Source organism: Balaenoptera borealis (genome assembly GCF_965194805.1).
Source record: "Balaenoptera borealis genome assembly, chromosome: 3".
Classification (NCBI taxonomy): domain Eukaryota; kingdom Metazoa; phylum Chordata; class Mammalia; order Artiodactyla; family Balaenopteridae; genus Balaenoptera; species Balaenoptera borealis.
In genome coordinates, this window is record NC_138866.1 from 163,362,005 (window position 1) to 163,434,093 (window position 72,089).

A 72,089-nucleotide genomic window follows, 5' to 3' on the forward strand; every position below is an offset into this window, starting at 1 on the left:
TATAGGACATTTTAACCTAAAAAATTAATGCTTATATAGACAACTGAGCTAACATTTAACAAATACAGCAAATAATATCCACTATGTACTTACAAATCTGTGTGTGTGAGAAAAAATATTCAAAGCAGTAGCATGATTAGATAATGAGAGTTCATCTACGCTGTAGTTACTGAACTTCTGTTATATATCAGATACTCACTAGATTCAGATTTGACACCTAAGGGGTTCAATTTTATGAAACTTAACCTTAAAAAGGTGTGATAATCTTGAACTACAGTAAGACTTTGAAAAATATATCTAATCTTAAAGTATAATTTCACTAAAAACTTATTTTAGAGTAAATAGATTTAAATTCCCAGATTAGTTAAATTATATTAGTTTATTCCTTGAAAACAAGCAGCCACGTGATGGGTAAGCAAAATCAGACATCATAGCTTTTACAGTGATAATCAGTGTGAGGAAATAAATTTTTCTCTCCTTTTTTTTTTCCTTTCGGTATTGAAGACTCAATAGAAACATGGCAGCTACAGAGGTAAACAAGAAGTACAAGTGAACTAAAACACAAAATCAAAACAAAAACCACTGAACTGGAAGTCAGGAGACCTTGGAACCAGTCTTTTCCCTGCTTATTCACTTGCAGTGTGGTTTTGGGCTATGCCCTAGCTTCATAACATCAGGGGCTTAGACAAGGTACCAGCACTAAGCAAGGCACAGAGGAATCAGGGATGGGTAAGATGCAGTACCTGACCTGAGACACTTACATCCTAGTGTTGAGATACCAGAAAGATTCAGTAGTGCAGTGAGGTTGCTGTGGAACACAGAAAGGGAGCTCAGCCTATGGTTTCTACGACTCCACTTCCAGTCACCAGTTAAGGCTATATAGGCAATAGGATAATTTGACCTAGAACCCATGCATTCATTCTAGACTCATATGCAAAGCCAAAAATCAAACCAAAAAAAGTACAATAATATGGAAAGTTACCCTTACCTGTTGAAATATATATTTATAATATTTAAAAGGGTATGACGGAAATACACAGAAACACCAATAGAAAAAAGTTGAAAGTACAAAACATTCCCAAAATGGTGGGGTCTTTTTTTGAATTTTATTTTGTTTATTTTTTTATACAGCAGGTTCTTATTAGTCATCCATTTTATACACATCAGTGTATATATGTCAATCCCAATCGCCCAATTCATCACACCACCCCCACCCGCTGATGCTTTCCCCCCTTGGTGTCCATATGTTTGTTCTCTGCATCTGTGTCTCTATTTCTGCCCTGCAAACCGGTTCATCTGTATCTTTTTTCTAGGTTCCACATATATGCGTTAATATGCGATATTTGTTTTTCTCCTTCTGACTTACTTCACTCTGTATGACAGTCTCTAGATCCATCCACGTCTCTACAAATGACCCAATTTCATTCCTTTTTATGGCTGAGTAATGTTCTATTGTATATATGTACCACATCTTCTTTATCCATTCGTCTGTAGATGGGCATTTAGGTTGCTTCCATGACCTGGCTATTGTAAATAGTGCTGCAGTGAACGTTGAGGTGCATGTGTCTTTTTGAATTATGGTTTTCTCTGGATATATGCCCAGGAGTGGGATTGCTGGATCATATGGTAATTCTATTTTTAGTTTTTTAAAGAACCTCCATACTGTTCTCCATAGTGGCTGTAACAATTTACATTCCCACCAACAGTGCAAGAGGTTTCCCTTTTCTCCACACCCTCTCCAGCATTTGTTGTTTGTAGATTTTGTGATGATGCCCATTCTAACTGGTGTGAAGTGATACCTCATTGTAGTTTTGATTTGCATCCCAAAATGGTGTTTTTATTGTAAGCAAAAGTTAGCATTTCAAGTCAATAAGAACTGGAATGTTATATAAAAAATATTGTGAACCAACCAGCTAACCACTTACTGTAATTAAACATTTAAATATAAAATATGAAAACAACAAATTCCAGGAAAACAACAGGCAAAAACATAATATGAAAGAAAAAAGACATTCTAAAATGACATCTAAGATGAAAACAAATGAAAAACATTGACAGATGAAATACTTGAGTCCATGAAAATTTTAAAAACTTCTGTAACATAAGAAGTCATAAAATTGAAAAGGATTCCACAAACTGAGAAAATAATTGGAAATGTATGTTAGGAAAAGGTTTAAAGCCCTTAATAATTTTTAAATGTATACTACTTTCTCACCTATTAATTTAGCAATTATAAAAATTACTAATGCCCAGCATTGATTTGCCCATGAAAAAAATGACCATTGAATAGATTACTCCAGGAAGTAAAAGTTTGTAAAAAACTTTTTTAGGCTAATTTTTGATTATGAATGGACTGTCTTTAAAATATGAAAAAATGTTGATGTAGCAGTTCTAGTTCTAGGAACATATTCTAATTAAATAGGTAAATAATCATAGATGTGTACAAAGATGCAGTAACTAAAGTTTTCAACAAAGCACTATTAGTAAAGGTGAAAAAACACCATTAACCAAAATGTGTGAAACACATGACATTTTAAAAATTATAGTATATGTGTATTTGTCATTATGGAATAATATTTTATTTATTATATAGTTATTTAAATATTAATAATATTATCATGGAAATATTTTCATCAAAAAGTTTTAGTGAACTCACCAAGCCCAAGAAGTATAATGTGCCTGTATTTTTGAATTACCTAAATTATCTGTTCCTCTAAGGTAACTATCATTGACATTGCCTATATGGCATTTTGCTTTTTTAAATGCATTTTGCATATAAAACTGAATTGAAATATAGAGTCCAAAGACAGGGTGAAAAAGAGAAAGGAAAGGATTTGAACATGTGGCATGCTGGAAAATAAAGATTTAGCAATGAGTCAAGAGTGTCTTAGAAGAGGAGAATTCAGCTTGGAAGAGATTGTTATAGAACAGGCATCAGAGGCTGGAGTCAGTAATAAGTTGCACCTAAAGAATTAGAATACATTTGCACGTGGTCTAAGAAAACATGGCACAAGTAGGCAAAGAACAGACCAAGGAGAATAACACATTCATTATGAATCTATGACTTCCGGATTGGAAAGGCAGTCATGAGATAGAAAAGCTAATAAGAAGAACAAAGATGGGTTCTCGGGCAGAGAGGAAACAGACTTTTTGAGGAATTGAAAATGGGTACTTGCTGAGCCTCTGAAATAGAGGTGAGCAAACTATGACCTATCTTTTTTTTCGTACAACCAATGAGCAAATAATTTTTAAAGACTGAAAAATATCAAAAGAATTTTATTTCTTCATGTAACATGAAAACATGAGATTCAAATTTCCGTGTCAATAAATAAAGTTTTGTGGGGACACTGCCATGCTCATTTGTTTATGCATTGCCACGGATGCTTTCACACCACAAAGCAGAGTTGAGTACTCATAGCACATGGACCATAAGACTTAAAATACTGACTTCCTAACTCCCTGCAGAGAGTTTTCTGACCTCTGATCTAAAGACTAAAGGAAACATGAATGAACAGGCAAGTATTTAGGAAGGAAATTACATGAGGATTGCTTGCTTGAAGTCAAGAGTAAAGGAGATTCTGGAACATTAAATCATTGTTATTCATAGTTTAGAACAGGGGTCCCCAACCCTTGGACCGAGGACCGCTACCGGTCCGTGGCCTGTTAGGAACCGGGACACACAGCAGGAGGTGAGTGGCAGGCAAGTGAGTAAAGCTTCATCTGCTGCTCCCCATTGCTCCCCATTGCTCACATTACTGCCTGAGGCATCCCCTCCCTCCCCACCCCGTCCGTGGATAAATTGTCTTCTATGAAACCAGCCCCTGGTGCCAAAAATGTTGGGGACCGCTGGTTTAGAAGATACAGAAGATTGGAATCTTGGTTCACACCCAGCCTGATCACCAGTTAGCGCCTCACCAGCACCTGATGCCACAAATAATCCCACATTGTCTCAAGGGTCTGTTGGCTCCACCCCTCCATAAAACTCTAATATAATCAAGTGTCTTTGGGTTTCAAGAATCAGAAGTTGTCCCTAACTAGTTCTAATGAGAAGTCAAATTTTTTAGAACGTCATACAGTGGGCTTAAGGAAGTGAAGTTTAACTGGATCATACAGGAACTAGAAAACCACTGGATTCTTAGGGTCCCACTTTCTCCATCCATTTCCCTTAGGGTCTCTGTCATCCTTCTCTTCCTCCTCTCACTGAAGACTGTCTTTCCCTGCTTAATCTCTAACATTCACATGGATTAAGGTGACAGCCAACTCATTATCTCCATCATAACCTCTCCGCCTTAAAATCCTGCACACAACACACACACACACACACACACACACACACACACACACACACACACACAACACACACACACACACGCAACCTGCACCAGAACTGGACAGGTCCTGCAACCCTCCTCTTTCACATTACTGGGGAGAGAATGAGATTCTTCACCTCAGCCAGGTGATTGATTACATTGGCAAAGGTGTATGCCCCTGATCCAATCAACTGTACTGTGGTGGGTGAGTTACATAGCCTACTTCATACTTACTAGGGCCTTACTTTAGGTGGAGGATGATAATTAATGGGAGAAAATGGTAATGCGTGTGCTACATATTTATAGAGAGGGAGACACCTTTCCTCTTCTAAAAAGCCTTCGCTTACTATGCAATCTGATTTAGATGCCTTTTCTCTGCACTTCTAGAGCATCTTGTTTCTACCTCAATGCTGGGCAAATTCACTAAGGATGAAGTTGCATCTTTATTATTTGGGTCTTTCCCACATTTCTAATACATAATATGTGTTCAACAAATGCACATTGAAAGGATTAATTAGTATACGAATGAATAACAAGCACTTGTGGGATCAAACACAGGCAAGGTTGATTGGGTAGATGAAAGATTAGCCTTATGTATGCGAAAATTAAATTAAATATATTGGTTGTGATCCCTGAGCCCTTTGTAGATCCTAGATTATATATATAATCCCAATTTTATAAAAGAAAACAATTAGTGAAGATAAAAGATAGGATAATTTAACTTAAAAAACTATCAGAAGTATAAAGCTAATTCACCATTTAAAATTCAATGTAATTTACCATAACAACAGACTTAAGGGAAAAAAAACATCATCTCAATAACTTCCAAAAATCTCTCAGAAAACCAGAAATAGAAGGGAATTTCCTTCACCTGATAAAGGGCATCTATTTAAAAAAAATCTATAGCTAACATATGCTTAATGGGGAAATACTGAACAATTTCCCCTAAGATCAGGAACAGGACAAAAACTCCTTATAACACTCCTATTATACATCAAACTGAGAGTCCTAGACAGTGTAATAAGGCATACTAAAAACTTCTAAAAGAATCTACAAAGCACTCAGAACTAATAAGTTATTTTAGAAAAGTCACAGGACACAAGGTCAGTATACAAAAATAAATAGTATTTCTGTACACTAGTATTGAAAAATTGGAATTTAATAATTTTAAAGTAACATTTACAATAGCACCAAAACAAAGCAATACTTAGGTATAAATCTAAAAAGTACGTGTACGATCTATATGCTGAAAAGTACAAAACACCAATTAAAGACATCAAAGAAGATCTAAATAATTGCAGAGACACTCCTTGTTGAAGGAATAGAAGACTCAATATTGTTAAAATGTCAATTCTTACCAGACTGAGGACTAGGTTTAACTCAACACCAGTCAAAATCCCATTAGGGTTTTTGTGTGTGTGTGTGTGTGTGTGTGTGTGTGTGAATACCACCAGCTAATTCTAAAATTTATGTAGAAACGCAAAGGCATTAAAATAGTGAAAACAATTTCTGAAAAAGAACTTGTCTCCAGAATACATGAGGAACTCTCAAAATTCAATAAGAAAACATCAAACAAAAATACCAGTTTACAAAAATGGGTAAAATATTTGAACAGACACTTCACCAACAAAGATATACAGATGGCAAATGAGCTCATAAACAGATGCTCAAAATCATTAATCATTTGGGAATGCACATTAAAACCACAGTGAGATACCATTATAAACATGTTAGAATGGCTTTTATTGAGAAACACTGACAATACCAAATGCTAACAAAGATTTGGAGCAAGGGGAACTCTCATACACTGCTGGTGGAAATGCCAAACCGTACAGCAGCTTTAGAAAATGGCTTGACAATTTCTCATAAAGCTAAACATACATTTATTCTATGATTCAGTGATCCTCCTCCTCAAAATTTACCCTAGCAAAATAAAAACTTACATTCCCACATACACACAAAAGTGAGTCAGCGGAGGTCAGTATCACTCAGAGCATCATAATTCGTCAATGTTTAAATCTGATCAGAGTAAATAAAGAAAATATATAAAGATGTAGATAAATTGATAGGAAAAATATTTGACTGCAGAATTTCCCTAAAAATAAATCTGTGTGAGACCTAAAGGATGGGAAGAATGGGGACTTATTGTTTAATAGGTACAGAGTTTCAGTTTTATATAATGACATGAATTATAGAGATGGATGGTAGTGATGGTTGTACAACATTATGAATGCATATCATACCACAGAGCTGTATATTTAAAAATAGTTAAGATGGTAAGTTTTATGTTATTTGTATTTTACCACAATAAAAAATTAAAAACAATATTCAAAGACACTAATAATAAAATGTTAAAATCTCAAAACATTTTTAAAAATAAAAATAAACGTATGAATTTATCTTTACTCAGTGTAGTAGGAAACAAAGTTAAACTGCTTTAGCCCAGTCATTTAGATACATGTCATTGGTAGAACAGATTAAAACTAAATTAAAAATGCCTATCTTTCACATCCGTTATGTCATGAAATTGTGAGGGTAGTCTCCTGCGTGTTTCAAGAACAAATAGACCAAGAGTTTGGTCATTGTTGGAGAAATGTGCACTGATTGAGACATTTTTGTCCCTACCAATAATATAATGCATAATTTTAAAGAATTTATAAATGCTGTGACCTGTACCCAGATAGTTTTTTGCAGAACTAGGTATGTTCCACCTGCTAGTCACCTCAGGAGGTTACTACAATGGTTTGCTTTACTACTTATGTGTCACTAGGGTTGACAAGGCTAATATCCCACCATGGGTTCTTTCCCTGACCTCGAGAGATTATAAAATGACATTCAGCAGATTTCACACATTTAAATATGCTGGTACTGTTAATGTCATTTTCTTTTCCAGTCACACAGCTGACTGGATAGAAATTCCCAAGACCCTACTCAGGTTCCTATAAAGCAGTGAAATGGGAATTTGTGCTCTCCCGCCTCCCCCCCCACCCCCATCTAATGCTCTTCTCCTCTTTAATGGTGGAACTACCCTGTGTACTGTTTCTCTATTTATAGCCCAGACAATTCAGCTGCAGGCAGGTGGTTCTATTGAAAGATAAACAGACTTTTAACAACCCCCCACTGGTTCATAAATGGTCAACTGTGCTGACATAGCAGGCTGCAGGTGACTAAACCCATCCAGGAATGTTGGTCATTTACTACAGCGCTTGGGACCCTGCAGCGTCTTTAGCCAAAGAACAGCTGATACTCTCAGCATTTTTCTCTCTTAACAAAAAATCAAAATCAATGGTCATACAAACTGGTTAAAAGTATCAGGTGCATTTTCATCTAATACACCAAAATCCAAAAATAACCTCATTACTGTCTTTGCCAAAGTGCTTATTGATTGTTGAGGATCTTTTAGAGGATTTTGTTGAACATTCTTGCCTTTGAAAATGTGATTTGGTCCAGCTGGAGTGGCCTCAGGCACCTCAGAGACACATCCTTCCTCCCTTCTCCCATTGCTCCTTTTTCTGTCTTTCCACACCCCTGGGGTGAGATCTTGCACATTCTTACATGAAAGGAGTGGATAAAGAATGACAAGAATTCCTCTTTCAGCAGTGCATTTCTGCATACCCTTTTTCAATTTCCCATTCCCACCATGGTCTCATTGCATCTTTATGCCATCCAGTTAATGAACTCATGTTGGATCTTCTTACCTCCTAGCTATTTAAGTCTCCCACTATAGTATGAGCTATTCTTGTGGTCATAAACTCATTCTCATATAAACATATAATATTATATTAGTTTCAGGTGTACAACTTATGACTCAATAGTTGTATATATTGAGCAGTGATCACCACAGTAAATCTAGTTAACATCTGTCACCATAGATAATTACAAAACAATTTTTTTGGTGTGATGAGAACTTTTCAGATCTATTCTCTTCGCAACTTTCACGTTAAAAATACAGTATTAACTATAGTCACTATGCTGTACATTACATCCCTGAGTTATTTTATAACTGGAAGTTTGTACCTTTTGACCACCTTTGCCCATTTCACACCCACCACCCACCCCCTACCTCTGGCAACCACCAATGTGTCAGTCTGTTCTCTTTATCTATGTGCTTGTTGTGTTTTTTTTTTTTAGATTCCACATGTAAGTGAGACCAAATGGTATTTGTCTTTCTCTGTCTAACTTATTTCACTTAGCTAATGCCCTTAAGGTCCATCCATATTGACGCAAAAGGCAAGATTTCATTCTTTCCTATGGCTGAGTAATATTCCATTGATTACATATACCACATTTAGGTTGTTTCTGTCTTGGCTATTGTAAATAATGGTGAACAAATATGTGGGTGCAAATATCTTTTCAAGTTAGTGTTTTTGTCTTCTTCAGATCAGTACCCAGAAGGGGAATTGCTGGATCACATGGTAGTGCTAGTTTTAATTTTTTTGAGGAGCCTCCATATAGTTTTCCACAGTGACTGTACCAATTTACATTCCCACCAATGGTGCATGAGGGTTCCCTTTTCTCCACATCCTTGCCCACACTTGTTATTTCTTGTCTTTTTGATAATAGCCTTTCAAATGCATGATCAAATGCACTTCTCAGAGTGTTACTACTGAGAAAATTTCCCCTAATCACTGTTCTTTAGGGAAACTCCTGCATTGTTCTTTAGTGGAATAGGAGCTCTTTATAGGCTTGCATTAACAAACAAGTTGATCTACCCATCAGCTGGGCATGGTGTGAACTGAGATGAGATATTGGTTTGACATAGGTAGATGAATGGAGTCTGAACTCCTTGTTCCTGTAACTTATTTTCTCAAAACCTGCTTGGAATCAATTCTGAATAAACCATTTTTGTTGTTCAGCAAATCACTGCTGTGTCCATTTGACCTTATGACTTAGTGGTTATGAAAATACCAGCTCCTGATGGATACCTCTAGTCACATAATCAATTAATATTGCCTGGTTAAGTGTTCTTTATCTAAACCAATAGTATACTGATAGTTTCCTTTCAAATGGCATGACCTGACTTCAGAATCCTTTAGTTCTACATGGCCACTCTCCTATCCACATCTTTATCTACTCCATTAGTGCAATATTGTAATTTATAAGAAATATATACTTGGTCATTCAGATGACCAAAATGTGTTTCTTATATGTATTTGATCTTTTTGTATGGTTCCTGGGACACAGCTCCCAACATCTTTGGAATTTCCGGAGCATAAGAGCAATGGGAACATCTTTTGTCATAATATTTGGTCTCAGTTCCTCAGAGCCATAGTGGTGAATTGAGTACCTTGTTATTCATAACAAGCCCCTTTCCACCACAACTGGGTTTGAGTAATAAATTGTCTTTTTGAAAGTACCTATGGATGGGGGCTGGTTTCCCAAGAAACCAGCCATGAATAGAGAGTTGGATTTTCAGTCCCACCCCCTGATTTCTGGGGAGGGAAGAGGTGCAAGAGATGAGTCAATCACCATTGGCCAGTGGTTTAATCAACCATGCCTATGTAATGCAGCTTCTATAAAAACCCAGAAGGACAGGGTTCAGAGAGCTTTTGGGTTGGTGAACCTATAGAGATTTGGGGAGAATTGTACACCAGGAAAGGACATGTAAACTCCATGCTTTTCCACATACCCTGCCCTGTGCCTCTCTTCCATCTGTCTGTTCCTGACTTATATCCCTTTATAATAAACTAGTGATCTAGTAAGTCAAATGTTTCTCTGGGTTCTGTGAACCGCTCTATCAAATTAATCAAACCTAAGGAGGGGATCATGGGAACCTCTAAGCTATACCCAGTCTGTCAAGAATATAGGCAATGACCTGGGATTGCTATTAACGTCTGAAGGGAAGAGGGAAAGGCAGTTCTGTGGAATTGAACCCTTAATCTGTGGAATCTGATACTATCTGGATAGAAAGTAGTGTCAGAATTGAGTTGAATTCTCAGACACCCTGCTATTGTCTAAGAACTGCTTGTTGGTGGTGAAGAAAACCTACCCCTTACCCCAAACACGTTGAAATTGGTTTCATAATTACCTTTTTTTTTTAAATTTTATTTATTTATTTATTTTTGGCTGTGTTGGGTCTTCGTTTCTGTGCAAGGGCTTTCTCTAGTTGCAGCGAGCGGGGGCCTCTCACTATCGTGGCCTCTCTTGTTGTGGAGCACAGGCTCCAGACGCACAGGCTCAGTAGTTGTGGCTCACTGGCCTAGCTGCTCTGCAGCATGTGGGATCTTCCCAGACCAGGGCTCGAACCCGTGTCCCCTGCATTAGCAGGCAGATTCTCAACAATTGCGCCACCAGGGAAGCCCCTTAATTACCTTTTAATTAGCCAAAGTTATCCAGAGAAACAGACAATAGGATGAACTGATGGATGGATGGATGGATGGATGGATAGATAGATAGATAGAAATATAGACAGACAGATAATTTTAAGGAATTGGCTCATGCACACAATTGTGGAGGCTGGCAAGTCCAAAATTTGTGGGGTAGGGCAGCCAGCAGGCTAGGAATTCAAGAAGAATATCTATGTTTCAGTCCTGAGGCAGAATTTCTTCTACTTCAGGAAATCTGTCTTTGCTCTTAATGCCTTCAACTGATTGGATGAGGTCCACCCATATTATGAAGGGTAATCTGCTTTAGTCAACTGATTGTTAATTATTGATTTAATCTGAAAATACCTTTATAGCCAGGTCTATGCTAGTGTTTAACCAAAAAAAAGGGCACTATGGCCTAGCCATGTTGACATACACAATTAACCATCACATCTGCTCTATATACCTACACCATCTTTACATCTACCAGCTTACATAGGCTAAGCAGGAGAACTGCTTGTATCTGGTATCACAGCCTCAAATTGCTTCAGTATTCTCTCTTGCTCTCAGTTCTTCTCAAAATGGATGGACTTCTGAGTTACTCAGTGAATGAATCAGAAAAGAAATACTAAGTATGTTATGTGCTGCCTCCAAAATCATAAGGGACTTGTCAAATGTTGTGCCTCTTTCTTAGTGATAGAGGCTAAAAGGTAGAATAGCATGTCATTCACCTTGGGGGATGTTACGTTGCAGACCATTGGGTTCCTAAAAGCTCAACCCCGTGAGCAAGGGTTCTTAATAATTTTGGTATTTTTCTCCCACTCTCTGGTGCCCGTGTGTATCACCAGGGCATCCAGAGTACTTGCCAATTTCTCCTGCCTAGGATTGATTGATAGGGTATCATCAGTATTGTAGACCAATGTAACAAAGGAATGTCAAGTAGATCAAGTTCCCTTTGAACTATATTGTACCAAAGAGTAGGAGACATAATTTGGCCCTGGGTCAAGATTGTAAACCTGTACTATTATTCATCCTAGTTGAATGTGAAATGCTCTTGATCCTCCTCATCACAAGGATGGAAAATAATGCATTTTCAGGATGAATAAATAGCCACACACCAAGTTCCAAAGGCTGTATTTATCCATCCTAGTAAAAATACAACATTTGACACGGCAGCTTTGATTGGTTAAGCATAACTGATTAATGTTATGCAATCTATTGTAACCCAATGGTTTATAAAGGGGCAATACCAGTGAATTATTTTTTTATGATGGGGAACAACACTCCTACGTACTTTGACTATAAGGGCAATACTAATCAGTACCATCCCACCTGATTTGTGCTATTGCTTGTGATTTACTTTCTTGGCTGGTGTGAAGTGGGATCTTCAAGAGCTTCTACTTGACTTGCCAACCATAATGGCTGGGCAAGTAATCTGTGTCAAGAATCTGCCTGTAGTTAGGTGAATTCATACTAATTATTCAATCAGAGACTGGGGCAACAACTACAGGGTAGGTCTGGGGAGCTATTAAACTAGAAGTCAGAAAAATGATTTCTCTAAAGAGCCAGAGTAAATATTTTAGGTTTTGCAGATTGTGTGGTATCTATCGCAACTACTCAAAGGTGCTGTGAGAACACAAAAGCAGACATAGACATTAAAAAATAAATGTGTCTGTGTTCCAATAAATCTTCGCTTCATAAATTGATGATGGGAAGAATTTGGCTGTGGGTCACAGTTTGCTGATTTCTGCATTAGACCCATATGAAATGAACTTGGGTCAGCACTCTATGTATTATTACCTGACCTCTGTAGAGTCTCACTCTAAGAGGAGGACCATGATGACATTTTGTTTCCTTTGGTATCAGTGTCAGTTCAGATCATCTATCCAAGAGGACTCAGAAGATCTTGGTATTCCCCTTTCCTGAGTATACACTGTTAAATGGACTTGGAGAACTGAGGGATGAGCACTTGTACTGTGTATACTTTCTGTGACATTTCAGGGCCCTTCTGTTGGGGTCACAGGTTCACTTTCAATAGATGTGCTCTGGGTCTGAGAATTTGCTCAGGTCTGCAGTGGGAGGAAAGTATCATGATTTTCCATTGCAACATTTGACATCTGTCTTCTGTTTCCTTGCTCTTGATTTCTTGGCATTATTATAAAATCAAGCTGTACCCTTGCTGCTGGCCCATCTATCTCACACCACAGATCTCTGCAAGTCAAGACCCACCAGTTGTTATTCTGGTTTTGCTGGATGTTACAGTGATTATATCCATCTCACTTCCGATGATTAAATGATGTCATTTGGGCTTGAATATTCTAGAATCCTCTTATCTCAAAGACACTAGGAAGCCCAGTTTCAAAGCAGCTTCTTCCACTGTCAAGACTGACTTACAGACAGTAGTCACCATTAAACTTTCTCCACATGTAAAATGAGATTGAAAACCAGAAGAGGTATGTCACCAGCTGATGTTTGTTTTACAAAGACAAGATTAAAACACTTGATTGCCTGTGAAGAAAGTGATTCATTGTCCATTACAAAATGAGTTGGGAGCACTTCTAATCCATGTCTGGGATAACGAAGAGAAAGGCTCTTAATATATGCCTCCCCACTGAAACTGTGAGGAAGTTACTTCTTACTGTTTCTCTTCATTTGCTAGCTGAAGTATCACATTTTCTTTCCCAAGTAGCATCTAACTGGTAACATATATGGTGATAAAATTGGTTAGGTATGGAGTGTGAAGGCAATTTTAATACTGAATTTATTTAGTCCAGAACATTTCTTTTTGTACATCTAAGTGTATCTTAAACAAATCAATTCCATCTGATTAAACTCACTTTACATGTTTAATGTACTGTGGACACTCTTTCACCTCTGGTGCTTTTCCCAAAGATCACAGGAAGAGCATTTAGATGTTCATTTTGCGTGTCACCCTGATGTGCACAAAATCCAATAGATTCAAAAGGAAACATTGCATTAAATTAATTCGGCTTCAGGTTCAAAGGCTCATCATGTATGATAAACAAAACCAAAGGAAATGATGAGATGCAATGTCACATTTCATTTAATATCTAAATCCACTCACAACAAGGTAGTATCTAATTCACTGTAGCCTCACTACATATGGCACAGCTCCTTAGGGAAAGAAAAAAGCTCTGAGAACTTGGAGTTGGCAAATATAATGTGAAGTTATAAATGATTTAGAGCAGCAGTTCTCAACCTTGGTTGCACTTTAGAATTACCAGGGGAGCTAGTAAAATTCCCAATTCTCTGGTTTCACCTCAGGCTAATTAATTCAGGATTTCTGTAGTTAAGACCTAGCCATCAATATTTTTTAAAGCTCCCCAGATAATCTGAATGTGTGAGTAAGCCCGAGATCCTCTGATTTAGAGAGTGGTTCTCAAAGGTTGACATGGTTCGAATCACCTAGAAGACTTGTTAATACTCAGATTACTGGACCACACCTCGACAGTTTCTCAAACAGTAGGTCTAGAATTTGCATTTCCAACAAGTTCCCAGTTGATGGTCTTTCTGTTAGTCTGGGGACCACACTTCGAGAACCACAATTAGGAAGACCCCAGTGGGTCTCAGATAAGACGTAAATCCTGTGAGATTACCAATGATATGGTCATAGAAAGATACATCTAAGTACTTCTGTGTGGGGGCAGGGGAGGACCCCTACTACATGTGAGTTCTGTAGGAGTAGGATAAACTATTCCAAATAAATAAAGGCCCTATTTTAGAGACCTGAAGTTCTATAGAAGGAAAAATTCAACTAGCATGAGAACTTAAATATGAGTGTGGGGCTGGGGAGGAGAGAGGAATATGTTTGTGATTTGAAATATTTAGGCCAAATAAGGAAGGGGGAAATATCTAAATCTAGATTTAAATCTTCATTAGTTCGGCAGACTCAAGAATAAGTTATTTTACAGGTGACTTTTATTATCAGCATTAAGGGAACAGAACTAGAAAATATGACTAATAATGATGATGATGGTTATAAATTTGTATTGATTTTGGAGTATATGTCACATGATGTCTTTGACTATTCATAGTTTCATGTTCTACAAATTTGAAATATTTCTTGAAGTATAACTAGGCTCAAACAGAAGAGGATCTGTTTCAATTTCTTCTCCTGCCCTGGGCTGATGCCAAGATTACATAACATTATCAGTATGGTGTCTATGTATATACTGACATGGAAAAGAGTCCAAGATATTTTGTTAACAAATAAGTTGTATACAACCTTGTATATTACATAGATATGAAATTGAAAGCATATACCCTAAATATTTACCTGTGTTCCTTTGTGGGGAAGAATTTTAAGAGAACATCAGTTTCTATTCTTTTCCATTTTGCAATTTTTATATTATTTACTAATAATACTTTACATTGCAAAAATTAAAAAAAAAACTTTCAAGAATGTATTTTGAAAATTGATCTAAATGAAGGATAAGGACAAACTAAGAACACAGTTGCCAAAACAAACTACATTTCCTAGCCGCTTTTGAAAGGAATTATAATCATGTGCATAGACTCTGAAGAAATGTAAGCACATGTCATGTCCTTACACATGACACATGAGAATATTTAAAGGGACAGGGGCATGTCTTCCTCACCTCTTTCCCTCATTCCTCCCTCCCTCCCTCTTTCTTTCCTTCCTTTTTTAATTGACTATATTTTTAGAGCAGTTTTAAGTTCACAGCAAAATTGAGAGTATAGAGATTTCCCATATACCCTCTGCCCACGCACATGCATACCCTCCCCAACTATCAACATCCCCAATCAGAGTGGTATATTTGTAAGAATTGATGAACCTATGTTGACATATCATAATCACCCAAAGTCCATAGTTTACATTGCAGTTTACTTTTGTTGCTGTACATTCTACTGGTTTGAACACATGTATAATAACATATACCCAACATTATAGTACCATATAGAGTATTTTCACTGCCCTAAAAATCTGCTGTGTTCCGCTTTTTTATCCCTCTGCCCAACCCTCACCCTCTGACAACCAATGATTTAGTCTAAATTTTAGAGTACAAGCTCAAACTGCTTGCCGTACAACAGGCCAGTAAATGGAGAGACAGGTTGTTGGGGGTAAAGAATAGGAACTTTAGCCAGCAAACGTAGAAGACGGTGGACTTCTGCCCCAAAGAACCATCTTGCCTGAGTTAGAGTTCAGCCTTCTTTTATACTAAAAGGGGAGAGACTAGAGTCAAACACTTCCTGGTTCCGGTCAGCCTCCAGAGGGGAGGTGTTAATTTCTTCCTCCCTGCAGTCATTCACAGGTGGACCTGGTCAGGATGTTTCCTGTGAGCTTAACAAAGGTATTTTAGCTTATTGCTTATTACTGGGAGGCAGGGTTCCCAGAGATGGGCCATTATGTATAATTTATGCATAATTTAAGCTTATAGGTCATATCCCTTTAGTGATTAACTTGTGATAGAATACAAAAGGTTCCTCCCTATTACACTTCCCCACTGTCAATGACCATTCCACAGTCTTGTGAGAAAAGGGATGAAAACCACTCTGGCTGGCTACTTCCTTCCTTTCCTGCTGAAAGGAGGTGACGAATATTCCTTAGAATCTTCAGTCAGTCCTTTTTTATCTACAACTATATGAATCCGATGAAACCTCTTAGCACTTTGTTGTCTAATTTGTAATTGAACTTGGAGTTTTGGTTCCAGTTCCCAATACATATACTAAATTCCTGTGCTATTTATTTGGACAAAATTACACAAACTGTTTGACCCTTCTGCAGCTACAATGGAATTCCCATCTACTTCAGTTGGATGGGCAGACCTGTTGGAGGCAAAGTCATGAACAGAGGTTAGTATAGAACCCAAAGTTTTAATGTAATTGGCAACCGCTAGGTCTTTCAGCATTTATAGATTCTCCTGCAAGGCCTTATCCCAAGTTAAATTAGTCTCGACATATTTTAACGACATTCCCTTTTAATATATGATCCATTTTCTGGGATTTTCCTGTTAATTGTGGTCTCCAGGATGAATGTAGTTTTAATGCCTTAATCTAAATCAGGGGATAATTTTCCTAAGGAGGGCTTTAACCCCGTCAGAGAGTTTCTCACCAGGTGAGATCTCTTTCCCCCCATCCTGAGAAAGTAACCACACAAACACTAGTAGGTTATCTGAAATTTCTTGCAGTTTGAGGCATTTGAGTAAAGTCTATTTTTCAGTCCTTGGTGGGGCAGGTTCCTCTGTGTTGAGTCCCCACCTGGGGAGGTCTGACAGCAGTCTTGGGTTATTTTTAAGACCTTGGGGGAAAGAGCTCTGTCTCCTTTTCTGGGGTTTTTACGAGTGCCATCTGTAGGCTTAGAGCATGTTCTGGTGGGACTCTGATGTCAAGCTATTCTGGTGTTAAATTTCAGGGTGAGGTCTATGGGAAAGTTAATCAGCTCATTCCCCACGATCAGTTTCACCCAGGGCTCCTATGGGGAATTGGTCACCTCAAGTCCAAGGCAACCCCTGGGCCTCTTCAGAGTGTTCCTCTTTCTACCATATGAGAGGCTCTCGTCTTTTATTGTTCTGTTTTAGCCAAGGGCAATCTGTTTTCCAATGTTTCTCCTCCTTACAGTAAGTGCATTGTTCCTTCCCCAATGGGGGCTTAGCACTATTCCCGTTACTCACCTTCCGGGAAGCCAGTGCCGCTGCCAAAAAAAGTGGCATTTCCTTTTGCATCTTCTTCTGTTGTTGTTCCTATTAAACACTTTAAAAGCAACATCTACCAATTGATAAGGGTGCATTCCAAATATACCATCTACTTTTTGCAATGTTCTCCTGATGTCTGAGGCACTTTGCCCAAAAAGGTCAAATTTACCATTCTAATATTTTCATGGGCCTCAGGATCTGCATTAGTATGATGTCTGTAAGCCTGATAAATCCTTTCCAAAAATTCAGAGAGGTCTTCATTTGTTTTGCTGAATTTCTTGAATTTTGATCAATCTCTTTTGCCTTGGTTTCCCTTCTCAAGGCCCTGCCAAGATGCACTAATGAGTAGTGCTTTAATAAGGGCCTTCTTCCCTCCCAGGGTCCCCATTTGGTTCAGCTGTGGGTGCTGCCAAGTGGGCTTCCAGTGTAGAGGATCCTCCCTATAAGGAGGGTTGAGATCTTTCCAACTAAACAAGTATGAGAAACCCTGCAGGCCGGTCGTTTGCGTTTAGGCCCCCACGACATAATGTCATAAGGGAAATAGCCCTGTCCCAGAAGTGGCTCCTGGCCCAAACTGGGTGCCCTGTCGGGTCTTAGATGGTGATACCAGACCAAGTCCCTGTGCCCCAGAAACTAACACAGGATTTTCTTATTGATCCCTATAAGGAGGGGAAGTCTTGAGCCCCAGTGTCAGGAACTGAAACTGGATAGGAATGGAAGGTGGTGGAAGGGGGGGATATATTGGCATAACCATCTAAAGAGTCTGGGACAGCCAGCTCAGCCAGAGGAGTGAAGATTTGAAGCAACATATCCTCACTCTTATTCCCTTCCTTTTCTTATTTTCCCTGATAATAATACAAATGCTTGCACAATAGACGATTTCATCATTTTTCCCTGCTTCTTCACAAAATAGCTATGGAGTCATTCAAAAGTCACTGTAAAACCATACACAGCAATTGACTAACCATTAAAAGGATGCCTTTCTGCTCTGACATCAACCAACTGGGATTACAATGCAATTGAACAGAAACTTGATTACTGCTGTTAACAAACAATTTAAGATTATTACTAAAATTATGACTGGTATCATTTTCCAGGACATACCAGAATTTTAGGAGTTCCATATAATTTCTAGAATATATATATTAATAACATTTACCCATATCATAAATATAAGAAGATTTTTATCACCACTCATTTGACAATGCCTTCCATGCAATCTAACACAACAAATAAGCCCAATTAGTTTAATATTCCTCTCTCTGAGATGTAGAGAAACAAATAATTTGAGGTGTTCCAGGGACCCTCCAGAAAACTCCAAAGTAAGCCAGAGGTCAAATGAACCCCACTTAAAACTTTATCTTTGGGAAATTTGTCAAAAATATCAAAAAGTTTTAACCAGTGATAATAAAAGTTCTCAGTTAATAAAAGATCGCGATGGCAAATACAGATCACTTAAAGAAACTCACCATTACCAGAAGCAGTTCAATAATTTAAGAAAATGTTGTTCTCTTAGAGAACCAAATTCAGGTTTTGTACCACTTTACCTTTAAAATTTGTTTTCTTCATTAAGTTCAATCTTATCTTAGAACTTGAAACTAAGTTATGGAGAGACTATTCTAGATAGACGTTCCCAGAACATTATTCCCATAGAGTTTACCCAAAACTCTTCATTTACCTCTACTACATTTACCTCTATTTTATTTATTTAAAAGCTTTGTCACATTGTTCTTTTTCTTGCTCACAAACTTTGTGACAGGAATAATAAGATCTTATTTTATTTTAGTAAACCTAGGTACAATAAAAGTAGTGGGGAAGGGACGTGAAGCGGTGGAGCGGCCTGCGGATTGCTGTCCGAACGCGGGCGGGCATGTCGGCTTTGACGCGTCTAGCGCCTTTAGCGCGCGTTGGAGGCCACTTCTTCAGGGGCCGCCACACGGGGGCGGCTGGAGGCGCTGGAGTCCGTCATGCTGGTGGAGGTGTGCATATCGAGCCCCAGTACAGACAGTTTCCCCAGCTGACCAGATCCCAGGTGATCAAGGCAGAGTTCTTCAGTGCAACCATGTGGTTCTGGATTCTCTGGCGCTTTTGGCATGACTCAGATGCCGTGCTGGGTCACTTTCCATATCCAGATCCTTCCCAATGGACGGATGAAGAATTAGGTATCCTTTCTGATGATGAAGACTGAAAATGTAGACTCAACTCTTTCCAAGAGCCAGGTGAGAATTTCAAGAAGTTACAGACACCATATTATATATTAAGTTGTAAATTAAAGTGTTTTGGTCAAGAAAAAAATAAAAATAAAAATAATAAAAATAAAAATTAAAAAAAAATAAATAAAAGTAGTATACTTGGACTTCCCTGGTGGTGCAGTGGTTAAGAATCCACCTGCCAATGCAGGGGATACGGGTTCGAGCCCTGGTCTGGGAAGATCCCACATGCCACGAAGCAGCTAAGCCCACACGCCACAACTACAGAGCCTGCGAGCCACAACTACTGAAGCCCATGTGCCACAATTACTGAAGCCCACATGCCTAGAGCCCGTGCTCCATAACAAAGACACGCCACCGCAATGAGAAGCCTTCACATGAAAATGAAGAGAAGCCCCCTCTCACCACAACTAGAGAAAGCCCATGCACAGCAACAAAGACCCAACAGTGAAGACCCAATGCAGCCAAAAATAAATAAATTTATTTTTTAAAAAGTAGTATACTTAATGTTGATGACTCTAAAGACATACCTGTATCAAACCAACAAGCTTAAGCTAACTTTAACACCAGATATTAATTCAATACTGAATATTTCCCAAATCACGTGAACCTGAAACTCATTCTAGCCAGTTTCTTTTATATTTGAGTATTTATATAAGCACTTAATTTCCTTTAAGCCAATTAAACAGAGCTCTTTTTCAGATTAATTTTGGCAATACCACACATCTGTAACGCATGTACAAACACACAAACACAGGGACCTCATAGTTCCCATTCCAAAATGTTAGCCATGAATCAGGTACAACAATGTAAAACCCATCAGTTACAAAAGAGGTTGGATTCAAATTGAGTTTCTAGCAGATGGGACAAATCAAGGTCACCTGTCTAGATGACTAAACACTTTTTACTAATATTTATGGAGAAAATACTTCTCTTTCTATCTGAAGCTTTTGGTGATTTTAGGAACCAAGTGGAACCTTTCTATTCTTCCTTGGAATGTCCCACTCTTGGACAAGAACAGACAGCTTTTTTCCAGTTCCTTTCCTCCATTTGACATACATAAATGTTTTAAGTATCACAGAACTGATTTGGCTGTAAATGGAGAAACAGTAACCAAACAAAATGGAACAAAGAACTCAAAGAACAAACAGAAAATCATAAATAAACCCTCAAGTTTGGTCTTGGAGTTTTACATATACCAACGACACAGGAGACCATAAATGACATAATTAACACAGCAAGGGTAGCAGTATGTGGTGCACAGGGTCCCAAGGTAACCCTGCCTAACCCCCTTTGGAGATCCTAACAGGTACTGTGGCCACACATTGTTACAATAAAATACCATCCTCTCACCCATGGGTTCATAGCTGTAATCAGATTCCTTATCCAAAAATGCACCTCAGAGGACCTTCTGTAGGGATAATTGAAACATTCCCCATTTTTAAAGATAGAAATTCAAGACGAACAAAACACAAACAGCACACACAAATGCTAGCATACAAAGAAATAAACGAACTGGTTCACAAATCAGGTAAAAGCCCAACAACTCTTTCCTCTCTCTAATAGGGTACTCCACTCAAATACAAAACAAATTGGCGTATTCCAGAGAAAAAGCCCCGAACAGAGAGGAAATAAAGTTTCTGGCTGTACACACCGGAGTGACTTACCTTACTGTATGGAGCCTGTCAGCTCCCAAATGCCAATTCCTTGCTCCAGCTGCCAAGCTCCGGGGCAGCCGGTGCCACTTCAAGGAACTCTGAAGGGCAGCTCCTCAGGACAAGTGGTCCCAGGAACTGCTAGGGCCTTACCTGAAAATTCTTCAACTAAAAGAGGAGGGACTAAAGTCAAACACTTCCTGGTTCCCATCAGCCTCTGGAGGGGATGTGTTCATTTCTTCCTCCCTGTAGTCCTTCACAGGTGGGCCTGGATGTTTCCTGTGAGCATAACAAAGGTATTTTAGCTTAATGCTCATTACCTGGGAGGCAGGGTTCCCAGAGATGGGCCATTATGTATAATTTAAGCTTATAGGCAACATCCCTTTTGTGATTAACTTGTAATAGAATACAAAATGTTCTTCCCTGTTACATAATGTTACCTGTTGGTTTTTTAAAGATATTCTTTATCAAGATGAGTAAGTTCCCTCTAATCCAGTTTACTGGGAGTTTTTACTATGGATAGGTGTTAGGATTTTGTCAATTGCTTTTTCTGAATTTCTTGATATGATCATGTGATTTTTCTTCTTTATCCCATTGATGTGATGGGGTACATTAATGTTTAACCAGCCTTGCATACCTGGAATAGGTCTCACTTGGTCCTAATATATGATTCTTTGTACATGTTGTTAGATTCCATTTGCTAATATTTTTTAAAGGATTTTTTTCATCTGTGTTCATGAGAGATATTTGTAGTTTTCTTTTATTGTAATGTCTTTGCCTGGTTTTGGTATCAGAGTGATGCTGACCTCATAGAACGAGTTAGGGAGTATTCCCTCTGCTCCTCTCTTCTGAAAGAGATTGTAGAAAATTGATATAATTTCTTTCTCAAATGGTTGGTAAAATTCAACAGTGAACCCATCTGGAACTGGTGATCTCTCTTTCAGAAGGTTATTACTTTTTGATTCATCTTCTGTCATTGATCTTGGACTATTCAGATATTCTTATTGTGTGAGTTTTGATAGATTGTGTCTTTCAAGGAATTGATACATTTCATCTAGGTTATCAAATTTGTGGGCATAGAATTGTTCATAGTATTCCTTTATTATCCTTTTAAAGTCCACAAGATCTGTACTGATGTACCCTGTTTTATTTCTGATATTAGTCATTTGTGTCCTCTCTTTTTTTCTCTTAAGTAGCCTGGCTAGAAGCTTATCAATTTTATTGATCTTTCAACAAACAATGATGGTTTTATTGATTTTTCTCTATCAATTTCCTGCTTTCAATTTCATTGATTCCTACTCTATTTCTTATTGTTTCTTTTCTTCTTTTTCTTACTTTGGATTTAATGTGCTCTTTTTCTAGTTTCCTAAGGCAGAAATTTAGATTATTGATTTTAGATAATCTGTTCTAATATATACATTCAAAGCTATAAATTTCCCTTTTAGCACTGCTTTTACTGCATCTCACAAATTTTGATAAGTTGTGTTTTTGTTTTCATTTAGTTGAAAATATTTTTGAACTTTCATTGAAATTTTTCTTTGAATTATGTGTTATTTAGAAGTGTGATGTTACTCTCCATGTATTTGGGGGCTTTCTAGTTATCTTTCCACTATAGATTTCTAGTTTGAATCCACAGTGCTCTGAGAACAGACATTGCATGATTTCTAATCTTTTCAATTTTTTAAGGTGTGTTTTATGGCTCAGAATGTGGTCTATCTTGGGGAATGTTTCCTGTGAACTTGAGAAGAATGTGCAGGCATACCTTAGAGATATTGCAAGTTTGGTTCCAGGCCACCACAATAAAGCAAAAATTGCAATATCAATAAAGCAAGTCACATAAATTTTTGGCTTCCCAGTACATATGAATTTATATTTATACTATACTGTAGTCTATTAAGTATGCCATAGCATTATGTCTAAAACAAAGGTACATATCTTAATTTAAAAAATACTTTATTGCTAAAAAATGCTAACCATCATCTGAACCTTCAGAAAGTCATGATCTTTTTACCATAGTGACATCAAAGATCACTGATCACAGATCACCATAACAAATGTAATAATAAAGAAAAAGTTTGAAGTGTTGTGAGAATTACCAAAATGTGACACAGAGACATGAAGCGAGCAAATGCTGTTGGAAATATGTCATCATTTTTCCAAACTGTTCAACGCAGGGTTGCCACAAACCTTTGATTTGTAATAAATGCAAAGTGCAGTAAAGTGAAGCACAATAAAACAAAGTATGCCTACATGTTCTGCTGTTTGTGGATGATGTAGTCTGTCAATGTCAGTTATATCCATTTGATTGGTGGTGTTGTTGAGTTCAACTTTGTCCTTACTGATTCTGTGCCTGCTGGATCTGTCCATTTCTGAGAGAGGTGTGGTGAAATCTCCAAAATGATAGAGGATTTATCTATTTCTCTTTGCACATCTATCAGTTTTTGCCTTGTGTGCACACTTTGTTGCCAGGCACATAGATATTAAAGATTGTTATGTCTTCCTTGAGTATTGACCTCTTTATCATGATGTAATGCCCCTCTTAATCCTTGATAACTTTTCTTGCCTTGAAGTCTGCTCTCTCTCTAATTAATATAGCTACTACTCCGGCTTTTAAAATTAGTATTATCGTGGTAATTTTTCTTCATCCACTTATTTTTAATCTATATGTGTTTTTATATTTAAGGTGGGTTTTTTGAAAACAACATGTATTTGGATCTTGTTCATTGATCCACCCTGACAATCTCTGTCTTTTCATTCATACATTTGGACCATTAACATTTAAAGTGACTATATATTGATATAGTTAGATTAATATATACGATATTGTTACTGTTTTCTATTGATTGCCCTTGTCTTTTGTTTCTATTTTTGTCTTCCACTTTTTTCTGCCTTTTTTGTTTTTAATTGAGCATTTCATATGATTTTACTTTCTCTCCTTTCTTAGCATATAAGCACTTTGGTTTTTTTTTTACTTTTTTCAGTGGTTGCATAAGAGTCTGCAATATACATTTACAGCCAATCCAAGTCTACTTTCAGATAACTCTATACCATGTCATGGGCAGCATGAGTACCTTATAATAAAATAATCATCCAAATTCCTCCCTCTTGTCCTCTGTATCATTACTGTCACTCATTGTACAACTATAAAATATACATTACATATTTATATGTATATAGAAATATATGTATATATATAAAATATACATATATACAAGCATACATTTTTGGTATTATTTTGAACACACTGTTTTCTGTTATGTCAATTAAGAATAAACAAAATATAAAAATGTTTTTTTTTTTTTACTTTCACTTATTCCTTCTTTGATATTTTTCCTTACTTTATGTAGATCCAAATTTCTGACCTATATTGTTTTTCCTGTCTCTAAAGAACTTCTTTTAACATTTCTTTCAAAGCAGGTGTACTGGCAACAAATTTTCTCAATTTTTGCATGTGAAAGTCTTTATTTCTACTTCACATTTGAAGGATAATTTTACAGGCTAAGAATTCTAAGTTGGGGTTTTTTTCTTGCAATGCTTTAAGTATTTTACTCCATTCCCATCTTGCTCGCATGGTTCCAAGGACAAGTTGAATGTAATTCTTATCTTTGTTCCTCTATACGTAAGGTGCTTTTATCCTCTGGCTTCTTTCAGTACTTTTTCCTTATCTTTGATTTTCTGTAGTTTGAATATGATACACCTTGGTGTAGTTTTTGGCAGTTATCCTGCTTAGTGTTCTCTGAACTTCCTGGGTCTGTCGTTTGACTTCTGACATTAATTTGGGGAAATTCTCAGTCATTATTGTTTCAAATATTTCTTCTGTTCATTTCTCTCTTCTCCTTCTGGTATTCCCATTATCTGTATGTTACATTTTATGTAGGTGTCCCACAGTCCTCAGATAGTCTGTCCTTTTCAATCTTTGTTCTCTTTGCTTTTTCATTTGGAGGATCCTATTGACATATTCTCTAACTCAGACATTCTGTTCTCAGACATGTCCAGTCTACTAATGAGCCCATCAAAGGCATTCTTCATTTACTACAATGCTCTTTTATCTCTGCGTTTGGTTCTTTCTTAGGATTTCTATCTCTCCACTTACATTGCCCATCTGTTCTTGCATACTGTCTACTTTATCCATTATGGCCTTTAGTATATTAATCAGAGTTGTTTTAAATTCATAGTCTGATCATTCCAGTCTCCCTGCCATGTCTAGTTCTGATGCTTGCTCTGTCTCTTCAGTTTGTGTTTTTTGCCTTTGGTATGTCTTGTAATTTTTTCTTGGTGGTTGGATGTAGTGCACCAGGTAAAAGAAACTGTTGTAAATAGACCTTCAGTAATGTTGTGTTGAAGTGTGGGTGGAGGGGAAGTGTTCTATAGCTTATGATTAGGTATTTGCTCCTTCCTTCTTCCAAGAATGCAGATATGGTGCCTGGAGCATGAGTAGCTAACTGAGACCATGAAGCAAAAGCCATAGAGATGATAGTGGAAATATAAAAGATAGAAAGAAGCTTGTTCCCAGTATCATGGGGTGTTCTAACCCTGCATTTCCTGAATCCAGACTTCTAGAACATGAAAGGAAAATAAACCTTATTTGCTTTTAGCCACTATTTTTCTTCAGGCTCTACATCACTCAGAACTGAACCGTATCCTAAATATTACATTGATGAGGAAGAAGGTCTATATTTCAAATCTTGGTTTCTAGGAGATGTTGATGGTGTGAACATAATACATAAAGTTATCACAACTAAGGTATGGCTTCAGGAGGAGAAAATAGACATTCTATGGTAATTTCTGAAGTCCTGGCAGGACTTTGAGGATTTTATTATTACTTATAGGAAAGAAAATTCCTGCTGATACCATGACAGGGTAAGTTGGAAAGACTTCTTTTGAAGCTGTCTTCTAGATGCAGGAACTGAATCACACCTCTCTGTTCATTAAACAAGTTGTATTAACTTCCTAAGAGACCAGAAAATTAATACAGAATGGAGGAAACTACCTCCCAGTGGAAAGACACTTAATTAGTAGAAGTTTAAAAGTTACTGGCTTTAGTTTTTTAATTTAGAGCTTTTCTGAACCGCCATTACACCATCTTAACAAGAATATACAGAAAATCAATAAACTGTAAAGTTCAGTGTAGTGTAATATGACTAAACTTGAAAATATTGTGCAATATGGTATTATCGTGAGCTAATCCTACCAGATTTTTTTCTTGTTACTACAATCCCTTTTAATGCATTGTAGTCCTCAGATAATGTACCTTTTATTTTAAAGTTAAGTCATTTCTGTACAGTGGGGAGTGATCCCTTGAGGAAACTTGATCTCAAGTCCTTTTTTTTTTAAAGCAAAATGAATGTCAGGTAAAGTTTCTAGATAACCCCTGAAAATTCAGAACTCATCCACAGTAAATTCTCAGTGTGTAAAATCAAGAATTAGTGAAAGCATAAAACAAATAGAATAGGGTTCTTTTCAGATTAACAGTTTACACAATGCTAGTGCAATTCTGAAGTACAGCAATGTGTATATTTCCCATTTCTTTGAAATAAAAAGAGGTCTGCTCTTAAATTTGGGGGGAAGGCTTCTTTTTATTCTGTGAATTTGGGAGTTGTCAAATTTAACTGGCTTCTAAAATCAGCATGTTCTCCATTTAACTCATGGATGACTCTTGGAATAACTAGACATTCAAATATTCTCATTCCAAACCATTTCCTTCTTGCTTCCCATATTATCAACACAATCCCCTTCCAAAATATTAAGAAAGTTTTGAACTACTCTATTTAAAATGCTCAACTTTTTTTTGCAAATTAGCCAAACTGCTAGTAGTCCAGTGTATCTTAGGTTTGCGCCGGGCTACTCCACATTATGTCCCTGGATATGAGGTGGGGCAGAGAAGCCAGGGTTCCCTAGACTCACCTACTAGGATGAGTCAGGAACTAAATTAGCTGTTCCTCATTTTGGAACTGGCAGCAGAGAAGCCAGGAGGGCAAAATACATAGTGCATGGTGGACAGTTGCCTCAGGACGTGGTCATCATTGGTGTCTTTAAGTCAGGCAAGCAGAAACATATGGAAGCTGAGTTATAGCAAAGAAAACCAGAAGAGTAAGTGTGCATAATACCAAGTGTGCACTTATTTCGAATCATGATCATTGCTGGAAGCATTCAGGTGTCTGGCTCATGTGTTTGAGGGCTGGGGTAGTTTTTCAGGGCCTGGAAAGTAGACTGGAAAGAACAAAATTGCCAAGGCATAGGAGACAGGAGTTCTTAGGCAGGCTATCAGACCCATACTCTGTAACAAGGACAAGGACAGATCCTCATTCGAACTCAAGTGGTTCAAGTTGAAGAATTCTGCTCCCGAAACCCCAACATCACAATTGAGTTTAGCTTTGGCTGGGAAGCAGTGAAGGACCTATATGGAAACTGAATCATGAGACATAGAAATAAATATAGGTATTAATGGATTTAAAAACAAGAAAAAGAAGGGGAAAGTAGAAAGGAGAAGAGAAGGAAGAGGACAGATTGGGAGGAGAGAAACAGAAGCAGAAGGAGAAATGTTTAATGATCCTTAATTCTGTGCAAGGAACTGTTGTTGGCATTTTATCTGTATTCACTCGTTGAACCCTTACAGCCCCATTCTAGTGGATTGAGTGGTGGCCCCCAAAAAGATATATCATGTCCTAATCCCCAGAACCTGTGAACGTTACCCTATTTGGAAAAACGGTCTTTGCAGATGTAATTAAGGATCCTGAGATGAGATCATCCTGGATTGTCCAGTGGGCCCTCAATCCAATGACAATTGTCCTTTTTAGAGACATACAGAGGAGGCATTGTAACAATGGAGGCAGACTGGAGTGATGCAGCCACCAACCAAGGAATGCCAGTAACCCCCAGAAGCTGCAAGTGTCAAGGAACAGAATCTCCCTTAGAATGTCTGGAGGAAGTGTCTCTTCTGACACCTGAATTTTGGACTTCTGGCTTTCAGAACTGTGAGAAATTAAATTTCTGTTGTTTGAAGTCACCACGTTTATGGTGATTTCTTATGGCAGCCATAGGAAACTAATACACCCATGAAGTAGGTGCCATCATTATTCACATTCTACAGATGAGTAAGCTAAGCCTCAGAAAGGTTGAGAGAGATCCCCAAGGTTGCCTCGTTATCGGTGGCAGGGCAAGGATTGGAATCCAAACCATCTGGCTTCATAGCCCACACCTTCACCCCTACGCATCATCATCGATTCAATTACTCTGTATATGATTATAATATATCAGGAGGCTGGAGCTGCTCTCCAGAAAGCTCAGAAAATAGTGCAGGCTGGAACTTGTGACTTGTCAGTGACTTTAGCTGTGGTGTACTAGGGAGATAGGAGATGAGAAAATGCTGTAGGAGTGCACACGACCACTCCAGTAATTAAACTTCTGTTAGAAGCTCTTATATTATCCTATCTGGTTAACATACTCCACAAAGATGATGCCAGTAAGCATGATTTTAGGAATGTAATATAAAGCCAGAAAATGATTTTAAAAATATGAATCTATTAGAAAGTTTTTAAAATACCATAAAAATAATGTAGTTATAGAGATTTATCATTTCCTTTGTCAAAAATACAGCATGTCTGAATATTACTGAATCAACTCAGGAAGGGATGAAAATAATCTATGTTATTTCATTTCCAAAATAGAAGTCAAGATTAGAAATAAGATGTTTCAGTAGAACTTGGCCTTGGGTTTATGAGGCATTGAGAACACAAACTTCAAACTGTGTATCCAGCATTCAGGAGTCATGAACTGAAGTGCAGAGTGAAGTCATGAAATTCACTTGTAACTTAGTTCTTATCAGGGGGTTACCCAGACCCTTGAGATTTTTATTCTTCCTCTAACTTCTTCTCCAACATGTCCTGGGCCACCTAACTTAACTCCTAATCTCTTGAAATTCTTACATGTGAGCTGGGGAGTGACAGTGGTTCCTGGTGAATACTTAACAACCAGGCTATCCACAAAAATGTCTAATGTATAGCATTTGTCAGTGTCCATGGTGTAAGTACTCCCACCATGGACAGTTTCAAGCTACCAAAATGCCGTTACTGGATCTGGAGTAGGAAAGGGATATACAATCACACACCACTAAGTTGTATTTCCATCATCCAGATACAGTAGACATAAATCATTTCAAGCACAGAGATAATATTAAAAGGTAGTAAAATCATTCAGAAATGATGGTTTGAATATTTATGACTTCTGTTTTAAATATAATTTATTTAACTTTGCTTATGTAATTTAAATTTTAATAGTACCTGTGTTTAATAAGAAGCTCAAAAAATTCCTGAAAATTTAGCAATTGACTCTCATGCTCAATAAAAGGTGGCTCCAGAACCTATTACTAAACTCAGGTTTGGCTGCTCATCACTCAGGAATCAATACTGAGAGACAAGCGTTGGGTAAAAGGAAAGATAGCTTTATTGACAAAACTGGCAATGCTGGGGATAAGGTGGACTCATGTCCCAAAGAACCAACTCCCAGTTGCTGATCAGGGGGCAAGAACTTTTAAAGGGGAATTTCAGGGGTGCATGAAATTGGTCATGCAGTGGTGCGATCAGCGTCATCTTGATTGTTTTAAGTACAGTTCATCTTCAGTTCCAGGGTTGGTTTGTTTCCACTTCCTTGAAGCCAGTTTTTGGAATTGTGCAAGAGAGAGCAGCTTATGTCATGGCTACAGTCTGGTCATCATGTAGTTAACTTCTTCCACCTGGTGGGGGTTTCAGTATCTATAAGACAGCTCACAGGATATGGCTCAGAATATTATCTATAGCCTTTGTGGAAGAACTAAATGTCCTTGATTTTGTTTAATGGCTGAACTATTATTATTTTGTCTTGCTTGACTGTTTTCCTTTGCTTCTGCATTTTCTCACTACTCTGATTAAAATTATTCTTTGGAACTTAGGGAAGGCCTAAAGTTTCTCTACAAACAAGAGGCAGGTGGAGGACATGAGGGGTTCTGTCCCAGGAAGACCCCATAGGGTCTTTCTCAGTTACACACCCACTGGGGGTAGGATGTGTTTCCTGATCATCTCTGCCTTTTAATTTTTATTTTTGCCTGGTTACTTAAGATTTCGGATTCATTTACCGCCCCATGCCTGCTGTCCCTTTGTAACCTCACTCAGTGTCCATTCTGAACATAACTTTAATTCTTTCTTCTCTAAAATATGATTAATGCAGTGCTATGTAATAGGTGTTTATGGATATTTTGGAATGATGGGGCTTTTTTATGCTAAAATACTTTACACAACTAAAAATTGAATATTAGACTATCTTTATTCTTAAAAGTTATGTGGTCACCCTGACCCTTGGAATTTTTCTGTACTTATCTCCACAGACTTTGACTTTCTTCCTCATTCACAGGCCACTTCCCTCTTTCTTCTCCTGTTTATTCCAAATAAAAAATCCTATTAATTTGTTGTACAAAGTATATTTATTTGCACTCTTCCCCCAGTCACCTTTGAAATCATGCCCCGCAAGCCTCAGCATTTCATATCTAAAGTAGGTGATCAAGGTATTTTTTAGCATATAAATGGTTCTCAATCTGAGAGGAATTCTAGAGCTATTTGGTAAATTAATACTGCCACATCAACCAGCAAGGATAAGGACAACTTCATTATCAGAAACTATGACTAGGAAGTCCATTAGAAACCTTGATGGATGCAAGGTTTTAAGATAGTCAGAGTTATCAGATGCCAGGGCAAATCAGAAGAAGGAAGGCATGGCAGGAGGAGGTTGAATTCATGTAAGCATTGACATCCAGGAGTCCACAGGGTGACCTCAAAATGTAGACAAGTTTCTCACTTAGGAAAGCACTTACAATATGCCTTCTGTTAAAACAGAAATCATCACAAAACAAAGGCAACCCAAGCCATCAGATAACCAAAAACAAGACCCTAGAAAAAGAGAAATCTGTAGCTTTTGAAAACAGAAATATAATTTGTCTCTACCCATTCTTTACACAATTCTAGAAGCCAAGGCAATGTTACTGTTATCTTCATTTTACTTGTACTGCTCAACACAGATTGTTATTTAATAATGCTGGCCTTTAATTTATAGATAGAGTAGTTAAATCACACATACAGACCAGCTGTGGACACTGCAAAGCTGCTGTCTTGTCCAGCTTTGGTGATACATTGAAGTGTCAATGATGGGAATGGCAACCCCAGGCATGCTGCCATTCATCATATTAAAACATTATAAAACCAAAGATTAGCAACATGTCATTTCTGTTGCCTTTACTATTATGTATAACTATGTCTCTGTGACATAAATGATAGCAATACCTCTGATGTCAGAGAGCATAAGAAACTTAGAACAATTCTACACTATATTAAAGTAGGCCATCACTTATATTTCAACCCAAATTCCTGTTTTCCATATTATAATTTCAACCATGCTTATCTTATGTCATTGAGATAGCACCAATTTTATATAAAAATAAATTAGTAGTCCTTAAGATGGGTGTGTACATTTCTGTAATCACAAAGACTATTACAGAATATAAGCATACTTCCTGACTTCTGTGAAAATAATCCTGTCTTATTGTATTTCATATAATAGAAGAACACACTATATCAGACATGGCATAATAGGCATATTTGTTTGAAATCCATTTCAGGTAAAATTCCTATTTTACCAAGCTTGGATGGATATCAAAATTGCTACAGTGTAGTCAAACATCATCAAAATAAAAATTTATTTCTAATGCGTACACAAGGGAGACTCTATTGAGTCTTTTCTTATATGTTTATATAAAGCAGATGTTTAATGAACATTCTTTTTAACACCTCTCCACCTCTCTTTGGCTCTTTATGCCGAGAGGAGCATATTGTGGACTTACAAACTATGTGTCCTAGGAGTAAAAATATACTTGTGCCTGTGTGGATCTCATTTTCTCTACTTGTAGTTGAATGTGGTATGAGAGAGTCTTGAGGAAATTTAATATTATCTAAAACGTACTCTTGGTAATTGTTCTTTTATAATGTGCCCATTATTTGAATTTGTTCTTATAAAGCAGGGATTTCATATTTGACCCTAGGTTGTGAGTTTTTGAGGGCAGGAATACATCCTATTTCCCTTTGTATCCAAGCAAATCTAGACATTTAATAGATGTTCATTAATGTTTGTTGAATGAGCAGGATTGCAGTGAGTCTGAGCTTGAGCCTCAGTGCTAAAGCTATTTAGTAGAAAACTGAAAAATCTGGTAGACGTACAAGGTCAAAGGCAAAGAACTTTGGAGGAAGGAAAGAAAAGAGGGAGGGAGAGAAGGATGGAGGAAAGAGAAGAGAGATAAAGAAAATAAATATGTGTATTTTCTTCCTACTAAATGACAGTTTGGAAAAAAATCAAAATGTAGAGAATTTTTTATATCTCATAGTGAGAACACATACAAGTTTATACATAGAATAATGTAGGAAAAGAGAATCTTCAGCTTGTTCTCTGCTTAATGACCAGAGATTTGTAAATACGTTAATTAAACAGAATTTTCATTGCATCATATGACATATGTCACCTCTTTAGAAGTCTGATACTGTTGATTTTCCCTCTGACACAATGCCTACAGTTTAGGTCACTAAAATAAAATTCAATGGCACTTAAAGAATCAAGTCTAAATAAATTATCATGCATTCTCAAAAACATGGATAATTAAGCATAGGATTTTTAAATTCCCAAATATATTGCACACCTCAAATGTAAGCAAACGTGTTTTATATCTTTAATCACATAGTGCTGATTTTTTTTAATTGCAATTATTGTTGATTATGAGGTAGATTCAGTAATAAATGATAGACTGTCAATCTCTTGAGACTTCAATTAAATATCACTTTTCATCCATATTGTTTAATTCATTCAATAAACATATATTGAAGTGCAAGTTCCAGGCAGTGAGCTCAGCATAAGAGTTACAAAGATGTATGATGTGGTTCCTGCCTTGGATGACCCTGCAGTCTAATGAGGAAAACAAAGAAGCAAAAGACAGAGCTCACAGCCTGAAGGAGTCAGGGAACATTTCTTGGGAAGAGATGATGTTGGAATGACCACGTATGTGTGTGGAGGGGAGCAGTAGTGGTTAAAGCCCCGTGGGTAAGCTATCACGAAGGATTTTGCACATTATGCTGTGAAGTTATAACCATTGGTCATGTTTCAGGAGGGAATTACTTTTTCACATTTGCTCTTTAAAAAGAGGACCATGGTGCTATTATGGAGTATGGATTTGAGGTGAGCAAAAACAGAGTCAGGTTAGGAAACCATTGTATCATCTGAGTGAAAATCATGGGGCTCTGAATCAAATCAGTAACAGCAGGCACAGAAAGAAGAGGAGGTATATGGCAGCCATGGAGGTGCCACTTGTGTTTGCCTTTAAGAGAGAACTTGATTGCACATCAGCTGTAAGATGTGCAATTAGCCAACTTCCTCTAGTTGCAGTGTCTCTGAGATCTGCTGCAGCATTTGAATGGAGACCATCCTGAGTAGCCCCAGCCGGTGACCAGCATGGCTACGGCACTAGGATTTGGCCATTTCTGCCCATCATGAGACTCTTCTAATGGTCAGTCCCTAGTGCTGAGTTCCCTGCTGGGTTGACTTTAATTTTGTAAGATCTGCCATGTTGTCTGAAACTTCCTGCCCAATCCTGTTTCCCCTGCCCTTTCCTTTCATGATGTCTGATCTGCAGCACAATCCAATGGCTCTTCCCGTCCAATTCTGCTTCCTTCCCTCTTTGTCTTTCCTAGATGTTGCCCCTGAATAAACTGCTAACACTCAGGTCTCCAGCTCAGCATCTACTTCTAGAAAAATGCAATTGCCACGGGGTATTTGAGAAATAACTGGAAGATAGAATTGACAGGAACTTTCATTGATTGGTCATAAAATAAGTCAGAAGGATGATTCAAAGACAAACTCAGGATCTTTGCTTGGATGGCACTTCAGTTCACTGAAACATGGTTACAGGAAGATAAGCAGGTCTGGATGTGGTAGGGTTTAGAGATGGTGAAATTGAGATTCCTTTGGGACATGAAATAGTTTGGCCACATAAGTAATTATATAGGTTTAGAGCTCAGAAAAGAGCTCCTAAGTATGTCTGTCTGCATTAAGGATGCATATCTTGTAGTCATAGGATTTTGTTTACCAACACTGATTGATTAATGAAGATACAACTCTAGAATGCAGTAGTTGTACAATTCCAACATTAATTTGAGTAGTTGTGATGAAAATTTGTAATTATATTGTATCACACATACACACACAGAGAAATCTATGACTTCTACAAAAGAGAGAATTATGTAGTAGTTAGCACACAGGATTTTCTACTCATTGATTGTATGAATTAGGGTAAATATTTTCATGACTCTTTTTAATTGTAAAATAGGATCAAAATAGTACTAACTTCATAGGTTCCTAAGAAGCTTGAATGAGAAAACAGATGATAAGCCCTTAAAATAGCTTATCTAAGCTCCCATAGTGCTAGCATGGTAATTTATATAGTTCACATGTAATATACACTTGTTAAGACAGTTAATGAGGTATGAGTGAAAAGAAAAATAAGTATTTCTGAATTCTGTGGACACAATACCCTAATTAACAAGAACTGACTTGTTAAAGTCAAAGTCTTACCTAGTTCATTTCCAAGCCAGTTTCTGCCATATCCTCTTCTGGTTTTCTAGAATTCATAGCAAGAAATGGTTCAAGGTGCTAAATCTCCCCACCTCTGCCTAAAAACGTTATTGTCAGAGAACCCATCTGCGCCCTCCCAAACAAACCCCTTAGAAATGTTAAGGTCATGCACTCCATCAGTAATCTTAGGCTTCAAAGGAAATAAAAAGTTATACTTTTTAAAAAGATTAGTGGTGACATTCTTATAGAAATAATGAGTGAGTCACTATCAGCTCAAACACCATTTTTACCTATAAGTTTTTATTTCTGTCACAATTAGTTAACTGAACTGTACCTATGAGTATTTTTGCAAATCAGCACCAATTATAAGGTCTTAATTTTCCTTCTAGGTCCTGTATTAGGGATCGTAATTTGAATGCCAAGAAGGCTTGTTCATTTGCCTCTTTGTCCTTCTCTTAAAAATCCAGTTTAATCACTGATGCTGTCAAGATTATATCTGTGTTTTTAAATTGAGATATAATTGACATATAACATTATATTAGTTTGAGTGTACAATATAATGATTCAATATATGTATATACTGTCAATCCATCACCATACATAGTTACAATTTTTTCCTTCTAATAAGAACTTTTAAGATTTACTCTCTCAGCAACTTTCATTTTGCAATAGAGTATTATTAACTATAGTCACCATCCTGTACATTACATCCCCAGAACTTATTTATCTTATAAGTGGAAGTTTGGACCTTTTGATCACCTGCACCCAGCTCTGATAACCACCAATCTTTTCTTCATGTCCATGAGTTCATATTTTGTTTTTTAGATTCCATATTTAAGTGAGACCACATGGTATTTGTCTTTATCTGTTTGACATTTCTCTTAGCATAGTACCATCAAGTTCTGTCCATGTTGTAAATGCCAGGATTTTTTATGGCTGAATAATATTTCATTATAGATAGACAGACAGATAACACTTTCTTTATCTATTCATCCATCAATAGACACTTAGGTTGCTTCCATATCTTGGCTATTGTAAATAATGCTACAGTGAATATGGGGGAAGAAGTATCTTTTTAAGTTATTGTTTTTGTTTCCTTTGGATAAGTATCCAGAAGTAGAATTGCTGGATCATATGGTGCTTCTGTTTTAATTTTTTGAGGAACCTCCATATCGTTTTCCATAGTGGCTACACAAATTTATATTCCTACCAGCAGTGCACAAGGGCTCACTTTTCTCCATATCCCCCTCAACACTTGTCATTAGTTGTCTTTTTGATAATAACTGTTCTGACAGGTGTGATAGCTTATTGTGATTTTGATATGCATTTTCCTGAAGATTAGTGATGTTGAGCACTTTTTCATGTACGTGTTCGCCATCTGTATGTCTTCTTTTGAAATATGTCTATTCAGCTCCTCTGCCCATTTTTAAATTGGATTCTTGGCTTTTTTGCTGCTGAGTTGTATGAGTCCTTTATATATTTTGGATATTAATCCCTTATCAGATAGATGATTGGCAAATATCTTCTCCCATTCAGTAGGTTGCTTTTTCATTTTGTTGATGGTTTCCTTTGCTGTGTAGAAGCTTTTTAGTTTGGTGTAGTCACATTTATTTACTTTTCCTTTTGTTGTCTTTGCTTTTGTTGTCAAGTCCAAAAAATCATTGCTATTCTGATGTCAAGGTAGTCACTGCCTTGGTTTTCTCCAAGGATTTTTATGGTTTCAGGTCTTATATTCAAGTCTTTAATCCATACTGAATTAACTTTTGTTCATTAGTGTAAAATAGTGGTTCAGTTTTCCCAAAACAATGTGTTGAGGAGACTTGTCCTTTCCCCATGGTATATTCTTGGTTTCTTTGTCATGAATTAATTGACCATAAATGCTTGGGTTTATTTCTGGGCTCTCTATTCTGTTCCGTTGATCTAAGTCTCTGTCTTCATGCCAATACCATATTGTTTTGATAACTATAGCTTGGTAATATAGTTTGAATTCAGGAAGCTTTATGCCTCTAGCTTTGTTCTTCTTTCTCAAAATTGCTTTAACTCTTTGGGGTCTTTTCTGGTTCCATACAAATGTTAGGATTGCTTGTTCTATTTCTGTGAAAACTATTGTTGGTATTTTGATGGGGATTGCATTGAATCTGCACATTGCTTTGGGTAGTTTGGACACTTTAACAATATTGATTCTTCCAGTCCATGGGCATGAAATATTTTTTCATTTACTTGAGTCTTCAATTTCTTTAATCAATGTCTTATAGTTTCAGTGTACAGATCTTTCACTTCTCTGGTTAAATTTATTCCTAGATATTTTATTATTTTGGTGCAATTGTAAATGGGATAGTTTTCTTAATTTCTCTTTCTAATAGTTTGTTATTAGTGTATAGTAATACAACTGATTTTTGTATATTTATCTTGTATCCTGAAACTTTACTGAATTACTAGTCTAACATTTTTTAAAATTTATTTATTTTGTTTATTTTTGGTCTTCGTTGCTGTGCACGGGCTTTTTCTCTAGTTGCGGCAAGCGGGGGCTACTCTTCATTGTGGGGTGTGGGCTTCTCATTGCAGTGGCTTCTCTTGTTGCGGAGCATGGACTCTAGGCATGCAGGCTTCAGTAGTTGTGGCTCATGAGCTCTAGAGTGCAGGCTCAGTAGTTGTGGCACACAGGCTTAGTTGCTCCATGGCATGTGGGATCTTCCCGGGCCAGGGCTCAAACCCATGCCCCCTACATTGGCAGGCAGATTCGTAACCACTGTGCCACCAGGGAAGCCCTAGTCTAACATTTTCTGGTACAGCCTTTAGATTTTATATATATAATAGCATGTCATCTGCCAGTAAAGACAGTTTTACTTCTTCCTTCCCAATTTGGATGTCTTTTATTTCTTTTTCTTGCCTAATTGCTTTGGCTAGGACTTCCAGTACTGAATAAAAGTGGCAAGAGTCAGCACCTTTAACCTGTTACTGATCTTAGAGGAAAAGCTTTCAGCTTTCACTATTGAATATGATGCTAGCTATGGGCTTGTCATATATGGCCTTTACTATGTTGAGGCATGTTCCCTCTATACCCTCTATATCCTCTTTGTTGAGAGTTTTTTATCATAAATGACTATTGTAAGATAATGTTTTCTAAACCCTCTGTTAGAACACATGACCTGATAACAGTATTTTGTTCCATTTAAAATGCCTATTGATAGTCTAGAAAAAGCAGTGAGTATGCTAACATGTTGGAGTTTTGCGAAATTCCAATTTTTAATAAATTAATAAAATAGGATATTTGAATTGAAGCCTATTCCAGTAATTCTAGAGTAAATGGTTGTCCTAAGTATGGGGTCGATTCACTATCAATGATCCTACAATATTAAATCATTTTATGTAAATGAACTTAGAGCCTGAGTAAAAAAAATTCATGTTGTCAGAGCCCAGTGAATAATATATAAAGACACTAGTAGCAGAAAATAAGGGCTATAATGTTGTTCATGTTGCATATTCTCTTCAAGGTAGCCCAAGTTTATTCATATTCCAATGCTGGCTGATTATTTTTTTAGTGTATATATAATTTAGACTGTAACTTAGCATTAACCTCTGCATTGCTTTGTTCAAAGTAGGAGCATTACAAGTTCAAATGCAAAGTTATTATATATTCTGAATGAAATGCTATATCTGTTTAGCGATTCAGTTTATAGGATATTAACTACAAGTAGTATATTCTGTGTTAGAGTGTTTCCCTCTAGCATTCAGAGGCATTAAGTTCATTCTACATGTAATTTCAGATCAGTGCAGCTGCTTAATTAGCAACTAGTTGAACTAGTAGAATTGCAAAGCAATTCCATTTTGATAGTTTTAACAACTATAATAATATTTCCTACATGATTGGCTCATAGAAATGACAACTGATAGTATCTGGCTTAACTTTCCACCCAATGCAAAAATTCATTGGCAATTGGCCATTCAGCTTTCACCTAACCTCAGTGATGGGGACTTCACTATCTGATGAGGTCGTAGATTTTATGGTTTGACAGCTCCATGTTCTGGACAGTCCTACAGCGTTTAAATATTCACAGTTCAGCAAGTTTCTTGGCCATTAACTCTTATGGCAGAGATAAAATAATTGATAGTATTAAAATGACAATAATTTATATTAACTTAATTCCCTTTACATGTAGAGTGAATTTTATAAGAGAGAACATAAGCTGTATAAACAAAGGTTACCCTGTTTGTCTCATTCAGAAAGAAAAGGCCCCAGTAATTGCCCCAAGTATTAAAACCAACAGGCACTGCCTTCTCTACCCTATTTCAATGGCCTATGCTTAAATCTCAGTACTTCCAGCCTTTAGCTACTTGCCTCACCCCAAAATCCTTGTCCCCAGCTTGGTGACATAACCTCTTTTGGATTGTTCTTATTTCAGGATTTGAATTTACCATTCTCGACATTATAATGTATTCTGGTTTTAATCAACCCAGCTCCTGGTTCTGCATGAGAGACTTAGGTCTTTTTCTGACCACCCTTGTAGGTAGCCTATTAATGACTTTACAAACGGAGAAAAACTTTAAAGAAATATCCAGCAAGCATATTGAAGGCAACAAAGGAAAAGGATAGAAAGGGTACATCAGCTGACTAGTCCCATGGACTGTGCGTGGTGAGAGAGAGCCAATCTCACTGTTTTCATTTAAATTTGCCTCTTTTCTCTTTAAATGAGCCAACTTTAGATTGGAATTATGTAAAAGAAAGAAGTGGAAGGTGATATGTGTTTCTCATGGTAATTCGACGTCCTTAATCTTTCTTAGCTGGAACTTCAGTCTCAGAAATAAAGATCAAGCACACAGCACCTTCCAACAAGTCCCACTGAGGCATGGGTGGCCCTGGAGCAGGTGGATGTCTCAGGAGATCATTATCTGGCTGTAAGTACTTGAAGAAGAATGTCTGTGGCAGAGATCTAAGAAGCTCACAAAATTCAAAGCAAAGTGTTTGGATCTCTATTTGAAAATTTTTGACAAATGCTGCAAGGTGCAGAGGCAAGAATTACAAAGATCCCATTTCTCAGCTTCCCTTGCTCCCCTGCAGAGCTCTCATTGATTTCAAAGACACGTCAGGCTTGGATCAGCTCTGTGGGGCCTGGACCCAGGCGAGGAATGGGCCAAAGATAGGAAGAAAGAAAGGCTGAATAGGGGAAAAGGAAAGTTCTGTGGATGAATTTTAGTACAAAAGAGTACCCCCTTCTTCTGACCCACATGAATGCTCATACAGGTGATATAAGCATCCATCATGTATTTATAAAACATGTTTCTAACAGAAACTATATCATATACAAATTCAGGTACACATGATTATGTAACACAGAATAGATAAGATACATATGTTCTTTATTCAGAAAAAAATTAACCTGAGAGAAACTTGGATAGGGGCAGTAAGGTTACTAGAGAATGCCACCATAAATCCTCGTTTGGTTTTTTTCTTTCTTACCAATTAATCATTGATTACTGTTTTTCATCAGAGAGATCATAGCGAGAGATACTATTTTATTCAAGTCAATTTAGAGCCTGGGTAATGAAAGCTCAGAAAGAGAGAGATTTTTCTGGGAAAAATGTATTCATATGAAGACTTTGGAAAATAGGTATATCTCTATTTCTTCTGTAGGTCTTAAGTTTTGAGTTTTTTACATTTAGGTTTTGTATCCATGTGGCATTTATTCTTGTATATGCTGTGGCATGGGAATCTTTTTTTAAGTATTTTTATATAGGTGACCTTTTATCCCAAATCATTTATGAAATAATTTCCTTTTCCCAGTAATGCACAGTAGTACCTATATCATATTCAGTTACCATATAAGCTTGGGTCCATTTTTCCACCAAGTGTCATTTGTCTGTTTGTCCACTCCTATGCAAATACCAAACTATCTTAATTTTTATAGCATTAAAATAAATGTTGATACATGGTAGTAAAACACACTCTCTCTCTCTCTCACACACACACACACACACACCCTTTCTCTTCAAAATTGGGTGGTATTTTGTCAAGTAAATTTAGGATCAGTTGGTCAAATTCTACTAAAACTCTTTAAGGATTTTACCTTAGATTACATTTAAATTATAGAATAATTTGGAATGAGTTTACATCTACACACTATTTAGTTTTCCTACCTATTAATATAGAATCAGAGAGACTTTTCATAGGTTCCAAGCAACACATCTCCTCTGCTACCGATGTCTGCATCAGTGCACTCTTTGTGCTACTGTCAATAAGCAATCCATGTTTCCATCTAAAACCAATCCTGCTGGTTTTTCACTCTCTTTTGCTTCATCAAACACATCTCTAGTAATTCTGTCCTTTTCCCTTACATCTCTACCAGATTATTCCCTCCAGTGTACAAATATGATGCTATTTCTGGCATCTTAAAAAGTACCTTCTCTTGACCTCATTTCTCCCTCCGCCTACCCATTTTCCCTATGCCACAAAATTATTCAAAAGCATTTTTATCCCAATTCCCCTCCTTCTAATCTCCCTTAAACTCCTTTGAATCAAGACTTCTTACCAACCCACTAAAACTGATCTTGTCAGTATAATACAATGACCTCCACAATGCTACATCCAGTTGGAGTTCTGTTTTTCAAGGAAACAGTCCAATTCACCTGATTTTCAAATGTATTGGCAAATAATTATTTATTACATGATAGTATAATCGTTTTAATGTTCCCAACATCTGTAGAGAGTGGTTTTGTCTTTTATTTCCACTCTTCTTGGGTTTTTTTTTTCCTTTTTTTCAAAGAATTAGTATTTTGTTGTTGTTGTTGATTTCTTTTATCAGTTTCTGTCCTTCAATATTTTTGTTTGTTCATTTTGCTTTCTCTGGACTCACTTTGCTATTCTTTTTCTACCTTGTTGAGTGTGAGACTTAGATTGGTCATGTTTAATCTTCCTTTTTTCTAATGAAAATATTTCTATTTCTAAAAGTTGTACATGGGACATTTTATTACTGTTAATTTCAAAATATATTCTAATTTTCAGTGTGATTTTTTTTCTACAACTCATGAGTTACTTAGACATGTGTCTCTCAATTTCCAAACATAATTTTTTGTTATCCTTTAGATCTCTACTTAATTGCATTGAGGTCAGAAGATATGCTCTATCTTATTTAATTCCTTTAAAATTTATTGAGACGTGCTTTATAACCCAGCATATGACCAAATTCCTTACATCATTTATGTGAACTTGAAAGGGATGTGTATTCTGCAGTTTTTATGTACAGAACTCCATTTAGTCACCAGATCAAGTTTGATAATTATGATGTTCAGATTTTCTATATTCTTGCTTATTTTTGTCTACTGTTCTGTCAATTACTAAGAGAGTTGTATTAAAATTTCCACTTGTGACTGTGAATTTCTCTTTTTATCTTTGTCGTCTTGTCTATTTTCGTTTTACATATTTCGAGTCTGTGTATTAGATGCCTACAAATTTTATAGTTTTCTGGTAAATCAAACTTTTTATTGCTATGAACTAATCCTTTTATGCCTAATAATGCCTTTGCCTACAACTAGTTTCTTTTGGAAAAAATTAATCTATTATGTCTTTCTCCATCCTTTTAATTCAGCCTTTCTGTATATTTTACATATGTCTCTGGTAAGGAGCATGTAGTCAGATTTTATTTATTTTCACTTTGTTTTTCAGCCTGAAGAATTAATTTCAATTCTTTCAGTGCTCAATTCATTTCCATTTAATATAATTACTGATATATTTGGATTTATTTGTGCTTGTTTTTCTTTCCCCCACCTGTTCAATGTTTCCTCTTTTATTTTCCTTTTTTTTTTTTACCTTCTTTATAATCTATTGAGCACTTTTTTCTGTTTTTAGTATCTACTACATTGGAATTTTACACTTCCTTTTTAAAGAACTAACTTTTTCAGTTCATTTAGTGTTATAGGCAGAGTTCTAAGATGACCCCAATGACTTATGCCTTTGTGTAACGCCCTCCCCTTCAGGGTGAGCAGGATTTGTGAATATGATGGGGCATCATTCCCGTGATTATGGTACTTCATATGGCAATAGAGATTTTGCAGATGTCATGAGGGCCCCAAATCATCTGACTTTGAGTTGCTCAAAAGGGAAATTATCTTGGAGGGGAGGGAGGTGCTGATGTAATGAGGTGAGCTCTTAAAAGAGAAAAGAAACAGCAACGAAGAAAAACATGTGTTAATAGGAAAAGGATTTAAAAGGCAGATTACTGGCTGACCTCACAACAGCAACAATGAAAATCAGTTTATTGGATTCATGTCTTCAATGTGCTGAAAAAAATTCCATCTAGAATTCTATACTAGACAAAAATACCTTTCAAGAATGAGAAAATGATAAAGAAAAGAGATTTTCCAGGCAAATAAAAAGTGAGTTTTTCACTAAATGAAGTCATGAAAAAAATTCTATAGTATAAATACGGATCAGAAGTGATATGTTCCAGGTGAATAGTATGAGGTGTAAGAAGGAATAAAGAACAAAGAAAATGGTAAGCTTGCAAGTAACTCTCAATAAGCATTGGTGGTATAAACCATGAAAACCACATCTTATGGCACACTAAAAATGTAACAAAACAGACTTAAAATTTATTAAAAGTTTAAAAAGTATTAAAGTTGCATTATCTCATTGAGGGTAAATATATTAATCTTAAAATAGGAAAAAATAAATGTGCATTAAACTTTTTAATGTAATCACTTAATGTATTGGTGTTTTTTCCCTGCATAACAAATTAGCAGGAACTTAAGACCTTAAAACAAGACAAATTAATTATTTCACAGTTTCCATAGGTCAGAAGTCCAGCAGGTGTTAACTGGGTCCTCTTCTCAGGCTGAAATCTAAGTTTTGGCCAGGGCTGCAAGATGTGAGGCTCAGGGTCCTCTTTCAAGCTTGCTGTCTTTGGAAGAATTCAGTTCTTGTGGATGTAGGACTGAGCACTCAGCTCCTAGAGACCACCTGCCATTCCCTGACATAACACATTCATGCCAAGCCAGGCTGCCTAATAGTCCCATTACTATTTAGCTACTAAAAGAATTGTAAACAAATGTAAAATAAACAAGCAAAGAGTGGGGAAATTTAAATGATTTTTAAAACATTTTATTAACCCAATTAATAAGAAATGTAAATGAATTGTTCAAATTTCTAGAAAACCCAATTCACAGAATTGGCACACAAAAATAGAAAATCTGAGTAGACGTGTATCTGTATTAAAGATAGTAAATCTGTAATTAAAATCCTTCACAAATTCAGATTTTTTAACCAGTGAATTCTTTCAAACACTGAAGGGAGAAGTTACGCTAAAGTCTTCCAGAGACTGTAAAGAGAAAGTAGCATCTTGATTTCATTTTATGAGACCAGTAGAACTCTACTGGATTCTATGGCACACTGAATTCTTGACTGGGTCACTGATGTGCCTTGTTGATTTGAGTGTTGGCAGCTAATAGATCTTAGTTGAGTCCCTCTATAGGAATTCCTAGCGGCCAAAGAGAGCTACATTCCCCAAGGGCTCACCCCTCCAGGCAACTTCATGCAAAGACTGGGTTATTGAGGGGTATAGGTGCCCAGGCCCCAGACCTTAAGGAAGAATAATGCTGATGGGCCATCCTGGCCCATGAACCCCTTTGGGCTGCCTGAGGCCTCTGTCATAGTGTACTCTATAACACAGTAAAATCCTCCTTTTCCCCACTCCTATTTCCTCACTCTCCCATAGGAGTTGTTTGTCTGCATGCAAATCTCTGTTTCAGAACCCTTTTCCTGGGGAATCCAATCTAAAACAATAATTTCAATATCAAAACCTTAAAATGACAGTATAAGAAAAGAATCACAAGCCATTACCTCTCATAAGTGTGAATGTAAAAATCCTAAATAAAATATTAGAAAATAGATTCCCACAACATGTAATGGGGATAATACACCTTGACAAAGCTGAGCTTCAGAAATTCATAGTTAGGTGTTTAATATTTGAAAACAATTGATGTAATTCACTACCTTGACAGGAGAAAAATTATATGATTGTTTCAATAAATGAAGAACAATAAATAAAGAAAAAGCCTTTGACGAAATTCAGCATTTATTTAGACCAAAATCCTCTTAGCAAACCAGTAATAGAAGCAGAGTTCCTTAATCTGATGGGTAGAACCTAGAAAATTCCTATAGCAAACATATGATTAATAGTGAAATATTAATTGTGGTTGGGAATGAGACAAGACAGCCTTTATAACCAGTTTCATCCATCATTATAGTCTGGGCCCTAGCAAGTGTAATAAGACAAGAAAGAGAAGTTAAAAATATAAGAACAGGGGGAAAAAGGTAATATAATATCATTTCTTGCACATCATAAAATTGTATGTATAAAAAAATACAAAAATCTACAGATGATGTGTTAGGATTAATAAGTGAAATTGGCAAGTTTATCAGATATGAGGACTGTATACAAAAATTAATTGTATTTTTATATAGAGGCAAAACAAAACAATTTTTTAAAGATTCAATTTATAACAACTACAAAAACATTAAATAAACATGTGCAAGAATTCTTCACTAAAATTGGAAAACATTGCTGAGTACAATTAAAGAAAATCTAAATAAGTACCTTCTGTACCATCTTTGTGAATTGGCAGACTAAATATCTCAAATTCTTCCCAAATTTATCTTTAGATTTAATGCAATCCCAATAACTCCCAGAGTATTTCTTTCATTTATCTTTCTTCTTTCTTTTTTCATATGGAAATTGATAAGCATATTCTAAAATTTATGTGGAAGTGCAAACAGCCAAGAATTTCTAAGACAATCTTGAAGAAGAAAGACAAATAGAAAAGTGTTATGCTAACAGCTCCAATACTTATTTTTAACTACAGTATTTAAATTACAGTGTACTACTGGGGCAAGGACACATACCTAGACACATGAAACAGAACAGAGTTCACAAGCTGAGGCATACATATAGTCAATTAATTTATGGCAAATTGTCACTGTAATGTGGCAGGGGAAGGATAATCTTTACAATAAGTGTATGGGTCAATTGGATATTTCCCATCTGGGAAAAATATTATGAGCCCTACCTCCTATCGTAAACAAAAAATCAGTTCCACATAGATTATACATCTAAATATGAAAGAGAAAATATTACCATTCTAGAAGAAAATATGGGAGATTCTCTTCATGATCCTGAGGTTGGCAAAGATTTCTTAAACAGGATACATAAACATGAATCATGAGGGGAAAAGATTGATAAAAACGGATTGTATTAAAATTAATAGTTTCTCAAGATGGCAGAGGAGTAAGACGTGCAGATCACCTTCCTCCCCACAAATATATCAAAAATACATCTACATTTGGAACAACTCCTAGAGAACACCTACTGAACGCTGGCAGAAGACCTCAGACTTCCCCAAAGTCAAGAAACTTCCCACGTACCTGGGTAGAGCAAAAGAAAAAAGGAAAAACAGAGGCAAAAGAATAGGGATGGGACCTACACCTCTGGGAGAGAGCTCTGAAGGAGGAAAAGTTTCCTCACACTAGGAAGTCCCTTCATTGGTGGAGACAGGGGGTGGGCAGTGGGGGAAGCTTTGGAGCCACGGAGGAGAGCACAGCAACAGGGATGCAGAGGGCAAAGCTGAGAGATTCCTGCACAGAGGATGAGTGCTGACCAGCAGTCACCAGCCTGAGAGGCTTGTCTGCTCACCCACCAAGGCAGGTGGGGGCTGGGAGCTGAGGCTCGGGCTTCAGAGGTCAGATCCCAGGGAGAGGACAGGGGTTGGCTGCGTGAACACAGCCTGAAGGGGACTAGTGTGCCACAGCAAACCAGCAGGGAGTCCAGGAAAAAGTCTGGAACTGCCTAAGAGTCAAGAGACCATTGTTTCGGGGTGCATGAGGAGAGGAGATTCAGAGTACTGCTTCAACGAGATCCAGAGATGGGCACAAGCCACGGCTATCAGCACGGACACCAGAGACGGGCATGAAACTCTAAGGCTGCTGCTGCAGCCACCAAGAATCCTGTGTGCAAGCCCAAGTCACTATCCACAGCTCCCCTCCCGGGAGCCTGTGCAGCCCGCCACTGCCAGGGTCCCGTGATCCAGGGACAACTTCCCTGGGAGAACACAGGGTGCGCCTCAGGCTGCTGCAATGTCATGCCAGCCTCTGCCACTGCAGGCTCACCCCGCATTCCATACCCCTCCCTACCCACAGCCTGAGTGAGCCAGAGCCCCCAGATCTACTGCTCCTTTAACCCCCTCCTGTCTGGGTGAAGAACAGATGCCAGAGGGTGAAACACGCAGAGGCAGGGCCAAATCCAAAGCTGAACCCCAGGAGCTGTGCGAACAAAGAAGAGAAAGGGAAATCTCTCCCAGCAGCCTCAGGAGCAGCAGATTAAATCCCCACTATCAACTTGATGCACCCTGCGTCTGTGGAATACCTGAATAGGCAATGCATCATCCCAGAACTGAGGCAGTGGACTTTCAGAGCAACTGTAGACTTGGGGTTTGCTTTCTGAGTCTAATTTGTCTCCAGTTTTATGTTTATCTTAGTTTAGTATTTAGAGCTTATTATCACTGGTAGATTTGTTTATTGATTTGGTTGCTCTCTTCATTTTTTCTTATATATATGTATTTTTCCTTCTTCCCTTTTTGTGAGTGTGTATGTGTATGCTTCTTTGTGTGATTTTGTCTGTATAGGTTTGCTTTTACCATTTGTCCGAGCGTTCTGTATGTCTGTTTTTTTTTTTTTTTTTAATATAGTTTTTAGCGCTACTTATCATTGGTGGATTTATTGGTTTGGGTGCTCTCTTATTCTTTTTTTAAAATTATTTATTTATTTATTAAACAATTTTTTTATTATTTATTTTAATAACTTTATTTCATTTTCTTTTCTTTCTTTTTTTTTCATTTCTCCCTTTTCTTCTGAGCTGTGTGGTTGACAGGGTCTTGGTGCTCCGGCAGGGTGTCAGGCCTGAGCCTCTGAGGTAGGAGAGCCAAGTTCAGGACATTGGTCCACCAGAGACCTCCCGGCCCCTCGTAATATCAATTGGCAAGAGGTCTCCCAGAGATCTCTTTCTCAATGCTAAGACCCAGCTCCACTCAACGACCAGCAATGTCCAGTACTGGACACCCCATGCCAAACAACTAGCAAGAAAGGAAAACAACCCCACCCATTAGCAGAGAGGATGCCTACAATCATAATAACTTCACAGACACCCCAAGACACATCACCAGATGCGGACCTGCCCAGCAGAAAAACAAGATCCAGCTTCATCCACCAGAACACTGGCACCAGTCCCCTCCACCAGGAAGCCTACACAACCCACTGAAACCTTACCCACTGGGGGCAGACACCAAAATCAACGGGAACTATGAACCGGCAGCCTGTGAAAAGGAGACCCCAAACACAGTAAGTTAAGCAAAATGAGAAGACAGAGAAATACGCAGCAGATGAAGGAGCAAGGTAAAAACCCACCAGACCAAACAAATGAAGAGGAAATAGGCAGTCTACCTGAAAAAGAATTCAGAGTAATGGTAGTAAAAATGATCCAAAATCTTGGAAATAAAATGGAGAAAATACAGGAAACATTTAACGAGAACCTAGAAGAACTACAGAGCAAACAAACAATGATGAACAGCACAATAAGTAAAATTCAGAATTCTCTAGAAGGACTCAATAGCAGAATAATTGAGGCATTAGGATGGATAAGTGACCTGGAAGTTAAAATAGTGGAAATAATTACCACAGAGCAGAATAAAGAAAAAAGAATGAAAAGAATTGAGGACAGTCTCAGAGACCACTGGGACAACATTAAACGCACCAACATTGGAATTATAAGGGTCCCAGAAGAAGAAGAGATAAAGAAAGGGGCTGAGAAAATATTAGAAGAGATTATAGTTGAAAACCTCCCTAATATGGGAAAGGAAATATTCAGACAAGTCCAGGAAGCACAGAGAGTCCCATACAGGATAAATCCAAGGAGAAACACGCCAAGACACATATTAATCAAACATTCAAAAATTAAATACAGAGAAAAAATATTAAAAGCAACAAGGGAAAGCAACACATAACATATAAGGGAATCCCCATAAGGTTTACAGCTGATCTTTCAGCAGAAACTCTGCAAGCCAGAAGGGAGTGGCAGGACATATTTAAAGTGATGAAAGGGAAGAAGCTACAACCAAGATGACTCTACCCAGCAAGGATCTCATTCAGATTCAATGGAGAAATTAAAACCTTTACAGACAAGCAAAAACTAAGAGAATTCAGCACCACCAAGTCAGCTTTACAAAAAATGCTAAAGGAACTTCTCTAGGCAGGAAACAGAAGAGAAGGAAAAGACCTACGATAACAAACCCAAAACAATTGAAAAAATGGTAAAAGGAACATACATATCGATCCTTCCCTTAAATGTAAATGGATCAAATGCTCCAAACAAAAGACATAGACTGGCTGAATGGACACAAAAACAAGACCCGTATATATGATGTCTACAAGAGACCCACTTCAGACCTAGGGACACATACAGGCTGGAGGAGATGTAAATAGATATTACATGCAAATGGAAATCAAAAGAAAGCTGGAGTAGCAATTCTCATATCAGACAAAATACACTTTAAAATAAAGACTATTACTAGAGACAAAGAAGGATACTACATAATGATCAAGGGATCAATCCAAGAAGAAGATATAACAATTGTAAATATTTATGCACCCAACATAGGAATACCTCAATACATAAGGCAAATGCTAACAGCCATAAAAGGGGAAATCGACAGTAGCACAATAATAGTAGGGGACTTTTAACACCCAACTTTGCCAATGGACAGATCATCCAAATTGAAAATAATTAAGGAAACACAAGCTTTAAATGACACATTAAACAAGATGGACTTAATTGATATTTATAAGACATTCCATCCAAAAACAACAGAATACACTTTCTTCTCAAGTGCTCATGGAACATTCTCCAGGATAGATCATATCTTGGGTCACAAATCAAGCCTTGTTAAATTTAAGAATATTGAAATCCTATCAAGTATCTTTTCCGATGACAACGCTATGAGACTATATATCAATTACAGGAAAAAAACTGTAAAAAATACACAGACACATGGAGGCTAGACAATATGCTACTAAATAAGCAAGAGATCACTGAAGAAATCAATGAGGAAATCAAAAAATACCTAGAAACAAATGACAATGTAAACATGATGACCCAAAACCTAAGGGATGCAGCAAAAGCAGTTCTAAGAGGGAAGTTTGTAGCAATACAATCCTACCTCAAGAAACAAGAAACATCTCAAATAAACAACCTAACTTTACACCTAAAGCAACTAGAGAAAGAAGAAAAAAGAAACCCAAAGTTAGCAAAGGAAATAAATCATAAAGATCAGAACAGAAATAAATGAAAAAGAAATGAAGAAAACGATAGCCAAGATCAATAAAACTAAAAGCTGGTTCTTTGAGAAGATAAACAAAACTGATAAACCATTAGACAGACTCATCAAGAAAAAAAGAGAGAAGACTCAAATCAACAGAATTAGAAATGAAAAAGGAGAAGTAACAACTGACACTGCAGAAATACAAAAGATCATGAGAGATTACTACAAGCAACTATATGCCAATAAAATGCACAACCTGGTAGAAATGGACCATTTCTTAGAAAAGCACAATCTTCTGAGACTGAACCAGGAAGAAATAGAAAATATAAACAGACTGATCATAAGCACTGAAATTGAAACTGTGATTAAAAATCTTTCAGCAAACAAAAGCCTGGGACCAGATGGCTTCACAGGGGAATTCTAACAAACATTTAGAGAAGAGCTAACACCTATCCTTCTCAAACTCTTCCAAAATATAGCAGAGGGAGGAACACTCCCAAACTCATACTACAAGACCACCATCACCCTGATACCAAAACCAGACAAAGATGTCACAAAAAAAGAAAACTACAGACCAATATCACTGATGAATATAGATGCAAAAATCCTCAACAAAATACTAGCAAACAGAATCCAACAACACATTAAAAGGATCATATACCATGATCAAGTGAGGATTATCGCAGGAATGCAAGGATTCTTCAGTATACACAAATCAATCAATGTGATACACCATATTAACAAATTGAAGGATAAAAATCATATGATCATCTCAATTGATGGAGGAAACTCTTTTGACAAAGTTCGACACCATTTATGTTAAAACCTCTCCAGAAAGTAGGCATAGAGGGAACCTACCTCATCATAATAAAGGCCATATATGACAAACCCACAGCCAACATCATTCCCAATGGTGAAAAACTGAAACCATTTCCTCTAAGATCAGGAACAAGACAAGGTTGCCCACTCTCACCGCTATTACTCAACATAGTTTTGGAAGTTTTAGCCACAGAAATCAGAGAAGACAAAGAAATAAAAGGAATCCAAATTGGAAAAGAAGTAAAACTGTCACTCTTTGCAGATGACATGATACTATACATAGAGAGTCTTAAAGATGCCGCCCGAAAACTACTAGAGCTAATCAATGAATTTGGTAACGTTGCAGGATACAAACTTAATGCACAGAAATCTCTTGCATTTCTATACACTAACAATGAAAGATCAGAAGGAGTAATTAAGGACACAATCCCATTCACCATTGCAACAAAAGGAATAAAATACCTAGGAATAAACCTACCTAAGGAGGCAAAAGACCTGTATGCAGAAAACTGTAAGACACTGATGAAGGAAATTAAAGATGATACAAACAGATGGAGAGATATAGCATGTTCTTGGATTAGAAGAATCAATATTGTGAAAATGACTATACTACCCAAAGCAATCTACAGATTCAATGCAATCCCTATCAAACTACCAATGGCATTTTTCACAGAACTAGAACAAGAAATTGCACTATTTGTATGGAAACACAAAAGGCCCAGAATAGCTGATGCAATCTTGAGAAAGTAAAATGGAGCTGGAGGAATCAGGCTCCCTGGCTTCAGACTATACTGTAAAGTTACAGTAATCAAGACAGTATGGTACTGGCACAAAAACAGAAATATAGATCAATGGAACAGGATAGAAAGCCCAGAGGTAAACCCACGCACCTATGGTCACCTTATCTTTGATAAAGGAGGTAAGAATATACAATGGAGAAAAGCAGCCTCTTCAATAGTGGAGCTGGGAAAACTGGACAGCTACATGTAAAAGAATGAAATTATAACACTTCCTAACACCATATACAAAAATAAACTCAAAATTGATTAAAGACCTAAATGTAAGGCCAGACACTATAAAACTCTTAGGGGAAAACATAGGCAGAACACTGTATGACATAAATTACAGCAAGATCCTTTTTAACCCACCTCCTAGGGAAATGGAAATAAAACCAAATATAAATAAATGGGACCTAATGAAGCTTAAAAGCTTTTGCACAGCAAAGGAAACCATAAACAAGATGAAAAGACAACCCTCAGAATGGCAGAAAATATTTGCAATGAAGCAACTGTCAAAGGATTAATCTTCAAAATTTGCAAGCAGCTCATGCAGCTCAGTATCCAAAAAACAAACAACCGAATCCAAAAATCACCAAAGACCTAAATAGACATTTCTCCAAAGAATATATACAGATTGCCAACAAACACATGAAAGCATGTTCAACATCACTCATCATTAGAGAAATGCAAATCAAAACTACAATGAGGTATCACCTCACACCATTCAGAATGGCCATCATCAAAAAATCTACGAACAATAAATGCTGTAGAGGTTGTGGAGAAAAGAGAACCCTCTTGGTCTGTTGGTGGGAATGTAAATTGATACAGCCACTATGGAGAACAGTATGGAGGTTCCTTAAAAAACTAAACATAGAACTACCGTATGACCCAGCAATCCCACTACTGGGCATATACTCTGAGAAAACCATAATTCAAATAGAGTCATGTATCATAATGTTCATTGCAGCACTGTTTACAATAGCCAGGGCATGGAAGCAACCTAAGTGTCCATCGACAGATGAATGGATAAAGAAGATGTGGCACATATATACAATGGAATATTACTCAGCCATAAAAAGAAATGAAATTGAGTTATTTGTAGTGAGGTGGATGGACTTAGAGTCTGTCATACAGAGTGAAGTTAGTCAGAAAGAGAGAAACAAATACTGTATGCTAACACATATATATGGAATTTTTTTTAAAAAATGGTTCTGAAGAACCTAGAGGCAGGACAGGAATAAAGACCCAAATGTAGAAAATGGACTTGAGGACTCGGGGAGGGGGAAGGGTAAGCTGGGATGAAGTGAGAGAGTGGCATGGACATATATACACTCCCAAATGTAAAATAGATGGCTAATGGGAAGCAGCTGCATAGCACACGGAGATCAGCTCAGTGCTTTGTGTCCACCTAGAGGACTGTGTTATGGAGGGTGGGAGGGAGATGCAAAAGAGAGGGGATATGGGGATATATATATATGTATAGCTGATTCACTTTGTTATACAGCAGAAACTAATACACCATTGTAAAGCAATTATACTCCAATACAGATGTTTAAAAAAATTAATAGTTTCTGTTCAAAAGACAACAATAAGAGTAAAATAGCAAACTCCAGAATGAGTAAGGTACAGTCTATACTTGTTGTTCACGGATTTCACATTTGTGAATTTGCTTAACGCTAGAAATTATTTGTAATCCCCTAAATCAATGCACCCTGTGCTTTCATTCACAGACATGTGCAGGATGGCAGAAAGCTTAAGTCATCCGACGTGGGGATGTTCCCAGTTGAGGTCAAACAAACTGTTCTGGCCTTCTTGTTTCAGCTCTCATACTGAAATGAGTGTCCTTTTTGCAGCATATTTAGTACCAACTTTTTTTGCATTTTTGAGCTTTTTTGGGTTATTTCACTGTTTCCCATGGTGCCCAAGCCTAGTGTTGAAGTGCTGTTAAGTGTACCTGAGCATGAGAAGGCTGTTCTGTGCCTTATAGAGAAAATATATGTGTTAGAGAAGCTTCACAGGCATGAGTTACAGTACTGACAGCTGTGAGTTTAATGTTAATGAAACAACAGTGTATATCAAATGAGGGTCTTTTTTTTTTAATTGAAATATAGTTGAGTTACCATGTTATATTAGTTTCAGGTGTGCAGCATAGTGATTCCATATTTTTTAGATTACACTCCTTTTAAAATTATCATAAAATATTGGCTGCATTCCCTGTGTTGTACATTACGTCCTTGTATCTTATTTATTTTATACCTAGTAGTATAAGAGGTAGTTTGTACCTCTTAATCCCCTTTCCCTATCTTGTCCTTACCTTTACCCTTGTCCCCATTGGTAACCATTAGTTTGTTCTCTGTATCTGTGAGTCTGTTTCTGTTTTGTTATATTCACTTGTTTTATTTTTTAGATTCAACATGTAAATGAAAATGTATGGTATTTGTCTTTCTCTGTTTAACTTATTTTACTAAGCATAATATCCTCCAGGCCCATCTATGTTGTTGCAAATGGTAAAATTTCATTCCTTTATGTGGCCAAGTAATATTCCATTGTGTGTGTGTCTGTGTGTGTGTATATATATATATATATATGTGTGTGTGTGTGTGTATGTGTGTGTGTATATATGCCATATCTTCTTTATCCATCAAATGAGGTGTCTTTAAATAGAAAACACATAAAATAAGGCGATGTACTAATTAGTTGACAAAAATTTTGTTACCAGAGACCTGCCGGAACCTAACCCCATATTTCTACCAGGAGCAGTGGTTCAGTGTTCACTAATCCAGTGCTCACAGTGACTTTACTGAACATAATTATTACAAATAATACGAATTGACAGTACTTGCAATACATATGCTTTAAATAGGACTCATGTACAGAATATATAAAGAAGTTTTATAAAACAATAAGAAAATGACAGGCAACCCAATATAAACATAGGCAAAGAACTATGATAATGAAGAACAGGGACTTCATGAAGAGGGGTATCCTAATGATCAGTAAACTTACGGAATGGTAGACTGGGATATGTATGCCTTATCTCTGCTCTCTGTCCCTCAATTTCACCCACAAAGATAATAATCTACAATTTTAAATAATGTGATTGTAATTTGGTGGACTCCTAATGCAAACATACTGTGTTGCCATCACAGTACTTTCCTTTATAAACAGTAGAAGACCATGTCTAATAAAGTCTCAACCAATATGGCAAACGAATAAACATAGAACTATAATTATCTAAAGTCAATCAAATATCACTTGATTTGCAAAGCTTAAAATTTATATAATAACTAAATATATAGGGGTTTAGTTGAGTTTCTCAGTATTTTCTCAGAAAATAATGGTAATGATAAAGTTAAATTCTTGTGCAAAAAAAAAAAAAAGAATTAAAAGAACTGGAAGATTTTAAGATTAGCAAATTCTACTCAGACAGTTTTGTCAGGATTTCTTTAAATCTGCTATTTGCTTTGCTACTAATGGGTCTTTGCTTATGCATTTCCTTGTATGGCTCTGCCTATTGCAATAATAACCATAATTCACTGCCCAGCTAAAAATGTTCTCACTCCTTTGACGTTTTTTTCTGGTTTCTCCTCTAGGAGTAATTCCTTCTGCTTCTGAGTTTCCATTGTACTTTTCAGACATTTAGCTCTTTCCAGTCTGCTTGGTAATGTGGTTATGTACGTGTATATTCTATCTTCCACACTAGATTATAAATTCCACCCAGGGTAGAGACAATGCACATTACCTGTTTGAATCCACATAACCCTGATCTCATACAGCAACTTAAAAACTTGAGATGTGTTCAGTAAATGTTTAACAACTTAAAGAAAATGTACTTACTCCATAAAATAAGTTTTAATCATCATTTTCTAGGGAATGAAAAATAAGGTAAAGGAGGTAGGGAATAAGTAGGACAAAAGCAAACAAACAAAAATCCCAACAGCAACAGAAAGTAAGCAGAACAAAGTTGACAAAAGCAGTTAAGGACAATTTGGGACCAGGTAAAGGAAATTCCTTTTTATTACACGTTTTTCTTCCATATCCAGTTCTTACTATCTTTCCTGTGTTTCTGGTTTCCCTGTTTGGCTTCCAGTTTTCACTCTGCCTTTGACTACTGAGTTCTGCTTTCCCCACTCCTCACCGCCCACCTGGTTTAGGCTGATGCTTGACTGTGGCCATGGCCAGACCTCTAAAACTCTATGCTTTCATCATTCTCCCCAGCCATAAAGTTTACAGCCATGTTAGCTCCTTGTGTGCCCAACCATTGTGCCGTGAGACAAGACATTTCCTGGCTACCTTCAGTGAGATGTTCTTTTTAAATTCTGATAGCCAATTGCCTGAAAAACAATTCTGGGTGCCATATTACCACCTGATGAAGCTGTCTAATTTGGTGAAGTCAGTTGATTGTTTACCAGTAAGAATAGTCTGCCTGAAACACTGTTGGGCATTCAGAGCAATTTGAATCAATTTTCTTATGTCTATCCCAATAGATTAATACTTTTATGTTCAGCACATAGCAATAAACATTCTTGGAAGTGTTACATTTTGAACTGGATGGGTCGCTGGTCTGCTGGAATAGAGAAAAAAATACATAACACAGCACCTGGTAGAGTGCCTGAAGCAGAGGATGATTAATGTTAGTGGATGATTATGTTTAAAGCAATGTTTTTCTTTCCCCTCAATCTTGAGAAAATACCATATCCCAACGCTCTGGAGACAGCTGTTGTTTTCATGGCAACAGCTGGAGCAGTGGTACCCCATGGGCAGCATCAGATCACTCCATGGACCCTGGGTTTCCCAGAAGACACTAGTTAGGGTCTCTGGCTACAAACAAAGGACACATCAAAGGAAACAACACAATAGAGAGAGAGAATAATTTAATGGAGCCATCCAAATTGTTTCAAGCCCAACCTCAGAAAAATTCAGCCTTACCTAAACTGTGTCATACACTGATAAAGTACACATCTTATTAAAGATTCATCATCATTAGCACCATAATTACTCCCATCATCAAAGACCTGGAATGAATAGATGTAGTGCCAGGGCCAGGTGGTAAGCTCGGGGGACACACAGAGGAAGAGACACACACTAGCCTTCTTCCTGGAGCTCCAGAATCTATGCTTCTGATTGCCTCTTGTGCGGTTGCCTCAGGTTATCTCAGGAGTAGAAATGCACAAAACTTTAACTTAAAAGGTCCCAAACAAACTTCTTGTTTTCCTTTCCATAAAGCTTCTCTACCTCCTATTTCATTATTTTCCTTGTGAGCGGTACCAGCATTTACCAAGGTACCCAAGGTAGAAATGATTCTAGATGCCTCCCCATCCCCACCACTCTCATTCATCACGTTCTTCAGGTTATGTCACTGAAATAGTTCTTCTTTATGTCCAGTTGGTGCCTCCATCATTTCTTATCATTTCATGCAAATATATACTGTCTTAACCCATTCAGGCTGCTGTAACAAAAGTACCATAGGCTGAGTGGCTTAAATAGCAAACATTATTTCCCACAGTTCTTGAGCTGAGAAGTCTAAGACCAAGGTGCCAGCAGATTCTGTGTCTGATGAGGACCCACTTCCTGGTTCATAGACATCTTCTTGCTTTGTCCTCTCCTGGCAGAAGGGGCGAGAGTGCACCCTCAGATCTCTTTTTCACTAATCTTATTTATGAGGACTCCACACTCGTGACCTAATCACCTCCCAAAGGCCCCATCTCCTAATAGAACCATGTTGGGGGTTAGGATTTCAACATATAAATTCGTGGGGACACAAACCTTCATTCTACAACATACACCTTCATCCTCATCCTCCTCCAATCCACACTTTACCAAAAAGTAATAATTTCTGTTGCTAACCTGTGTAAACGATTGCATAAATTTCTTTGGCCTTAGGATAACATCCAAGCTCTTTTTTTGTTTGTTTTTAACTTTTGTTTTATATCGGAGTACAGTTGATTAACAATGTTGTATTAGTTTCAGTTGTACAACAAAATGATTCAGTTATACATATACATGTATCTATTCTTTTTCAAATTCTTTTCCCGGTTAGGGTGTTACAGAATATTGAGCAGAGTTCCCTGTGCTATACAGTAGGTCCTGGTTGGTTATCCATTTTAAATATAACAGTGTGTACATGTCAATCCCAAACTCCCTAGCTATCCCTCCTGCCCATGCTTCCCCCCTGGCAACCATAATTCATTCTGTAAGTCTCTGAGTCTGTTTCTGTTTTGTAAATAAGTTCATTTGTATCATGTTTTTTTTTTTGTTCCCACGTGTAAGTTATATCATACGATATTTCTCTTTCTCTGTCTGACTTACTTCACTCAGAAGGACAGTCTCTAGGTCCATCCATGTTGCTGAAAATGGCATTACTTCATTCTTTTTAATGGCTGAGTAATAGTCTATTGTATATCTGTACCACATCGTCTTTATCTGTTCCTCTGTTGATGGACATTTAGGTTACTTCCATGTCTTGGCTATTGTAAACAACACTGCAGTGAACATTGGGGTGCATGTATCCTTTCAGACCATGTTTTTCTCTGGGTGTATGCCCAGGAGTGGGACTGCAGGATCGTGTGATAGCTCTATTTTTAGTTTCTTAAGGGACCTCCATACTGTTCTCTATAGTGGCTGTACCAATTTACATTCCCACCAACAGCGTAGGAGGGTTCCCTTCTCTCCACACCCTTTCCAGCATTTACTGTTTGTGGATTTTTTGATGATAGCAATCCTGACTGGTGTGAGGTGATATCTCATTGTAGTTTTGATTGGCATTTCTCTAATAATTAGCGATGCTGAGCATCTTTTCATGTGCCTCTTGGCCATCTGTATGTCTTCTTTGGAGAAATGTCTATTTAAGTCTTCTTCCCATTTTTGATTGGGTTGTTTGTTTTGATGATACTAAGCAACATGAGCTGTTTGTAAATTTTGGAGACTAATCCCTTGTTGGTCACATCATTTGCAAATATTTTCTCCCATTCTGTCGGTTTTCTTTTTGTTTTGCTTATGGTTTCCTTTGCTGTGCAAATCTTTAACACAGTATATGAAACCTTTAATCATCTGAGTCCAAGTATCATCTCCTGCTGATCTCCACTAATTTAAACGTTATGCTTTTTTGGTGCTGAACTACTTTCATTTCCCCAAATGTTACATGTTCCAGTCCTTTGCACATGCTTCCCTTCTGCCTGAAATACATTCTTCCTTCCCTCACCTTTGCCTGAGGAACATCAGCTCATCTGTGAACCTATCACAGATCACGTCTCTGAGGACCATTTCCTGACACCTCTGCTTCGTCCCTGTACCTTCCTGCCCTGCTATCTGTTATTTTCCACGCCTCTGTGCTTGCACTTTCCCCACTCTACTTGGGTCATGTGCCAGCCTCCTCATCTATATTCTAAACTGTTTACTTGGATGTTTATCACTAGCACCTCCCACAGTCCCTGACATGTAATAGGTACAGAAAAAATATTTTAAACCGAATGGGATTGAATTACAATCTAGATGCTAAGGGAGTGTGTACAAATAAAAAGATTCAAATGCAAAGTGCCAACTGAGGGCTGAGAGCTGCTCAGAAGAGTGATTATTCCAGACTGGGGAGACTTGGATGAGGCAAAGCATTCGATAATATCGGTGTTGTATTTCATGGGCACATATGTTCATTTCAGTCTTCACAGAGATGGCAGTAAATGTGGAAGGGGCTGATTCAGAAATGCTGGGATAGAATCAGCCATGCTTCTGGTGCGTAATGTGTTCCTTAAAGCACGTGGAAAGTCAAACAGTAGAGGTGTTCATGTATGCTTCTAGTGAGAAAGAAAGGTGGAAAACTAGATATTCTCCTCACAATAATTTCTCTTCTGTTGTAATAACCACTGCTCCATCCCCACCGTGGACCACAGTCTTGCTCTGACTAAACACAAACAAACTCCATAGAAGGACATAGAGTTTCCTAGTCAGCAGTCAAGTAGATCTCTAAAGAGTAATACAGGGTAAGGTATTGGGTGGGCCAAAAAGTGCCTTCAGATTTTTAAGTAAAAATAAAAGACACATTTTTCATTTTCACCAAGAACTTTATTGAACAACATATTCACCCTTTTGTTCCACTACCTTCTGCCATTTTTCAGGCAACTTCATAATTCCATCTTCCCAAATCTTTTTATCTTCTTGAGTAAAGAACTGTTCCAGGTGCCTTTTACAGTCTTCCAGGGAATTGAAATTTTTTCCATGAAAAGAATTTTGTAAAGACCGAAATAAATGGAAATCCAAAGATGCAATGTCTGGTGAATACAGCGAATGAATCTGAACTTCCCAGCCAAGCCGTAACAGTTTTTGCCTGGTCATCAAAGAAACATGTGGTCTTGCATTATCCTGATGGAAGATTATGCGTTTTCTGTTGACTAATTCTGGATGCTTTTCATCAAGTGCTGCTTTCTATTGGTCTAACTGGGAGCAGTACTTGTTGGAATTAATCATTTAGTTTTCCGGAAGGAGCTCATAATAGAGGACTCCCTTCCAATCCCACCATGTACACAACATCACCTTCTTTGGATGAAGACTGGCCTTTGGTGCAGTTGGCAGTGGTTCATTTCGCTTGCCCCGTGATCTCTTCCGTACCACATTTTTGTACAGTGTCCACTTTTCTTCGTCTGTCACAACTGTTTTAAAAACAGAACGTTTTCATTACATTTGAGGAGAGAATGGCATGTGGAAATATGGTCAAGAAGGTTTTTTTCGCTTAACTTATGTGGAACCCAAACATCAAAGTGATGAACATAACCAAGCTGGTGCAAATGATTTTCAGTGCTTGATTTGGATATTTTGAGTATGTCAGCTATCTCCCGCATGGTATAGCATTGATTGTTCTCAATTATTGTTTCGATTTGATAGCTATCAACTTCAACTCGTCTACCCGACTGTGGAGCATTGTCCAGCAAGAAATCTCCAACACGAAACTTCGCCAACCACTTTTGACATGTTCAATCAGTCACAGGATCTTCTCCATACACTGCACAAATCTTTTTGTGCGTTTCAGTTGCGTTTTTACCTTTCTTGAAATAATAAAGCATAATATGCCAAAAATTTCGCTTTTTTTCTTTCATCTTCAATATTAAAATGGCTACACAAAAATTCGCCAATTTTGATAAGTCTTTTTTTAAATGCACGCTGAAATGACAGCTGTCACATACAATCTAACAAAATTGTTTCAAATGAAGTTAAAGACAACTAAGTGCTACTAGAGCCATCTTATGGAAAAAAATGAACGAACCTTTTGGCCCACCCGATATGAATAACATATAAAATTAATGCACATGTGTATTATTCTATATACATATACAGTCCTCTTAGTTCAGGCTGCTTTAACAAAGTACTATAGACTGGGTAGCTTATAAACAATGGAAATGTATTTCTCACACTCCTGGAGGCTGGAAGTCTGGGATCTGGGAGCCAGCACAGTCAGGTCTGCTAAGGACATACTTCTGAGATTCAGATAGTTGTCTTCTCGTTGTGTCCTCGCACAGCAGAAAGAGGGTGAAAGAGCTATCTGGGGCCTCTTTCATGAGGACACTAATTCCATTCATGAAGGCTCCACCTTCATGACTTAATCACCTCCCAAAGGTCCCACCTCCTAATACCATCACCTTTGGAGTTAGGATTTCAACATATAAATTTGGGGGGAATACAATCAATTCATAACAATAGTTATTTATATTTTTTAGCTCAAATAGCTGTATTCAGCTTATTTATTTTTTTCTACCAAGCATCAGAAGGCACTCATACAGAGAGTTAGACTTTCTAAGAAAGCTGTCCCCTTCTTAGATCCATGGAAGGATGGGCATAAATGCTCCTCCTTCCCACCCAGACCCTTTCTCCCTCTACCCCTCAGACTTCTGCCTTACAGAGCTGAGTTCTGCTTTGTGCTCTCCAGGTCTCACTGAAGCAAGCCTGGTGCTAATTAACTCCTTAGCTGACCTAGGGAGCCAGTGCACCTCAGCGAAGCCAGGGATATATTTCTCCAGAGACAGCACAGTCTGGTCTCACTTGAGACAAGTCTATCCCCCCTGTTAGCATGACCCCAGCTTCTTCAAAACAAAAAGAACAACAGTTTAATTCTAAGGAACATTGATTCTTTTCTGGACCTGCCTAACTTGAAAGAACCACCACGTAGCTGTCAGTAGCTTTTCCGTTGACATCGGGATTGGAGGTATGGGCTCTGATGAGATTATTTCTATTCCATATATGACTCACCTGCATTTCCATCCATCTCCAATTAAAGGGGAGTGTCTAGATTATTCCACATTAATTTAGTATGGAAATATATTATTAAACATTTCTGTGACTATGTCTAAAGAATATATGCAGGGAGTGACTATATTTGAGATTGCATGCATGAGTCAGGTAATGAATACCATTTTCACCTTGTTAAAAAGCCATGTAGGACTGGGAGTTTTAGCTAAGACTCCTACCCAGTGTAGTATGTTGCATTCCCATAGTCATGGACATATGGACAAGCTACTTTAGAAGAGCTCAAAATAGAGAGTCTGTAAGGTGGGATGTATTGAATTAGATCTCAAAAAGTGACCTGGGGTATGTTGGAAAACGTAGATCACAGCATGGTCTGAAAAAAGGATGTTAAAAGGAAGAAGGTGTAAGGTAATTCCATATACCATCAGAGGGTCCACACACCCATCCCATGAAATTCTGTATGCAGTTCTTCCATGGGAGGGTCCCAAGCTTTCATCAAAATCTCATAAGGGGTTCACATCCTAAAAATGTTTAGGAACCCACTGGTTATATCATGTTCTGGGAATAATAAGAAATTTGAGTAAATGTGCTATACACATTTTACTCTATAAACAGTAAGCCAAAAAGGAAACAGTTTCACCCACTTCATTTTTAAATCAAGGAAATGAGGCCCTGAGAGTGATAGGTCTTGATCCTAATGGATAGAAGTAAGGATGAATTTTAGAAGGCCTTTCTTAAAAATATGTGAAGAGTAGACTTTATTTACTGGGCAATTGAGAGTCACTGAATTGCTTTTGGACAAGGAGCACATATGGAAGATATGTCAGGCAGAGCTGTTAGTTGTATGGGAGAGGGCAGAATGCAGATTCTACAAGGTCAACTGGAAATGTATTGCAGTGGCTCAAATCAGAACTAAAGAAGGTCCAAAACAGAGTGGTGGTAGAGGGAATTAAAAGGAAGTAATAGATTCAAAAAGCTTAATGCAGGTAAAATCCATAGACTTTGGAATGGAGCAGATATGAATGGTGAAGGAGAGGTAGACATCCAATCTGACTCAGAATTTGCTCTTATGAACTGGGAGATGCTGCTGAAATATGTAACACACAGGGAGAGCAAGTTTCAGGAGGTAGGTGATATTTGGTTTAGAAAATGAATTGTTTGATTAGCAAAATAAATTATGCCCATTTCCTAACAAAATTTGTGGTTTTACAATTAGTGTTCAAAAGACAATTGGCATTAGCTCAACGATAATTTCATGGTAAGAGCTGACATCCATTTATTGGCCTGGTATTGACTTCCTACTAGGGTATACACATCATGTGAAAGTAATAAAAATACAGTTAATTGAGTCTGTTTTGTGGCCATTAAGAATAGTGTTGGAAAATATCAGAATACTTTTTATCTTGACCATAGGTTTATGAATATTTATTACCATAGTTGCATCAATCCCTGTAGCTTAAAAAAATCATGTTACTGACTCAATTTAATAAGTATTTAATGATATACATAGGAATGATATATACTAGTAGCTGTTATATGTACTTTTAAAGGTGTTGGGGGGTTGCAAAAAAAGTAAACCGTTGTTCTGAACTGGTAGTTTGGTTAGGGTTGTTAGAAATAAATACAAGCACTGGTTTCCCATCGACACAACATTGTTTATCTAAACCTAAAGTGCTAGAAGACTTGTAAAATATGCATATCCCTTTTGTTCTTCCCTTGAAAATGGTTTTACTCTGGTAGAATTTGGAGGCTGGTAACGATCAGCTAAAAAGTCAAAAAACAAACCTTGTCACTATAGGTTAGGAAGGAACACCTGCGAACTTGAACCCTCACCTCCATAAAGTTGATGGTAGCCTTTGGCTGCCAGAGTCAAAAATCAAGTTTCAGCTTCTGGGTATATCTTCTGAGTCTCAACAGTAATCCAATCTGGATTGTTCTAGCATCTGATTATTGTAGGTCTCCATCTGTGCAAACACAGAAGTCTTGACATGTTCTCTCCACCTGAAACTCTCTAATATCTGTTCTATGTGAAAGGCACACTTCTTCAATTTTCTTGAATTTCTACTTTAGTTCATCTCTCTCTCTCTCTCTGTTCTCTCAAACTTTTTCACCTTCCTGTCCTGTTGGCTATACAAGTTGTACTTTTCTTGCAGTTAGACTTTTGTTAAGGTCAGGATGAAACAAAATGATTCACAATGAAAAGATAAAGCCAAGACGCATGCCAGTTACTGAGTGTTCTCCTCCGGCCATGCCTTTTGTCCTCCTGCAGGCTGCAGGTTTCTCTGAAGAGGTCCAAGCCTTTGTTTGAAACCCTAGAGTTCTGGACCAGCAGCTGGCATGTGTCATAATTACTTTAGAGTTGAACTATTCTGCAAGCATTGAGAAATAATGAGATTTGCCAGAAAAATTATTATTAGCACATCTTAAAGATTTAGATCAAGGTTTACCTCTCCTTATTCTAAAGTGTTAAATATGTGAATGGTGTGGCCTGCCATAAAAATAGAATACTCTTCCTGCCCGTGTGAATGGCCCAGAAATAGATGGCTGGAAGTAAGAGCATCTGAACTGTGAATATATGCAAGTGCTGTTACCAGCAAGTGGAGTTGGTTGGGGAGCGGAAACAACCAGTCCCTGGTAGCTGAACTGAGAATAGAGGGACATGTCTCAGGGGACTCAATGAGCTTCAGAAGTCAATCATCCCTGAAGCTGTGTAGATCAACCCCTGGACTTCAACCTCCCATCTTAATGAGGTTTTTCCAGTAGAGCTGTGGATGGTGAAGGCTTTCCTTCATAGGGGCAGTGAGGCCTACCAGAAGCAGCTTGGCCAATCTGAAGGCAGTGGAATATGATTGCTAAAAAAGTTAGTGCTCTGGAGTGAGATGGTTTGAACTTGAATCAAACTTCACTTGTTGTCACCTACTAGCTGTGTGACCTTTTCTTGGAGTATAGTTGATTTACAATGTTGTGTTAGTTTCAGGTGTACAGCAAAGTGATATATCGCATGAAAGTAACCATAGACAACATGTAAATGGTGTGCATGGCTGTGTTCAAATAAAACTCTGTTTACAAAAACAGGCATCAAGAGTTAGCCTATGGGTGGGCGGCAATATGCCAGTCTCTGGTCCAGAGCATAAGCTTACTGATGTATCAGTCCAAAGAAAATATTTCTGTTACCTGATGTTCATAGGAATGGTACCATAACACATAGGGAATCAGCATTCCTACTAGGCTACGTAGCCAGCTATCAAGAGCAGTAAAGGGTCTGGGGATTTTACTCTACATGCAAGTGATAAGTTAGCCTGTCACTGTTTCAAGGATGCTGGCATAAGACACAAGACTCCTGGATCAGAAACAAAGGAAAATGTATTACGGTAACAGCAGAGTCAGAGCATCAGCATTTCTTGTGCTGGCTCCCCAAGCCCTAGTTCCCACAAAGCAATGCAAGAAGAGTTAGGTAATAACTGCACATGTAGTGCATTGTATTATAGGGAAAAAATCCTGAGTTTAGAGAACACGAATCTTTTATAACAGGCAATAAACCTGCCTGACATTTGCCACTGTGAGAAACAATCACTTTATTATACTAGACAGTAAGTATGCCTGCCCATTGCTCTGGAAAGAGACACCATCTCTATTTCCTAAGGCTGTTCACGATACAAACATCATGAATAGATAGATAATGCAGAACAAAAGCAGATAGTGCTTCTGCCTGTAAGATGTGTGGAAATGCCAGAGACTCAAGAACTGGCTGCCAACCCCAGCCTCCCAAACCATCCTCATGTTCTTGCCGGTCTGGAATGCCTTGAGAGAAATTCAGGGTTAAAACAAATATACACTTAAGATACACTTACAGAATTTACCAAAACAAGTATGGAAAGAATCTAGGAAATGGGCAGAAGCACTCCATACCTTTTTAATTCGAGACCCCAACTAATCAACAGAGATGAACATCAGCCCCCATTCAGTCCCATCTCTGGAACCATATTCCTTTAAACAAGATTATGTGAATACCAAACTACTTCAATGCCGCTTATTTATTCTACGGTTTTTAAAAGTTTTACACATATGTATACATGTTCGTATATGTGTGCACATGTATAGAAAAGTGCCTTTTGTTTGCTTATCAAAGGTTACAAGGAAAAGGGAAAAAAATTGATATTGACCTGAAAATAGTTGAGAGGCTTCAAGTTTTAAATAAACTGACCGAAATTTCAGATATTTTTGAGAGTCACCTTCTCAGAGTTTTAAAATTTGGAGTCTCTAAGAATTCAAGTGATCTTGAATCACATTTATTTTTTTTCATTACTCTTGACTGTATTCCACACTGTATATTTCATCACTGTGACTCACTGATTTTGTAAATAGAAGTTTATAACTCTTGATCTCCCTCAACTATTTTACTCATCCCTCACCCACCTCCCCTCTGGCAACCATCTGTTTGTTCTCTGCATCTATGACTCTGTTTCTGTTTTGTTATGTTTATTCATTTGTTTTATTTCTTAGATTCCACATGTAAAATCATACACTATGTCTTTCTTTGTCTGACTTGTTTCACTTAGCATAATATCCTCCAGGTCCATCCATGTTGTTGCAAATGGCATGAGTTCATCCTTCTTTATGGCTGAGTTATATTCCATTGTATATACATATACCACATCTTCTTTAATCCAATCATCTATCGATGGGCACTTAGGTTGCTTCCATATCTTGGCTACTGTGAATAATGCTGCAATGAACATAGGGGCACATATATCTTTTTGAATTAGTGTTTTTGTTTTCTTTGGAAAAATACCCCAGAATGGAATTACTGAATCATTTGGTAGTTGTATTTTTAATTTTTTGAGGATCCTTCTTACTGTTTTCCATAGTTGCTGTAGCAATTTACATTCCCACCAACAGTGCACAAGGGTTCCCTTTTCACCATATCCTCTCTAACACTTGTTATTTGTTGTCTTTTTGATGATAACCATTCTGACAGGTGTGAGGTGGTATCTCATTGTGGTTTTTATTTGCATTTCTTTGATGATTAGTGATGTTGAGCATCTTTTCATGTGTCTGCTGGCCATATATATGTGTTCTTTGGAAAAAATGTCTATTTAGATCCTCTGCTCATTTTTAAATCAGGTTGTTCGTTATTTTTGATATTGAGTTGTATGAGTTCTTTGTATATTTTGGATATTAACCCTGATTCAGATATATTGTTTGCAAATATCTTCTCCCATTTAGTAGTTGGCCGTTTCATTTTGTTGATAGTTTCCTTTGCTGTGCAGAAGCTTTTTAGCTTGATTAGGTTCCATGTGTTTATTCTTCCTTTAGTCTCCCTTGCCTGAGGAGACATATCCAAAAACATATTTCTCAGACCAGTGTCAAAGTGCCGATGTTTTCTTCTAGGAGTTTTAGGGTTCCAGGTGTTCCATTCAAGTCTTTAATCCATTTTAAGTTTATTTTTGTATATCGTGTGAGAAAGTAGTCCAGTTTGATTCTTTTGCATGTAGCTGTACAGTTTTCTCAGCACCATTTATTGAAGAGGCTCTCTTTTTCCCATTGTATATTCTTGCCTCCTTTGTCACAGGTTAATGATATAATCATATTAATTATAAGAGATGACCTATGCTATTCCCAATCTGCAATATTTGGAAATAGAGTTTACTGTAGATAAAACTATTTGACCTAAACCAATAGTCAGAATTGGAACAAAGCCCAAATTTTAAATCTTCTGTTTTCAAAAAAAAAATCTCACATATTTATTGCTGAACTAACCTACTAGCAAAGAGGCATAAAAACAAAGAAAAAGATAATGATTTTTCCAGTAAAACATGTCCAACTGTCCAGATAGTGGTGGCTTTTTCAGTTTGATATGGTAAGATGCTAGTGACCTTGGTATAGCATGATTATGAGCCATCAAATGTGCTGTTCCTTGTAAACCCACCTTGGTTCTTCTCCAGTGTCTCCTTTGGTGTTGTGCTTGATTTTATTACCAGTTGTCCCTCAAATCCATGCAGAAATGGGATGATCCGTTTTTTGTTTCTTGGCCAGGAGTTGCTTAATCCCGAAAGTCTTGTGAGAAGAGATGGCAAGGAAGGGGGCCAACCACAGACTCCATGATGGTAGATGAAGGGAGAGAGGTTCAATCATTTTTTAACAGACAACTGTAAATTTTTGAAGTGCAATGCCCAAGATATTTTATTGAAGTGAAAAATGTGTTAATTTTGCTCTTGCAGTCACTTTTTAGGCCTTCATATGTTGCTATTTCAGTAGCGCAGGTTTTGTGGGGGAAGCAGATGTAGGATCACAGTCAGTCTTTTTAAAGGCACTGTGTGATTGACATCAGGGCACGTATGCTATACACATGTGTAAGCAGAATGCATGAACATGAGGGCAGCCTGGTCACGGCAAGCAGAATGCTAATGGCTAAGAGCTGAAAGCAAGATGCCCTGTGCTATACCGCTCCCTCCCAAGAATACATTTGTGCCTTTCTGAACAATTCACTGAATATGAGAGGAAAGGTGTATGTGTGCAAACGACAGACAGATGTAGGTACACGTGTGTTTTCACTTCAGAAGACTTTTTCCTTTCTTTTAGCCGTTGGCCCTTTTGGAATTGTATATCTAGAACTGGGTCATTTTTAACTTGGACTTCTGGAACTGAAGACAGCTGATTCATTTGACAGATACTGAATTATGTTCTTTCTTTAGTCTAGACGTTTTTCAAGTGTGTCCCTCTTTATAGATGTGGACTCAAGATTCCTGGAAAATCCTACTGATGTGTCTCTCTCATGCCTCATGGAAATGGGAGGGATGATTTGGCAGTGAGAATATAAAGCTGTGGCAGGCATCAGGTTTTACATTTTATTTTTACCCTGCTTGTACTTTGTTTCGCTCTCGGTAGCAGCATGATGTCAGTCACATTTAAATCAGATGAAAACCTGAATTTTTCATATTAATTAAAGTTCAATGGATTCTTTATAAAGAATACATGAAAAGATCAGCAGTGATGGGGGTGGGAGGAAAGTCACGTGGGGTGGATTTGCTGCAGATTAACTGTGGCTGACTTGAACTTCCTCCTGGGTTTTCTGGATGGATTCCAAGTGTAGGAAGAGATTGACAAACAATGTTACTTTATCCTGCATGATTTTCTTCCCTGGTGAAGAGGACTGCAAAGGAAGAGGGAGAAGAAATACTTTAAATGAGTAGGGATGTAGACAAATTCATGTGTGGGTGTGGGTGTGGGTGTGTGTGTTTGTGTGTGCGTGTACTGTGGTTCTCCCCTGAAATAACACAAAACTGTGCAGGAAAAAATAGACTAACAAAGCTTCTCTGTGTGCATGTATCTCTAGCAGCATAAGACAGGCAACATGTTAAGGCCTGTGCCCCCAAACTCCCTATTCCAGCTATAACAGGTGCCCATAATGGCATCTGAAGATTCAACTAAAGTGTTACCTGCCCAAGTCCCTAGATCATCAGCATGTAACCAGTCGAATCCATCTGAGTTCAATTGTTTATCTTCTAACTCATAAATGCAGATTTTTAAAGTATCATTTGACAAAGACATAGATAAGAAAAAAATCAACACTATGGAGGCATATATAGCCTTAGTAAACTAAATTCAACCTCAGAAGAAATGTGTAGACATCACTCTAATGGAACTGCCTGTTACACATTCTGAAGGTTCATAAAATCTGTCCCTCTGGGTGGAAGAGATAGGCTTTGTCGTTATTCTGGTCTCCTCCTTTCCTCATCCTGTCAGTTGTCTTCTTCCCATAGGGTTTCTGAAAAGATCATGACTATAGAATGTTCCCAGATTCTCTGTGCCCTTATAAGCTTCAGATTCCTAATGCCTAGGGCTTCCTGCTGGAACAGTTACTGCTGTTACAGTTACTGCTATGTTATTACTATTAATGTGCCTGCTTTATCTATCTGTCTCTTTATATTTGCCTCTAGTTAGGAAAACCTAAGTTATTCTTTTAATCTTTCACACTTTGCTTTTGGTGCACTGCATCCATCTGTGATGGTGCCCATTTCCCCACGTGGAATTAATGCTTCACGTGATCCCATTGAAATCTCCTTTCTCAAGGCTTTGCTTGTTTGATCAGTTGGCCTAGCCAAAGTGGAGTTTAGGATATTCAGCCCTGAGAACCCAATATATCTCTTGACAGTGATTCTCCAATTATGGGACATGAACTGGTAATAGTACACAAAAGTATGACAGAATTTACTTAGCCATTATTGAGGCATTAACAAAAATATCATAAATATGCAATTATGCTAATCATTTTTTAGAAAACAAAAACATAGGTTTCTGTCGTGGTGGGACTGAGATTCTTTGATACAGTGATTTGTTGATATCAGACCTATAAAAGTTAAGAACCACAGCTCTGGTCACTGAGCAATGTGGTTTCTCTAGACCCATCCACCTCCCTTACCTAGACCATCACATCCTCCGTTTCCGTTGTACTTTTGCTGTCATATACTAGGAGGAACAATTTACCCTGTCCTTGTGTTCTTGATAAAAATGAATAACTTCCAAGGACAGTGCCTCTATGAAGTGTCTCTCCCCTGGAAACCACATACATTTACCTCTGATGCTTTTTGCTTTTTTTAATGCCCCAAACCTCCATGCAGTGGGGCAAAGGGTAAAATGGCCATGGCTCTCATAATAACAAAAAATTGCCTTTTAAATACTTTATGTTTTTCATGCCTCTGTGTTGTTATAATAACACATAGTTGAATTACCAACGGCAAATAAGTCAACTATTGGTCATGTTTAATGTAGCATGCTGATATCCACAAGATCTTTAAATTGTTGGTGAGAGAGGGTTTTTTAAAAATGAAATGAAACATGCTGTCATGTTGTATAAGTAGAGAAGACAAAAAGAAATAAAAAAGGGAAAGTGCAATAAAGTAGGAATGTAGCTTGGTAGGGGACATGAGGAAAAAATGAGTGGCATAAATACAATCATCAACTTGGTTGAGATTAATTTTAAAGAAGTCCAATAAAAAAAATCACCTGGTATAAAATTTTATACATTAAATGAATAGAAAAAAATAAAATTTTATGGTGTTTTATCACTGGTATATATTATTTGAGAAATAATATGCTAACCTATTTATTCTCTCCTTCTCTTGGTTGCATCTAACTTTTGTGCACTGCCCTCTTGGTTAGAACTTAGTGAATCAGGCAAGTAAATAATCGTAACTAAACCAACTGATACATTCTGTGGAGATAAAGCGTGTTTTCAAATACTGAAGGTCAAAATATATATATTTCTAAGACAAAAATAAATTTAACTCAATAAATGGTTTTGTACGCTTGCTTTGTGCCTTGTCACTGTTCTAGACCGGTGTGCTCTTAGTGAGCAAAATAAGGGTTAACTTTCCAGTGAATAGTAAAATTAAAATGTGCAGAATGGATATTCAAAATGAATGTTTGAGCCTTTAAAAATCATGATGGTTTGTTTGTACTGATTTATAATAAGAAATAGAAAATTTGTTTTCAAAATTGTTTTCGAATGCTCAATGATAAATTTGAATAAAGCCAGCCATCATGAATCTGCTAAACTTGCTATGAATCACAACAGGACACCAATGCCTTCCTTGACTTTAATAGTGAAAGACATGACTCACATGTTTTATTTGATAATAATTGAAGACCTTGGTATTGAGCAATTTTATTTTCTACCGTGAGACTTTTTTTATGGAATGAATGCAATACGTTTTATAATCCATCATTCAAAGGCTATTTTCATTTATCAATTTGAAATGTACTTTCTTTCTTAACATCACTTTTTTTGTTGTTGTTGAGGAAAAAGATAGAATAGAAAAGTCTTCTTTAAAATTGCATATGCATTTTTCCACTTTCTGATTGACCAAATGAAAACATGATTTTTTATATCTTTCATTCTTTGAAAAGGGAAAAAAAGCTAACTCCTTCTCTCTTGTTTCTCTCCTACTATAGACTGAATGTTATGTCCCCTCAAAATTCATATGTCGAAATGCTACCCACCCCCTAATGTGATGGTGCTGGCAGGTGGGCCTTTAGGAGGTGATTAGGTCTTGAGAGTGAAGCTCTCATGGGAATGGGATTAGTACCCTTATGTAAGAGACCCCACAGAGTTC

At 37.4% G+C, this 72,089-nt stretch overlaps 1 pseudogene across 1 annotated transcript; it reads left to right on the forward strand.

The window, feature by feature from the left end:
• Positions 1-19,126: 19,126 nt before the first annotated feature.
• LOC309625698 (NADH dehydrogenase [ubiquinone] 1 beta subcomplex subunit 2, mitochondrial pseudogene) lies at positions 19,127-28,083 on the forward strand (annotated as a pseudogene). The gene has a single exon. The product of its transcript is annotated as an NADH dehydrogenase [ubiquinone] 1 beta subcomplex subunit 2, mitochondrial pseudogene (transcript).
• The last annotated feature ends 44,006 nt before the right edge of the window (positions 28,084-72,089 follow it).